At 42.3% G+C, this 60,820-nt stretch overlaps 1 protein-coding gene across 3 annotated transcripts; it reads left to right on the top strand.

The window, feature by feature from the left end:
* Positions 1-535: 535 nt before the first annotated feature.
* Positions 536-60,090, top strand: Eif2b3 (eukaryotic translation initiation factor 2B subunit gamma). Of its 3 annotated transcripts, none has more exons than XM_042684784.1 (12): positions 536-581; positions 3,268-3,424; positions 8,149-8,294; positions 22,248-22,407; positions 32,533-32,644; positions 41,274-41,363; positions 47,761-47,888; positions 49,005-49,195; positions 53,403-53,480; positions 54,305-54,453; positions 56,008-56,111; positions 59,931-60,090. In XM_042684784.1, the coding sequence occupies exons 2-12, from the start codon at positions 3,277-3,279 to the stop codon at positions 59,981-59,983; spliced, it is 1,359 nt and encodes a 452-aa protein (XP_042540718.1). In that variant the 5' UTR covers positions 536-581; positions 3,268-3,276; the 3' UTR covers positions 59,984-60,090. The 3 variants fall into 3 exon arrangements, with proteins under 3 accessions (XP_042540718.1, XP_042540708.1, XP_042540725.1); XM_042684774.1 differs by having other exon boundaries at positions 543-634; XM_042684791.1 differs by lacking the exon at positions 536-581 and adding an exon at positions 1,189-1,207.
* The last annotated feature ends 730 nt before the right edge of the window (positions 60,091-60,820 follow it).

The following is a 60,820-nucleotide window of genomic DNA, read 5'->3' as shown; positions in this document are numbered from 1 at the left end:
ATGGCTAAAGTTGGCATGAGTGGTCATATTAGCCATTCCTACATAGCAAGCTCTGCCAATCCCCGGCCTAATAGGGAAAGGGAATTTGGTGACTCTTCCCCGCTACCCCCTCCCCCACCCCCACCCCCACCCCACTCCACCCCCACGAACCAAATATTGTGGCACCCAATAAGTAATCTTTCCAGAGTAGCAGATGATACCAAGTGCTAACAATGGAAGTTCACCCTAAGGGAAGCGACTATAACTAGTTCCTGTGGGTACCTGGCATCCTGACCTGGCAGCCAACTCTATGGAAGTTAGCTATTTGGGAATGGAAGAACGGGTAGCAATGGCAAAATCGGAATGTTCTCGCAAGCTGCAGGGACTTGAAGGGCTCTCAGACTGCCCAGTCTTCTCCAGCCTTCCTTTCATTCTCGGTACTGAGGGGCGAGGTTTCCTTTCTGTCATCTATCGCTCGGTGTTCGCCCCTGGTCCGCGGGTCTGGCCCGCGCGTCCCATCGATGTGCTCGGCCATCGCGCGCCTGCGCCTTGGGACTGTCAGCGGCAGCGTGGGGAGCGGCTGCGACGCGCCGGGAGCTGAGGTGAAGCTGCGGCTCGGGTCTTGCCAGGAGGTGTCCGAGCTGGCTGAGCCCGGGTGGGTACTGGAGAACCCCCTTCGTGCGAGGGAGGCGAGTCCTCCGGGTCAGGACCTGCAGCCGGTAGACAAGGGGTAGTGAGCCTCGAGGTCGGGAGCTCGAATCCTTGCCGGAACCGGCCGGGAGCCTAGGGTCCCTGCGTAGACTGGAGGGTGCGGGGGATTCGAACCAAACGCCTCGTGCAACAGGTGGAGAAAGTGAATTTCGAGGAGGAGAGGTTCTGCTGCAGGCCACCCTGAGACCACACCAGACCTGAACTCCTTCATTTATCCAACCCACTCTTTAGTTGTTGACTCAGGGCGTTGAGGTACCGGGACGGTAAGGACCCCGCCTCACGTGGCGCCGCGTGGACGAGGACACCGGTGGGCGTGTTGTGGGCTCTTTCACCTCCTGGCAGCTGGAGATGTCAGAGAGTGCTGTGACCCAGGCCGGTCTGAGATGCCTCTCCTGGTTGCCTAGAGCATTTGATCATCAGATCCCAGCGACCTGGGTTCTATTGCCTTTCTGCACATATTTGAACCTGACCTCACCTGGGGCTACTGTGAGGTTCACAGATCCTCATTCTACACACAGTGAGTACCTGGCATCTGACTGAGAATTCAGGGATGACCAGCCCAGGCCCAACCTGCAGGGAACTCACTCTTAGACATTCAGATCTGTACGTGCACTGAAGTCTGTCAAGGCTGGTATACTTCTCTAAGTGGTAGGGTGGAAGCCCCTAGGTTCAGCAGTCCCTTGTAACTGGGTGTGAGAAGGGTTAGATGGCTTCATGGGCAAGATGATTGTTGAGCAGTCTTACAAGTTTAATAGTGGATTAGCAGGCATAGGAGAAAGGCAATAGAGGGAACGGGAACAGGAGTGCAGCTGTGCATGGTAGCACAAGTGTAGTCCCAGCTACCTCGGATTTTGAAATAAGATGCTTTTTTTGAGCCAGGAGTTCCATGCTGTAGTGTGCTTTGTAATCAGGTGTGAACACTTAAGTTGGGTGGTGACTTCTGGGGAGCCAGGGACTACCTGGTCCCATGTGCTGATTCATAAGTGGAATCATGCCTGTGGATACCGCATTCCAGGCTGGACGCCTCTTAAATAACAGAAGGAAAATGATGGAAGCAATGACATTGATCAAGATACATTGCCCTCATAGACTGACATGAAACCCTTTTTGTAAAAAAGAAAAGAAATAGGGCTGGGAAGGTGGCTCAGTGGTAGAGCGCTTGCCTTGCATGCATGAGGCCCTGAGTTCGATTCCTCAGCACCACATAAGCAAAAAGAAAAAAGCCGGAAGTGGCGCTGTGGCTCAAGTGGTAGAGTGCTAGCCTTGAGCTGAAGAGCTGAGGGACAGCATCCAGGCCCAGAGTTCAGGTCCCACAACCGGACCCCAAAAAAAAAATTAGAAAAGAACTAGAGACCAGAGACAATAATTAATGAAATAGCATGGTTCATTTTGTTCAGAAAACCTTTCATTGTTTACCCTCTGCCCAGTAATAATCAGACATTTATGCTTGTAATGGAATGGGCATTATTTTGTATGTAGAACATACAACTTATTTCCTTCCTTCCTTCCTTCCTTCCTTCCTTACTTCCTTCCTTGCTTGCTTCCTTGCTTCCTTTCTTCCTTCCTTCTTTCCGCCTCATGCATGCCAGACAAGGAAACCTTTGTTTAATCTTAATAACAACTCAGTGAAGTAAAGACTATAATTATCCCCATTTTACAAAAGAAAAAGGCATAGAAAAGTTATGAAGCTTGCTCTAGTTCACATAGCTAATAAATGGTAGAGCTAGAGTATATACCTTGGCAGTTTGGCTCTAGGATCTGTGGACTTAACTACCAGGTGGCTTTCTAAAAACTGAGGATAATGAGCATTAATCTGGTTATACCACTGAAGCAGATATGGAACTTTTTTTTTTTTTGTCGGTTGTAGGGCCTGAACTCTGGGCCTGGGCGCGGTCCCCCAGCTTTCAGCTGTAGACCAGCGCTCTACCACTTGAGCCACAGCCCCACTTCTGGCTTTTTTTGCTTATGTGGTGCTGAGGAATCAAACCGAGGGCCTCATGCATGCAAGGCAAGCACTCTACCACTGAGCCACCTTCCCAGCCCCCAGAGATGGAACTTAAACTGAAGCTTTTTTTTTGGGGGGGGGGGGGGGTCCGGTCGTGGGGCCTGAACTCTGGGCCTGGGCACTATCCCTCAGCTCTTCAGCTCTAGGCTAGTGCTCTACCACTTGAGCCATAGCACCACTTCCGGTTTTTTTCTTTTTGCTTATGTGGTGCTGAGGAATCGAACCCAGGGCTTCATGCATGCAAGGCAAGCACTCTACCACTGAGCCACCTTCCCAGCCCCTTAAACTGAAGGTCTCATACTCTTTTCATAATAATATTAAATGAAGGTCTCCTACTCTTTTCATAATAATATTAAATGTATTGAAAGTTACATAATGCCAAAGTGAAGGTTAAATTCCAATTTAAGCTGGGTCATGCCTGTAATCCTAGCTACTCAGGAGGCTGAGATCTGAGCATCATGGTTTGAAACCAGCCTAGGCAGTTGCATCTGATAAAAGTGGGTATCAGCAGCTTAAATAAAAATGGGTGTGTGTCTTTTTATTTTTGTGACTTTTCCCCCTTGTGTTTGAAGTTTATTAAAATGGAATTTCAAGCAGTAGTGATGGCAGCTGGTGGGGGATCACGGATGACAGACCTGACTTCCAGCATTCCCAAGCCTCTGCTTCCAGTTGGGAACAAACCTTTAATTTGGTATCCATTGAATCTGCTTGAACGTGTTGGATTTGAAGGTGAGTTATGACAGTGAGTGAGATTCACCTATAAAACTTTTAGTGTGTTTAAGCCCAATGACTTGTCAGCATTATGAGGGCAAGACAGGATGAATGATAGAAGACTAGGACTTAAAGTTTTAAGACTAGGACTTAAAGACTAGCCTCTTTAATTTAGGAACATAGAAAGTCTCTATCTGTTGCTGCATGAAAAAGGTTGAGAAGATAGAGCTGGTCTCCACAGTGATCCAAGATGAACCTTGTAAGGATATCACAAAGAGCCTAATGGCTTTAACTTCCTAAGAATCTGTTTTATGCCAGGTAATACATTAAGTATACTGATGAGTACAGAATTGAAAAGATAGCTCAGGCCAGAACTTTAAAGATAGCTCAGACTTCTATAACTTTAAAGTCTGCTGGGAAGAGTTCTATTTTTGCTTGCATGACTAGATTTGTGATGATGCCATTAAATAGGAAAAGGAATGTGAGATATGTAATAGATTTGAATAAACAAAATGAATTTAGTTTTGGCCACCTTGAGTTTGAGGCATGCTAATGTCAGGTGGAACAAATTAGAATATTACTGAGATGTAACAGATTAGAGTGCCAGATCCTGGGGGCCAGTCACGTTGTAATTCAGTGTTGATTCCTGTTGCCTTCCTGAATCAGACTCATAAACATTTCTATGTGGTTGACTACATGACACTACTGTTAAGAAATAGGCTTGAGAAGTTTTTAGAGTCTAATCTCACAATAAAGGAGATTGTAATACACCTTAATACACTGAAGATGGGGGCACATGCTGGTAATTCTAGCTCTTCAGAAAGCTGAAGTAAGATTTCAAGTTCAGGGACAGACTGGAGAACATAGCAAGACCCTGACTATAAAAACAAAGTAAGGGCTGGGAAGTTGGCTCAGTGGTAGACTGCTTGCCTCGCATGCATGAGACCCTGGATTTGATGCCTCAGTACCATATAAGTCAGAAGTGATGCTGTGGCTCAAGTGATAGGGCACTAGCTTTGAACTAAAGAGCTGAGGAATGGTGCTCAGGCCCAGAGTTCAACCCCTATTACTGACCCAAAAATATAAAAAATAAAAATAAAGTAAAAGTGTGTGTGTGGCAATACTAGAATTTGAGTTTAGAGCCTCATATTTTGCTAGGCAAGCATGGTACCACTTAGGCTATGTCCCCAACCATTTAGTAACTCTATATGGATTTGTCATCTATAGTGATTTTGCTCTTTTACTTTGTGTATTTGTGTGTGTGCGCGCATGCATGTGCACTTGTGCTCCTTCTGTGGCTTGAACTCAGGGCCTGGGCACTGTCCCTAAGGTTTTGTGATCAAGGCTAGCCCTCTACCTACCACTCTTGAGCCACAGCTCCTCAGTTCTCAGCCTTCTGAGTAGCTAGGATTACAGTCATGAGCCACTGGTTCCTGGCCTAATCTTTTACTTTTATCACATCATCTTTAGTTAATACTGGGTGTGGCCTTTTATGGTACATTTAATATCTACTACCTAGAACTATCTCTCTCTTTCTTTCTTTTCTTTCTTTCTTTCTTTTTTTCTTTCTTTCTTTCTTTCTTTCTTTCTTTCTTTCTTTCCTTCTTTCTTTCTTATTTTTTTGGTTGTGGGGCTTGAACTCTAGGCCTAGGTGCTGTCTCTGAGCTCTTCAGCTCAAGGCTAGCACTCTACCACTTGAGCCACAGCACCACTTCCAGTTTTCTGGTGGGTAATTGGAGATAAGAGTCTCACAGACTGTCCTGCCTGTGCTGGCTTTGAACCACAATCCTCAGATCTCAGCCTCTTGGATGGCTAGGATTACAAGCGTGAGCCACCAGTGCCCAGCAGCACATTCTTTCTTGCTGAGGTTCAATCAGAATTTGAGGAGTACTTCTAGATGTAAGTTTCTGAAGTTTAATAGCTAGGCCTATATTCATTTCTTTTTAGAATGTTTATTATTATCAGTGTTTCATATATATATAGTACTTTCCAGGCTGGTTTTGAACTCAGTCTCTGGCTTTAACCTCCTGAGTAGCTGGAATTATAGACGTGATCCCACTACCTGATGAAAGTAAACCTGGTTGACCTTCAACTCACTATATAGCCCAAGCTGGCCTTGAACTCAAAATTTTTGTGCCTCAACCTCAGGAGTAGGATTGTAGGCATGCATCACTGTGTCCACCAAACAGTGTTAATGGCCACGTCTTTTGTGCTTCCAGAATACTTTGTTACTCTGTCTTAGCACTTCTTTCTAGGACTACTTTCTACCGCACCTAATGCTGTGGGAGATTGTGTAATCTTTCTAAGAGCAGATACTAAATCTAACTCATCGTGTCAGCTTTACATGTCACAATATGGACAAGAAATTTTTGTTGGAGCTGGGTGCTGGTAGCTCATGCCTGTAATCCTAACTACATAAGAGGCTAAGATCCGAAGATCATGGTTCAAAGCCAGCTTGGGCAGGAAAGTATGTGAGATTCTTATCTCCAGTTAACCACCAGAAAATCAGAAGTGGCTCAAAGTGGTAGAGTGCTAGCCTTGAGCAAAAAAGCTCAGGGAGAGCTGGAATGTGGCTTAGTGGTAGAGTGCTTGCCTAGCATGTATAAAGCCCTGGGTTCAATTCCTCAGTACCACATATACAGAAAAAGCTGGAAATGATGCTGTGGCTCAAGTGATAGAGTGCTAATCTTGAGCACAGAGAGGCTCAGGAACAGTGCCCAGGTCCTGAATTCAAGCTTCAGGACTGCCAAAACAAAAACAAAACAAAACAAAAAACAAGCTGGGCGCTGGTGGCTCATGCCTATAATCCTAGCTACTCAGGAGGCTGAGATCTGAGGCTCGTGGTTCTAAGCCAACCCGGGCAGGAAAGTCCATGAAACTCTTATCTCTAATTAACCACCAGAAAACTGGAAGTGGTGCTGTGGCTCAAGTGGTAGAGCAGTAACCTTGAGCTGAAGAGCTCAGGGACAGTACCAGGGCCCAGAGTTGAAGACCCAGGAACAACCAAAAATAACTAACTAAATAAATAAAAGCTCAGGGACAGTGGTCAGGCCCTGAGTTCAAGTCCCATGACCAACAAAAAAAAAGAAAGAATTTTTTTTTTTCTTTGTCCGTCATGGGGCCTGAACTCTGGGCCTGGACACTGTCCCTCAACTCTTCAGCTCAAGTCTAGCGCTCTACCTCTTGAGCCACAGTGCCCCTTATGGCCTTTTCTGCTTATATGGTGCTGAGGAATCGAACCAAGGGCCTTATGCATGCAAGGCAAGCACTCTACCAGTGAGCCACCTTCCCAGCTCCCAAGAAAGAATTTTATTTTTTTAATTGGCCATGGGGCTTGAACTCTGGGCGTGGGCACTGTCCCTGCGCTTTTTAGCTCAAGGCAAGGGCTCTACCGCTTGAGCCACAGCACCACTTCCGGTTTTCTAGTGGCTTATTGGAAATAGAGTCTAACAGAATTTCCTACCTGGGCTGGCTTTGAACTGCGATCCTTAGATCTCAGCCTCCTGAGTAGCTAGGATTATAGTCGTGAGCCAACAGTGCCCAGCTTAAGAAAGAAATTTTTGTTGGATTTGAATACATGCTTTTAAAGCATATCTCTTCCATGAATCTTAAGGAAGATTTCATTAATCATTTTCTTGTGTCATTTCTCCATGTTAAATTTCTTGAGAATAGATACCATGTTGAGTTCTTTTCTGAATTCTCAGTGCTTATTTGTCCTTTATTTGGTAAGTATATTAGTATTTATTGGTTGAGTGAATGAATGAAGAAATTGGGAAGAAGAAGAAGGAAAAAGGGAAGAAGAAAATATAGCTTAAGTGATTTGAAAGAAAAGAAAAAGAATGGTTAAAGTAAAAACAGAGTTAATTGTGACCTGGAGTACTATCATGGAACAAGTGGGAATCAGTAAGGGATGCTAAGATCAGATCTCAGCCATCAAAAATCGTCTCTTCAGATATCAGTAACATTATCTTGTCAAAGTCCTGTGACAAAACCCCAAGTTTGGGACTGGTAATGTGGCTTAGTAGAGTGTTTGCCTAGCATGCATGAAGCCCTGGGTTTAGTACCACAGAAAAATCCAGAAGTGGTACTGTGGCTCAAATGGTGGAGTGTTAGCCTTGAACTGAAGAAGCTCAGGGACAGTGCCCAGATCCTGAGTTCAAGCCCCAGGACTGGCAAAAACAAAACAAAACAAAACAAAAAAAAAAGAGTTTTCTATCATTGGTTGATAGCTTCATAAGATGAAAACATCTTTTGTGAAGTAGTAGTGGTTACCTGGTCAGAATGGTGATTAACTCTGAACTGAATGAAGATTTAGAATGTACTCTCATGTGTGTGTGGTGTTGTTGTTGTTGTTGAACAGTCTTGTGAATTTTTTACATCACAAAAAGTGGTATATAGTGTATTAGTGTTGGTATTAATCATACAGATCTGAGTTTTACCTTGTTTCCATTGCTTACTGGTTGTGTCATCTGAGGAAAATCACTAATGTTTTTAAATCTGTTTCCTCTTTTTTAATTTTACTTTGGGGTTTTTGAGTCAAGACCTCTCATGTGCAGCCCACACTGGCCACAAATTTAAAATCTTCCTGCATTTGTCCATCGAGTGTAAAACACATTGAAAAGTTTTAGTAATATTGGCAGTTATTATCTTACCTAATAACAGGCTACATCTAATTGGAATAGTCATTGTCTAAGTGCATGAATTTTTACGTTTTCCTTCTTTTCTTTTTATTCATTCTGTAGAAGTCATTGTGCTTACAACCAAGGATGTCCAAAAGGCTGTGTGTTCAGAATTTAAAATGAAAATGAAGCTAGATATTGTGTGTATTCCTGATGAAGCTGACATGGGTACTGCAGATTCTCTACGCTACATATATCCAAAGCTTAAGGTGAAAATTATTATTTATTATAATTATTTTGTTTTATTTTTTTGGTGTTGGTCTTGGGGCTTGAACTCAGAGTCTCAGCACTGTGCTTTTGTGCTTAAGGCTAGCACTCTAACACTTGAGCCACAGCTCCACTTCCACTTTTTTGGTAGTTAACTGGAGATAAGAGTCTCACGGATTTTCCTATTCAGTCTGGCTACAAACCACAATCCTCCTATCTCAGCCTTTGAGTAGCTAGGATTATAGGGGTGAGCCACCAGCACCTAGCAAGAGGAAAAATTATTTCTTGACTTTGTTTATTGGTGATGAATAAAATCTTTCATCCTAAGAGCACTGCAATTTACAACACACAAACACACACATACTCTGTTTTGCGTACTCTGTTGCCCATGTAGTCTACAACTGTTTTTTGTTTTTATTATTAGGAAAGATTGACATATTCGGTTATCACTATCTGTTTTCTAAGTGCAATGTATTTTGGTCAGTGTAACCCTTCCATCATTCTTTCCCATTTTTCCTTCTCGCATCCCTGCTCTCAAGTTACATAGTTCAAGTTTTACATAATGTACATTGAATATAATGACTGCATTTGCTCATCTTCCCTCCTTCCCTCCATTTCTGTATCCCCTTTTGTCCTCCCCCAAAAAACATGTTTCCACTTCCGATTATTCATTTTGATAAACAATTTGTTATTTCTTCAGAGGAGTTACACCTTTGGACTCCTCCCCTAACTATGCCATCCTTTAGTCAGTTTCTTTGGGTATATAAAACCTTGTATATGGTGGCTGGAAAGGTGGCTCAGTGGTAGAGTGCTTGCCTTGCATGCATGAGGCCCTGGGTTCAATTCCTCAGCACCACATAAGCAGAAAAAGCTAGAAGTGGTGCTGTGACTCAAGTGGTAGAGCACAAGCCTTGAGATGAAGAGCTGAGGGACAGTGCCCAGCCTAGAGTTCAGGCACCATGACAGCAAAAAAAAAAACACAAAAAAAACTTGTATATGTTATCATGTATATTATATTTTAGAGCTAGCTTCTACAAATGAGAGAAAACATGTGCTGTTTTGTTTCTCTGAGCCTGACTTCAGTTAACGTAATTTTTTCTATGTCCATCTATATCCCTGCAAATGACATATTCTTCATTTTTCTAATAGATGAGTAAAATTCCTTTGTATATTTGTACCTTGTTTTCTTGATCTATTCATCTGTTGTAGGCACTTGGGCTGTTTCTGTAACTTAACTGTTGTGAATAATGCAGCAGTGGACATGGATGTACAAGTGCCTTTACTGTATCCTGACTTGTAATATTCTGGGTAGAAGCCCAAGAGTACTATCGCTGTATCATTGGGTAGTTCAAACTGCTTTCCAGAGTGGTTGTACTAGTTTATAGTCTCACCAAAGAAGAATAGGCTGAGTGTGTAGTCCAGTGGAAGGGCACTTGCCTAGCATTCATGAGGTCCTAGGTTTCATTCCCAGCACTTGCAAGGGGAAAAAAAAAGGATTCAGAGGATTCCATTTGCTCATAACAAGCAAAATTAATATGTAGTAAGAGAAATCTGAGTTGTTATTGACTATAGGTGAGAATTGACTGGAAAAGAATTTTTAAAATTCCATCGGTCTCCTATAAGATATTTGAACTTTTAATCCTTTTTGATGAAGAAACTAACAACATATGCATAGTAGAACCCAGTCTGTCCCGTTGCTTGTGGCCCATAAACTGAGACCACATATTATTCTAAAACTGTTGTCCTTTGGGAAAAATTCAGTTTTTATAATGTTACTGTATTATTTGAATTGGGGCACAGACTTTCTCCTGCCAAAAGGCCTACTAATATTTTTCAGCCTGTCTTTGTAATGAAAAATAAATACTGGCCAGGCACTGGTAGCTCACGCCTATAATCCTAGCTACTTAGCAGGCTGGGATATAAAGACTGCTGTTCAAAGCCAGCCCTGGCAGGAAAGTTTGTGAGGCTTTTATCTCCAATTAACTACCAAAAAAGCTGAAAGTTGAGCTATGGCTCAAGTGGTAGAGTGCTAGCCTTGAGCAAAAAAGCTCAGGGACAGCTCCGAGGCCCAAAGCTATCATTCCACCACTTGATCCACAACTCCATCTCCAACTTTGTGGTGGTTAATTGGAAACAAGAGCCTCACAAACTTTCCTGCATGGGCTGGTTCCAAACCATGATTCTCAGATCTCAGCCTTGAGTAGCTAGGATTACAGGTGTGAGCCACTGGCAGCTGGCACAGTCAGAAACTCTTAATTAAATATTATTGCATAAAACTTATTTAAGAGCTAGAAAATCTAAAAGGATTCATGTATCTTTGCAAGTGTACAGCTTTTGTTTCTTGGTATCTTTACCCTAGTGAAGGTGATTCCAGTCTTCCAGGATGACTTTCTATCCTTTGCTAAGGCCATATGCTCAAGAGACCTAGCTAAGTAAGGATGCAGTCTGTGATCGGCACATAAAACAAAGCTTGGGCCAAGTGCCAGTGGCTCTGTTTTGTACATGGTTCTATTTTTTTACCTTAGAAATAGAATGCAATCAGACATAGTTCATACTTATAATTCTAGCTTCTTAAAGAGACTGAGGTCTAAGAATTGCAGTTTAAAGCCAGCCCAGTCAGACAAATCTAAGAGACTGGCAGCTCCTATTAGCTAACAAAAAGTCAGAAGTAAAGCTACGTGCTGATGGCTTACACCTCTAATCCTAGCTACTCAGGAGGCTGAGATCTGAGGATCATGGTTGGAAGCTAGCCAGAGCAGGAAAAAGTCCATAAGACTCTTTTATCTCCAGCTAACCACCAGAAGTGGTACTATGGCTCAAAGTGATAGAGGGCTATCCTTGAGTGAAAAAGTGCCCAAGCCCTGAGTTCAAGCCCTACTACAGGCCAAAAAAAAGGTCAAACTAGAGGTATGGCTCTATGTGAGTAAAACTATGTGAGTGAAAAAACAGTAAGACTCTGATTTCAAGGTCCAATACTAGCCTCCCAAAAATAAGTTATTCATAGCCAGCCTGGCAGGAAAGGCAGTGAAACTCTTACCTCCAATAAACCACCAGAAAACCAGAAGTGGCACTGTGGCTCAAGTGGTAGAGCACTAGCCTTGAGCTGAAGAGCTGAGGGATCATGATGATACTCAGGCCCAGAGTTCAAGCCCTATGACCACAACAACAAAAAAAATAGCTAACATGCTGCAACAAAGAGCAAACTATCCTAGTGAAATCCCTATCCTAGAGGCAGCTGGTATAAAGATTGGGCATATAGTCTATTTTTAAATGTTCAAACAGCGAAATATTTTCAGTTGAGTATTTGATGTCTTTATCAAATTACAAATCTCTGTCATTCTTTCCTAGAACTTTTCATTTAGCCCAAGGTTTTGTTTTTGTCAGATTTGTATCTCTTTGGAAAGACTAAGTATAGTTTGGTAAAGGAAAGATCTGAGAACTTGGCCCTAACTTGCCTAAAGACTTTATTAAGTGGTGACTTTCATTCATTCTGATGAATGCTTCGGTGGGCTATGGTTGCCAGGAGGGCCCCCTTGATGATGCCTTCTTTGACACTATTCTTGGCATAGTTAAAAGCTCATGGCTGAGAATGTGGCTTAGTTGTAGAGTGCTTGCCTGGCATGCATGAAGCCCTGAGTTCCATTCCTCAGTACCACATAATCAGAAAAGGCCAGAAGTGGCTCTGTGGCTCAAGTAGTAGAGTGCTAGCCTTGAGCAAAAGAAGCTTAGGGACAGTGCCCAGACCCTGAGATCAAGCCCCAGGACTGAAGAAAAGAAAAGAAAGGAAAGGAAAGGAAGAAAGAAACAAACAAAGAAACAAAAAGAAAAGCCCAGGAGTTATGACAATAAACAGCTTGGATTTAGGGGATTTTTAGCTTTTTATTTCTCCAGAAAATCTCAATGGTGCTTTTCTTTTGATTATATTAAGTGTGTGTGTGTGTGTGTGTGTGTGTGTGTGTTTTTGGGGAGGGGGGACTTGAACTCTGGGGCTGAGCACAGTCCCTCAGCTCTTCAGCTCAAGGCTAGTACTCTACCACTTGAGTCACAGCACTGCTTCCCATTTTCTGGTGGTTAATTGGAGATAAGTCTCACAGACTTTCCTGCCTGGGCTGGCTTTGAACCATGATCCTCAGATCTCAGCCTCCTGAGTAGCTGGGATTACAGACATGAGCCATCAGCACCCAGTATGTGTGTATTTTTTTTTCCTATAAATTTGAAATGTTTTCATCTTACCTTCACACAGATTGCTACTTGTTGGAACTCTGGTCTGTAGGATGAGACTTCTACAGCTCTGTACTTTGATAGTCAGAAAACTTATAATCTGGGCTAGGAAGGTGGCTAAGTGGTAGAGTGCTTGCCTTGCATGTGTGAGGCCCTGTGTTTGATTTCTCAGCACTATAGAAGAAGATAAAGCCAGAAGTGGCGCTGTGGCTCAACTGGTAAAGTGCTAGCCTTGAGCTGAAGAGCTGAGAGACACCAGGCCCAGAGTTCAGGCCTCATGACCAACAAAACAACAACAACAACAACAAAACTTATAATCTTTGAGCCTAGTTTCTTTTTTTCCTTTTTTTTTTTTTTTGTCAGTTTTGGGGCTTGAACTCAAGGCCTAGGTGCTATCACTGAGCCTTGTGCTCAAGGCTAGCATTCTAGCATTTAGGCCACAGTGCCACTTCCAGTTTTTGAGTGGTTCATTGGAGAGAAGAGTCTCATGGGGACGTTTCTGCTTGGGCTGGCTTCAAACTATGATCCTCAGATCTCAGCCTCCTGAGTAGGCCTGATTTGTCTCCTTCCTTTCTTTATTCCTTCCTTCCTTCCTTTCTTCCCTCCTTCCCTTTCTCTCTCTCTCTCTCTCTCTCTCTTTTTCTTTCTTTCCTTCCTTTTTTCTTTACTGAGGAATCAAACCCAAGTCTTCATACATGTTAGGCAAGTACTCTACCACTAAGCCACATTCTGAGCCCCATTAGCCCTAATTTCTTTTGTTTTTATTTGGTTTTGTTTTGTTTTGTTTTTGGTTGGTCATGGGACCTGAACTCTGGGCCTGAGCGCTGTCCCTGAGCTCCTCAGCTTAAGGCTAGTGCTCTGTCACTTGAGCCACAGTGCCACTTCTGGCTTTTTCTGCTTATGTGGCACTGAGGAATCAAACTCAGGGCCTCATGTATGCAAGGCAAGCACTCTACCACTGAGCCACCTTCCAGTCCATAGGCCTAATTTCTTGAGCCTCTTTCATCCTCCTCTCTCCTCCCTCCTCCCTTCTCCCCTCCTTCTGAGACAGTGGGGCCTCAATCCTTGGCTGCCAGCATGCTGCTCAGCTCCCCCATGTCCTCTTGGTTGGAATGTGCATTCTCTCACCCTTTTCTTGATGAACTTGAGGTTCCATTTGTTCTTGGACACCTTGAATAGCTCCATGGTACACCCCTCATATGGGTGAAAGCACACACCTCACACATAATGTCCTGCGGATACTTCATGCCTGGTGAGGCACCCACGGCACTGTGCCTTGGCTTGCTCACGTTCTTGGTCTCTTTGTGGCCCTTCCTTTTTTTTTTTTTTTTTGGTCAGTCATGGGGCTTGAACTTGGCCTGAGTGCTGTCCCTCAGTTCTTCAGCTCAAGGTGAGCGCTCTAGCACTTGAGCTACAGAGCCACTTCTGATTTTTCTGGTGGTTTATTGGAGATAAGAATGTCATGGACTTTCCTGCCCGGGCTGGCTTTGAATCCTGATCCTCAGATCTCAGCCTCCTGAGTAGCTAGGATTACAGGCGTGAGCCACCGGTGCCCAGCCTTTTATGGCCTTTCTTGAGAGCCATAGCTATGGGATACCACAGAGCCATGGCTGCCATTCACCATTGGCTGTATGGTGGAAGCTCTTGCCTTTTTCTTTCTTTTTTTTTCCCTAATTTTTTCTTTTTTATTGATATTATAAAGGTGATGCACAGAGGAGTTAACAGTTATATAAGTGAAGTAATGAGTACATTTCTTTTTGGACAATATCTCCCCTTTCCTCGCTCTCTCCCAGTTTTTCCCTCCTGGTCCCACCCACAGAGAAATGTTTTAATTGTAGCCCCTCCCCTTTTTTTTTTAATTTTTATTGTGAAAATTCCATACAAAGGAGTTACAATTACATTGGCAAGGTAATGAGTACATTTTTTCTTTCTTTCTTTTTTTGCCAGTTGTGGGGCTTGAACTCTGGGCCTGGGCGCTGTCCCTCAGCTCTTCAGCTCAAGGCTCGTGCCCTACCACTTGAACCCTAGCACCACTTCTGGCTTTTTTCTACTTATGTCGTGCTGAGGAATTGAACCCAGGGCCTCATGCATGCAAGGCAAGCACTCTACCACTGAGCCACCTTCCTAGCCCCAGCCCCATGAGTATGTTTCTTATCAAGCATTGTTGCCTCCTCCTTTGTTTCCCCTTCCCATCCCTTCCCATCCCTCCCCCCCCCCACCCACCCAGCCAAAGTTGTAAAGTTCCTTTTTCAACATAAGGACTTGTACATCTCATTGTTGCAATGGGTCAACCTGTATCCCTATTTAATCTTACCTTTTTCTGTACGGAGCTTTTTATAAGATGAGGTGCTATAGAATAATGGAAAAAGATATTAGCCAGGAATTATTATTGAAAGCATAGGCTGCTATCACAAACTTTATGTGTGGGTACAAGCAGCCTACCTAGCTTAGATTTTTAAACTTTTGTCAGAGCAACCTGTCTTGATCTGAATTATGAGATAACACTACAACATGTAGCATGGTCCAGCACAACTTAATGGAAAGTCAGTAAGCATTCTGTCACCAGGACCTGGAGTTCGTCTGAAGGACCGTGTAACTGCTGAAACACTTCTGCCCATTTCCTCCACCAAGCTTTCCCTGGTTCCCTAAGGCTGAGTTACGTGTCATCTTTCTATACTTGTACAAAAGACTTGGGGGCAAGAACTGTATCTGGATGCCGCATGCACACACACACAGACACACAGACACACACACATTTAATATATGAACAAAAGATGAAGGCAAAGTCTTTGTTAACATTTGGAACAAGCTCCTTATTCATTATATGTTTATTTGAGCCTAAGGGTGAGTTTCAATAACTGCAGAGCAGAAGTATTGATATGGCATTGGCTGTTTAGTGTTTATTTAGTATTTGAAAGCTCCCAGAAAGCTTTAAATTTACTGATATGTCACTGATCCTGTACCCCATACATGTTCTAAATGGAGAATTATGTTTATGAAGAGGTAGAGTAGCATGGTGAAAAGAACACATTCTTTGAAAAACAGGTAGACCTTTAAGTCTAACTTTTTTTTGGGAGGGGGGGGCATTCCTGGGGCTTGAACCGAGGGCCTGAGCACTGTCCTTGAGCTTCTTTTTTGCTCAAGACTAGCACTCTGCCACTTGAGCCACAGTGCCACTTCTGGCTTTTTCTGTTTATTAGTACTGAAGAATCAAATCCAGGGCTTCATGCATGCTAGGCAAGCACTCTACCACTAAGCCACATTCCCAGCCCCTTTGAGTCTAATTTTTATTTCATTATTCATTAGTTATATGACCTTAACTGAGCTTATAAGTCCCTCCTAAGCTTGATTTTAATTCATCTATAAAATATTGACATTTTTAGTTATTCAGCAAATTTGTATTAACTACTGTATGCCAGGCAGTATTTTTCTTTTTCTTTTTTTGAGCCCATCCTGGGGTTTGAACTCAGGGCCTGAGTGCTGTCCTAGAGCTTTTGTGCTAAAGGATTCTTGATCACAGAGTACAGAGGTAAATACTGCTTTTTATTTGTTTGTGTGGTCGTGAGTATCAAACGTAGGGCCTGCATGATAGGCAAACTGGCTACCATTGAGCTATACCCCAACCAAGGTTTTAATTTTTTTTTCCATTGATTGATTATCTGCAGTAGGGCTTTGAACTCAGAGCCTCAAGCTCTCACTTGGCTTTTCCATCCTGGCTGGTAGTCTTATCACTTGAGCCATACCTCTATTTCCAGCTTTTTTTTTTTGTTGGTTAATTGGAAATAAGTCTTTCAGAGTTTTCTGCACAGGCTGACAGATTTAAGTTTCCTGAATAGCCAGGATTACAGGTGTGAGCCACCAGCACCCTCTCTATCTTCTTTTAAAACATTTAATTTTGGGCTGGGAATGTGGCTTAGTGGTAGAGTGCTTGCCTAGCATGCATGAAGCCCTGGGTTTGATTCCTCAATATCAGTATCACATAAACAGAAAAAGCCAAAAGTGGTACTGTGGCTCAAGTGGCAGTGGGCTAGCCTTGAGCACAAAAGAAGCTCAGGGACAGTGCCTAGGCCCTGAGTTCAAGCCCCAGGATTGGCAAAAGAAACAACAACAAAAAAAACCAAAAAACAACAATAAAACCCAGCGTCAGATTTTAAATTATCATTTTAATGATTTCTATATTTTAAAATAAATTTATAAGGTAAGTAATGATAAGTTCAATTTTTTTTTTTTTTGGTGTGGGGATTGAACTCTGGGCCTGGGACCTGCCCCTCAGCCCTTCAGCTCAAGGAGAGCACTCTACCACTTGAGCCACAGTGTCACTTCCGGTTTTCTGGTTGTTTATTGGAGATAAAGAGTCTCATGGACTTTCCTGCCTGGGCTGGCTTTGAACTGTGATTATCAGATCTCAGCCTCCTGAGTAGCTAGGATTACAGGTGTGAGCCACCAGCACCCGTCAAGTTCAACTTTTTTATGTTTAGAGAATGCTGTTTTAGGGTATCTTTAAGCAGTGATATGACAGAAAACAGTGTACATTGGAGTATGAATTAGAATAAAATAAAACTAGAATGACAGAGACCAATACAAGACTGGAAAAGGCTTTGGAGACCTGAACTAAAGCAGGGCAGAAGAGATAGAGGAAAATTAGGGGACCGGTCACATGGTAGTATGAAAGGGACTGGGCAAGGGGGACAATTTCAGTCCTGGATATAGCAAGATTTCTGACTTCAGTCCTGAATGGTATCGGTTAAGCTAAGGAACACAAAAAGAATATTTAGCTCAGCCTAAGGATTATCATTTCTTCTGCACTAAGTTGGTCTTTCCTTCATGTTTTTATAGCTCCAACTTTAGTGAAAATGAAGTGGCAGTTGGATTTTCCTTTGCATTTTGGGGACAACATACTGGTAAACAGTTTCTAAGTATTTTGACAAAACAAAACCAGCAAGGTCTTCACAAGTTAACTGTTGAAGTTTATTAAAGCACACAGCTACTTTTGAGGATTTTTTTTTTTTTTTTTGGGTCTGGTCGTGGGGCCTGAACTCTGGGCCTGGGCACTGTCCCTCAGCTCTTTAGCTCAAGGCGAACGCTCTACCACTTGAGCCACAGCGCCACTTCCGGCTTTTTTTTTCTTTTTGCTTATGTGGTGCTGAGGAATCGAACCCAGGGCCTCATGCATGCAAGGCAAGCACTCTACCACTGAGCCACCTTCCCAACCCCTACTTTTGAGGATTTAATTGGATTAGACCATATAGGAAAATGTAAATTGTGGTCAGTTGTACTCACACCAAATAACTGAATTCATTAGTTTTATATTTGCAGGGGGGTGGTGATTTGAATCCTAGCCATTGTTTGTAGAAAGGCTTGTTGGGTAAAAGCCTAGTGAACTACTAAGTTCTGACAGGTTTTTCCCAGAGAAATGTATTTTTCTTTTTTCCTTGCTGTAGAAAATTGCCAGATTGTTATTTATAACAATCTGTCATGGAACAGCTGCCAGAAAAAGAAACAGATTACTCCCAGTAGTTCTTCTCAGAATCTCCTTCATCCCCCCTCCTCCCCACCAAACATCCGGTGTTCTGATTTAACCTCTTTTTTTTTTTTCCTTTAATTTTGCTCAGTGGTCTTGGCTTAATAGAAACTATTCTTGTAATGAGAGATTTCTGGGCTTTGCCATGACATGGTAATGGCATTTTCTGAGCTTAATTTGTGTTCTTTAGTCAACACTAACTGGCAGCTGTTTTTGTTTTGAATTCCTGGCTGACTTGATCTCTCACTAAATACTAAAGTGATACCTTCCCTTGGTGACTTTGTATGTTCTTGTACTGTCAACAGTGCATACATTTGTTATTCCTAAGAGCTATGCTTTTTGCCCTTGATATTACCCTGTCTTTGCTAGAGGAGCAGACTTAGGATGAAGTATGTGATGATTGTTGGAACAGTGAGCATGGGGCTCTAGTTGGTTTCTACAGAAGAAGCTTACTTGGTGTTAGAAAATAACTGGATCCTTCAAACACAGGCCAGAGTTGGAGGGTTCAGGGAACTTTCAGACTAATTTCTAGCATTTCAGATGGAACAACTCACATTTCAAACAATCTATGTTTATTCATTGCTTGTGGACACACATAATTAAAAATATTTCTCTATTGGTACAACAACAAAACTTCTGACTCTTATCAATTTTTCCTTTTTCTTTTCTCTGAATTCCAGTTAATAGAAGTTCAGTTGCAATTCTAGAACAGGTTTCAAATTTCTAGACTAAAAAATGAAACATTAGTCCTTTCTATTACAACTTTCATTAAAATGTAAAGAAAGATAATATGAGGGCTGGGAAGGTGGCTCAGTGGTAGAGTGCTTGCCTTGCATGCATGATGTCCTGGGTTCAATTCCTCAGCACCACATAAGCAGAAAAAGTCTGAAGTCAGTGGCACTGTGGCTTAAGTGATAGAATGCTAGCCTCGAGCTGAAGAGCTGAGGGACAGCACCCAGGCCCAGAGTTCAGGCACCACAACCAACACACACACAAAAAGATAATATGAAGGTCTTAAGATTGATTTAGTTTTTCTTTTAGGCTTTTTTTTTTTTTTTGTCTAGGATTTCTAGCTTTTGAAAATAGTGCACGGATGAGACAACAAAGACTTCCTTTGAAAGTTGTGGCATTGCAAATATGATGAGAATGGGTTGGTTTTTCAGAGAATCTTTCATGGCTCCTACTCTGAAACAATCAAGACAGGGGGCTGATGGAACAGCCATCTCCTGTCTGTACTTCAGGCCTTGCTCTTTCAGACTGATGTCTTTCTTTTCACACTGAAGAACAGATGGCAACCAGACATTGAAAGGACAGCATCTATTCCTGGTAATCCTTAGAGATTTTGTATTCAGTTGAGCAAAAGGTCATATAAAAGCAAAGAAAGAAATGAGCCTATGGGTCAATTCACAATCATGCAGGACTTGTTCAGCATTTACAATAACAACACATTTAAACACTTCACAAATACTAAATGGTAATAGCATTTGTTTTCCAAGACAATGTTGTCACCACTTTAGAAACACTTGCATCAGGGTCATTTTCTTTACTTGGAGGTACATCAATTAATTACAAAAACTTAGGAAAATAGGACTTTTTTTCCTTGGCAAACTATTGGCTTCATAATGATGAGATGGATCAACTCTTCTATTTCAATAGCGATTGTTTATTTTGTGCCAGTCCTAGGACTAGAATTCAGGGCCTACACACTGTCCCTGAGCTTTTGTGCTCATGGCTAAAGTTCTACCATTGAGCCACTGCTCTACTCCCAGCTTTTTGATAGTCAGAGATAAGCTTTTCATATACTTTCCTGCTCAGGCTAACTTCAAACCTCAGTCTTCAGATCTCAGCCTCCCTAGTAGCTAGGCATGAGCCACAGGCACTCTGCTTTTTTTTTTCTTTTAATTTTTAATGTTTCTGTAATGATATTTATATAATACATCTTTAGTTATGACTGATCTCTGCATTTCAAGGCACTATTATAAGAAGTAGGATTCTGTAGACTCCTTCCTTAGCTTGCATGTATATAGGTTGATTTATAAATGCCCAATAGTTTCTAAATGGTGAATTGTAGCCTTAGAAATTTCCTTTTCTTGCTGGGCGCCAATGGCTCACACCTATAATCCTAGCTACTCAGGAGGCTAAGATCTGATGATCGCGGTTCAAAGCCAGCCCAGGCAGTCTTGTATTGGTCTCTGTCATTCTAGTTTTATTTTATTCTAATTCATACTCCAATGTACACTGTTTTCTGTCATATCACTGCTTAAAGATACCCTAAAACAGCATTCTCTAAACATAAAAAAGTTGAACTTGACAGGTGCTGGTGGCTCACGCCTGTAATCCTAGCTACTCAGGAGGCTGAGATCTGAGAATCACAGTTCAAAGCCAGCCCAGGCAGGAAAGTCCATGAGACTCTTTATCTCCAATAAACCTCCAGAAAACCGGAAGTGGCACTGTAGCTCAGATGGTAGAGCACCTGCCTTGAGCTGAAGAGCTGAGGGACAGCGCCCAGGCCCAGAGTTCAAGCCCCATGACCAACAACAACAACAAAAATTCTTTTTCCTGGAAAGATGATGGTAATAGAAACTTCATATTAATCTCAGTGAAGATCCAAAAAGAGCCAGGCATAAAGAGACACCTGTGCCCAGCACAAAATTATAGCTCTGATTAACAGAAAGTTAACATAGAAGCAAAAAGTACTTTTATTTATTATAACTAGTTTATCTTGGTTTTTGTTTTTGAGCTACTTAGGTAAAATCTGAATAGCTAGATTATTAGTAGTAGTAATAGTAGATTATCAAGTATTTAAAAAGTACTATTATCTTTATCTGTTTTTCTTTTCTTTTGAGACAGGTCTTGCTATGTTGTCCAGGCTGGTCTCAAAAATGTGATCACTTTGCCTCAGCCACCTCTGAGTACTAGAATTACAGGATTGCATTGTTACATCTAGATTCTAGCAGACTTTTCTACTTAGGCTGGCTTAAAACCTCAATCCTAGCCAGACAGACAGAAGCTCAAACAGAAGCTTTCAGGTTGGCTCCTTGGCTCATACCTGTAATCCTAGCTACTCAGTAGGCTGAGATCTGAGGATTGAGGTTCAGAGCCAGCCTGGGCAGGAAAGTCCATAAGACTCTTATCTCCAGTTAGCCACCAGAAAACCAGAAGTGGTTCCGTGGCTCAAAGGGTAGATTGCTAGCCTTGAGCAAAAATTGTTCAGGGACAGCACTCAAGCCTTGAGTTCAAGTCGCATAACTGACAAAAACTAAATAAAAACTGAATAAAAAGAGACACAAATAACAATAATAAAATACCAATTATATGGTTTTGTTATAATAGTAAATGAGTACTTTGTACTTACTTGTACAAAGTACAAGCATTGTACTTGTTTACTACCTAGAATGTAAGTTAGCAAGTGAGGCATTTCATTATATTTATCTTGTTGTTTCCTAATAAACTGATGGTTCTATAAAGATAATTTATTCCAAAGTCATAGAAATAGATAATGCAGTTTCAGACAGTTTCTTAGAAATCTACCTGAATGCTAAAGACCTTTCAGGACTGCTAGTAAGGATCACAAGGGGGAAGCAGAGATTTCAGACCCTCCCCCAGCACAATCCATTAGGCAACCCCATTTTTTAAATTATTTGTTTGTTTTTGTCAGTCCTGGGGCTTCATCTCAGGGCCTGGGCACTGTCCTGAGCTTCTTTAGCTCGAGGCTAACACTACCACTTGAGCAACGTGCCACCTCTAGCATTTTCTGTTTATGTGGTACTGAGGAACCAAACCCAGGGCTTCATGCCTACTAGACAAGCACTCTACTACTAAACTGCATTCCCAGCCCCTATTTTTACTTTTTTTTTTTTTTTTGTCCGTTGTGGGCTCTGTCTCTGCGCTCTTCAGCTCAAGGCAAGTGCTCTACCACTTGAACGACAGCACCACTTCTGGTTTTCTAGTGGTTTATTGGAGATAAGAGTCTCAAGGACTTTCCTGCCTGGGCTGGCTTTGAACCGAGATCCTCAGATCTCAGCCTCCTGAGTAGCTAGGATTACAGGCGTGAGCCATCAGTGCCTGGCTTATTTTACTTTTTTTTTTTTTTTTTTTTTTGCTGCAGAAAAGGTATAAATATTTTCTTGTTTGTGTGATTCTAAACTCTTATCTTGTGATGAATTATATGAATCACTCTTGTGATACTGACTTTTCTCTTTGTATCTAATAGACAGATATGCTGATACTCAGCTGTGATCTGATAACAGATGTTGCCTTACATGAGGTTGTGGACCTGTTTAGAGCTCATGATGCATCACTTGCCATGTTAATGAGAAAAGGACAAGATAACTTAGAACCAGTTCCAGGTCAAAAGGGGAAAAAAAAGACAGGTAAGGAAGATTGGGGCTTATTTTTGTTGGATTTTATAAGTGTTTTTATCATTCATGCTTTCATTTAAGAAACATTTGAAAGGGACTGCAATGTACTAAGAATACTGTACTAGGAGTTGATGACATAAAGTCAAGTAAGATACATCCAGGTGCCAGTGTCTCACACCTATAATCTTAGCTACTTTAGGAGGCTGGAATCTGAGAATCACAGTTCAAAGCCAGTCTAGGCAGAAAAGTCTCTGTGAGACTGGAAGAGGCACTGTGGCTCAAGTAGAAAAGATTATCCTTGAGTGCGAAGAGGCTCAGGGACAATGCCCAGGCTCTGAGTTAAGCCCCACAACCACCACCAACAAAATAATAAGATATAATCCCTATAACTAGAGGCATGGTTCAAGTAGTAGAGCATCAGCTGTGAGCAAAAAACCTGAGCCAGAACATGATACCCTGAGTTCAGGCCCCAGGACCAGCACACACACAAAAAATATACTATAGAATCTAATTAAAAGCTAGAAGTTGGGCTGGGAAGGTGGCTCAGTGGTAAAGCGCTTGCATTGCATGCATGAGGCCCTGGGTTCAATTCCCCAGCACCACATAAGCAAAAAGAAAATAAGCTGGGAGTGGCGCTGTGGCTCAAGTGATAGAGTACTACCCTTGAGCTGAAGAGCTGAGGGACAGTGCCCAGGCCCAGAGTTCAGGTCCCATGTCCGGACCCAAAAAAAAAAAAAAAAGCTAGAAGTACTTTTTAAGACAGGGACTGTGTCTTCTGTGTCTTTATGTGTATGTGGGTGAATGTGTGCGTGTGTGGGTGCGTGCGTGCATGCGTGTGTGTGTGTGTGTGTGTGTGTGTGTGTGTGTGTGTGTTGACCTGGGCACTGTTCCTGAGCTTTTTTGCTCAAGTCTAGTACTAGTACTCTACCACTTGAGCCACAGCTCCACTTCTGGTTTTTTTGTTGCTTAATTGGAACTTAATGTCTCACAGACTTTCCTTCCCAGGCTGGCTTGAAACTATTATCCTCAAATTGCTGCCTCCTGAGTAGTGAGGATTACAGATGTGAGTCACCAGTGCTCAGTTGTAAGACTCAAATAATTGAACACATATGTACTTGTCTCTTAATATCCATGAGAGATTGATTCTAGAACCCATGGTTACAAAGCATATGTATACTTGCATGCTCATACATATATGATTTACTATGTATACACACTGCAAAATCCATGTATACTCATTTCTTTATATAAAATGGTATGTATAGTATTTGCATATACATGTTATATACCTCTCCCAGATATTTACAATCTAAATTACCTATAAAGCCTGAAAAAAATGTAAGTATTGTGTAAATAGTCGTTATCTTATATTTTTAGGGAATAATAAGGGGAAAAAAGGCTGTATATGTTCTATACAGAAACAGGTTTTTTTTGACAGTACTTAGGTTTGAATTAATGCCTTTGTACTTTGTAGGCAGTTACTTGAGCCGTGCCCCAACCTTAACAGTTTCATTTTTCTAAGTAGTTTGCATCTGTGATTGACTGCGTCACTGAATGTGGAACTTGAGACTACAGAGGACTAACTGCAACTAAGAAACATTTAATTAAAATCAGTGTTTTATAATTTGAAATCATCCTTATCTTCTAGAAGTATAATTAATTTTTAAAATTTCCTAGGATTATAGTAGTAGCATTTGGTTTTTAATCTTTAATGCATTATACTAACTTTACCAGACTACAAAGAATAGGAACAACACTCTAGTTCAGTCAAGGATAGAGAATTTGAGTTTATGAACTGTTGATTTTTGTCTAGAACATGGCATCTGATTGTTTTTGCCACAGTATTTAATGCCTTAACTGATTCTGTTTCTAGATTATTTTTTATAGCTGAACTTATACCCAAAAGTCTTTTTAACATTCACACCTTTGGACTGGGAATGTGGCTCAGTGGTGGACTATTAGCCCAGCATTTGTGAGGTCCTAGAGTTGATCCCCAGCACTGTCAAATGACAAACAAAAAAGACAGCATAAGCCAAGCAACAAAATATGGTTAACAGAAACTTCTGAATGCTGATGGCCCATGGCTGTAATCATGGCTACGTAGGAGGCTGAGACCTGGAGGATTGCGGTTCAAGCCAGCTCAGACAGAAAAGTCTTAGAGATGCCATATTCGATTAACCAGCAAAATGCTGGCTGGAGGCATGGTTCAAGACAAAGCACTGGCTGTCATCAAGAAAATTGAACAAGATAACAAGGCTTGGGATTTTTGTTTTTGTGCCAGAACTGGCAGACACAAAAAGACACATTTTTCATCCTGCAGTTTAGATATCACATTTCTTGGAAACATGGGTTACACACACCCACAGTGTTCTTCAGTGACTCACATACAGATGGATTGCTTGTTTGAATGTCTCATTTTCCTCAGTAGAAACTGTTTGTAGCCCCCTGTCTGGGGTAAGATCATCTTTGCATGATCTTTAGGATTGCATATACTATTCCACTTAACAAGGACTGTGTTTTTTCTTCTGACTTGGGTTATCTAGTAAAGCCTCATGTAAATCTCTCTTCTCTTGGTTGCTTAAATTTATCATACAGATATGAGAACAGAAGGATAGTTCCCTAAGACACATGACTGATATTAATGTTGTTAATCTCTCCTTCCTCTTCTGAAAACAATCTCAGTGAGCATCTCTGTTCCATTTTCATACATGTGCATAAAATATTTTGATCATATTCACTCCCTTTTATCCTCTCTTTATCTTCCTCACTTCTAGTACCTATGTTGTGGGCAGGACCTGGTTTACATTCCTATTAATTGCTTCCAATTTTTGTTAAGTTCATATTAGTTGTTCAAAGGGGTTTTAACAGCATACTATTTTCCACATGTACAGATTGTACTTTAATCATATTGATCCTTTGCCTATTCATGCTTACTCTGTTCTGCCCCTTATTATTCAACATCTATTTTACTTTTGTCCCTTGAGTTTTGTTGTGATGTTAAAAAGTATTGTTGGGCCAAGCACTGGTAGCTCAGGCCTGTAATCCTAGCTACTCAGGAGTGTGAGATCTGAGGATTGTGGTTCAAAGCCAGCCAGGGCAAAAAAGTCCATGAGACTCATCTTCAACTAACCACCAGAAAACTGGAAGTGGCGCTGTGTCTCAAGTGGTAAAACACTATTCTTTTTTTAAATTTTTTTATTGTGAAAATACCGTACAGAGGGGTTACAATTACATGGACAAGATAACGAGTACGTTTCTTTTTTTTTTTTTTGGGTCTGGTCATGGGGCCTGAACTCTGGGCCTGGGCGCTGTCCCTCAGCTCTTCAGCTCAAGGCTAGCGCTCTACCACTTGAGCTACAGGGCCACTTCTGGCTTTTTTTCTTATGTGGTGCTGGGGAATTGAACCCAGAGCCTCTGGCATGCAAGGCAAGCGCTCTACCACTGAGCCACCTTCCCAGCCCCAATGAGTACATTTCTTATCAAGCATTGTTGCCTCCTCCTTTGTTTCCCCTTCCCATCCCTTCCCATATACTCCCCACCCCCCCACTTGATCTTCCCCCCCCCACACCAAAGTTGTAAAGTTTGTTTTTTGACATAACAATTTGTACATCTCATTGTTGCAATGGGTCCACCTGTATTCCTATTTAAACAATTTGGGTAAAACACTATTCTTTTTTTTTTTTTTTTTTTGTCAGTCATGGGGCTTGAACTCTGGGCCTGGGCGCTGCCCCTCAGCTCTTCAGCTCAAGGCGAGCGCTCTACCACTTGAGCTACAGAGCCACTTCCGGTTTTCTAGTGGTTTATTGGAGATAGGAGTCTCACGGTCTTTTCTGCCCGGGCTGGCTTTGAACCACGATTCTCAGATCTCAGCCTCCTGAGTAGCTAGGATTACAGGCGTGAGCCACCGGCGCCGGCCTCGTAAAACACTATTCTTGAGCTGACAAGCTTTGAGACAGTGTCCAGGCCCAGACTTCAAGCCCTATGACTGCCCTCCCCCCCCCAAAAAAATTCAAGACCAATATCAAAGACCAAAGACCTCTTTTCTCCTAGGATTTTTTTTTCCTTTTTTTTTTTTCTCTCTCTTTTTTTTTTTTGCCAGTCCTAGGGCTTGAACTCTGCCCGGGCACTTGCCTGAGCTTCTTTTGCTCAAGGCTAGTATTCTGCCACTTGAGCCACAATGCCATTTCTGGCCTTCTCTCTGTGGTACTGAGGAATTGAACCCAGGGCTTCATTCATGCTAGGTAAGCACTCTACTACTAAGCTCATTCAACCCCTCTCCTAGGATTTTGATGGTTTCATATACTAGTTTTGGACATGTTATCTTTTTTTTTGCACTAGTCCTGGTGCTTGAATTCAGGGCTTGAGCACTGCTCTGAGCTTTTTACTTAAGGCTAATGCTCTACCACTTGAACCATTCCTCCACTCAGCTTTTTGGTAGTTAATTGGAGATAAAAAGTCTCACAAATGTCCCTACCTTAGCTTGGCTTTGAACTGTGATCCTCAGATTTCAGCCTCCTGAGTAGCTACAATTACAGACAGGAGCCACTGAAGCCCAGCTATTTTATCATTTCAAGTTTATTTTATATATGCCCAATTTCTTACTGACAGGAACATTCTGTACTTTGTCTATGTATGTGTTATATCAGTGCCATACTGTATTGGTTATTATAGCTTTGCAGTAACATTGTAAATCAAGAAGTAAAATATATGTGATTTTTTTTTCTTTCTCAAAATTACTTTGGTTATTTGGAGGATTTGGTGGATCTCTATAAATTTTACCATTGTATTTTTCAATTTCTGTAAAAAATTCCATGGGGATTTTGATAAATATTGTGTTGAATCTGTCTATACTCTTGATATAATGTGCATATTTTAACAATATGAATTCTTTTTTTGGGGGGAGGGGGGTCCGGTCGTGGGGCCTGAACTCTGGGCCTGGGCGCTGTCCCTCAGCTCTTCAGCTCAAGGCTAGCGCTCTACCACTTGAGCCACAGCGCCACTTCCGGCTTTTTTCTTTTTGCTTATGTGGTGCTGAAGAATCGAACCCAGGGCCTCATGCATGCAAGGCAAGCGCTCTACCACTGAGCCACCTTCCCAGCACCAACAATATGAATTCTTATCATTATGATTTAAAAAAACAAACAAACAGTAAGGTTTTGATCCTTTCCTCTGCCCCTATACTGGGGCTGAAATTCAGGGCCTGGGGCTTCGTCCCTGCGCTTATTTACTCAAGGCTGGTGCTCTACCACTTGAGCCACAGCTCTATTTCTGGCTTTTTGCTGGTCAACAAGAAATAAGAATCATCAATTTTCCTGCCTGGGATGGCTTCAAATCATGATTCTCAGATCTCAGCCTCCTGAATAGCATCACTGGTGCCTAGTTCTTTCTGGAACTGAGACTTATATGAAATTTCTATAACAGCCATCTTTTCAAACAAACTGACTAAATGAGGGAATACTTAGGGGAGGAATCCAAAGGCCTGTCTCCTCTGAACAACTAATGTCCTGTGTATCAGAATGAATACCAGGAAGTGGAAACATATTTTGGGGGGTCACAAGAATGGAGGGAAAAGAGTGAGCAAATGTAATCATTATATCCATTGCACATTATATAAATAATGAACTATGTAACTTGAGAGTAGAGATGGGATAGGGAGAATGAAGGGAGATGTGATATTGACCAAGAAGCATTGTACTTGTAATCTGATTTATGGAATTGTAATCCCTTTATACAACTACTTAATAATTTAAAAAGAATATCGATGATACTATATATATACATATATACATACATACATATTCACAAATGTATTTTTTAAACTTGTATAAAAATAAAGATTTCCTTCTTTCCAATTTCAGTGAAAAGATAGTAAGGTTTTTTTGTTTGTTTGTTGCAAGTAATCTGTTTACTAAGTGATTCTATATACTTCTATGCAAAATTGTTTTTCTTAGCACTGAGGTTTGAATTTAAAATTCCACACTTACTAACTCCCTTGTTTTACTGATTATTTTTGTTTTTTTGTTTGTTTTTTTTGGGGGGTCCGATCATGGGGCCTGAACTCTGGTCCTGGGCGCTGTCCCTCAGCTCTTCAGCTCAGGCTAGCACTCTACCACTTGAGCTACAATGCCACTTCTGGCTTTTTTTTTTTTTTCTGCTTATGTGGTGCTGAGGAATTGAACCCAGGGCATCATGCAAGGCAAGCGCTCTACCACTGAGCCACCTTCCCAGCCCTTACTGATTATTTTCAAGGTAGGATCTCTTTATGCCCAACCCTGCCTGGACTACAATCTATTTGTGGTTCCTTTGTCACTAGAATGACAGGTATATACCACTGTGCCCAGCCATTGATTGAAACCAGTCTTGAAAATTTTTCAGCCTGTACTGGTGTCAAACCATGATCTCCTGATCTCTGCCTTTCAAGTAGGTAGGATTAGAGGCTTGAGCCAGTAAGCCCAGCTTTGGTAGATGTTTAATACTATTAAGGCTTTAAGTCACAAATAATTATTTAATGTTATCTCTGTGATATCATTATATCTCTTGGAATATTTGAAATATAGATTAAGTTCTAGAAAACTTCTATTTAATCCATTCCAGCTGTCTATAGTATTTCTTAAACTTCTCAGCTCTCAGAATTACATAGTATTAGTCCAGACTAGAATCATTACATACTAGTGTGCTCCATATCCAAAAATGAAAGGTCTCATGCTGTCACCTGTCAATCAGCTGAGCTTCCTTAGTACTGATAGATGGTCTAAAGCTGTATCAATTTCATGTTGGCTTCATTTATTTTTTTAAAACTGTTCTGTAGGACTGGAAATGTGGCTTAGTGGAAGAGTGCTTGCCTAACATGCATGAAACCCTCTGTACCACATAAACAGAAAAGGCTGGAAATGGCACTGTGGCTCAAGTGGCAGAATGCTAGCCTTGAGCAAAAAAAACTCAGGATCAGTGCTCAGGCCCTGAGTTCAAGCCCAGGACTGGCAAAAACAAAAAACAAAAAAACTGTACTGCAAAGTTCCTATTTGAGTTTCTGCTGTTCTGTTTCCTCCTCTAAGTCTCCATCTCCCCCATCCCACTGCTGTTTTTGTTAGAATCTCTACAGAATCAAATCTGAACCTCTGCAAGGTGCTGGTGGCTCACGCCTATAATCCTAGCTACTCAGAAGGCTGAGATCTGAGGATCAGGTTCAAAGTCAGCTCAGGCAAGCAAATCCTTGAGACTTATCTCCATTTAACCACCAGAAAACAGAAGTAGAGCTCTGGCTCAAAGTGGTAGAGGGCTAGCCTTGAGTGGGAAAAAAAACTCAGGGACAGCATCCAGGCCTTGAGTTCAAGCCCCACAACCTATAAACATACAAACAAAAATCTGAACTTGTGGGCTGGGAAGGTGGCTCAGTGGTAGAGCGCTTGCCTTGCATGCATGAGGCCCTGGGTTCGATTCCTCAGCACCACATAAGCAAAAAGAAAGAAGCCGGAAGTGGCGCTGTGGCTCAAGTGGTAGAGCGCTAGCCTTGAGATGAAGAGCTGAGGGACAGCGGCCAGGCCCAGAGTTCAGGCCCCACAACTGGACCCAAAAAAAAAAAATCTGAACTTGTTATGCCTGAAGGAATATATACAGAAATAAGTTCAAACAGGATAGGATTCATGTGATAGGAACATGCACACAATAAAGATACAATTATTGCCTAATTCTGTAATGGAGAAATTCATGTAAAGGCATATATTTTATAAAATAGAAATAATTTACCTCTGTGCTACCCAGGTAGTTGGTATAAAACTAGATCTCTGATTTACAACAACATTGAACTTTAATGCAGTCATGGAGTATAGGACATACTATATATAAAACTTACATTAAACCTTACAAAGGGAACAGAGATAATTAAGATTTGTTCTCAAGCTGGGCACCAGTGGCTCACGCATGTAATCCTACCTACCTAGTAGGCTGATATCTGAGGATCACAGTTCAAAGCCAGCCCAGGCAGGAAAGAGCAGGAAAGTCCATGAGACTCTTATCTCCAATAAACCACTCAGAAAACTGAAGTGGTGCAGTGGCTCAAGTGGTAGAGCCCTAGCCTTGAGCTGAAGAGATGAGGGACAGCATTCAGTCAGGCCCAGAGTTCAAGCCCATGACCGACAAAAAAAAAAAAAAAAAAAGATTTGTTCTCAAGCTAAAAGCCATTGAATGGTCCCTGATAATTTTCTTTCTGTGGCTCAAGTGGTAGAGCACTAACCTTAAGCAAAAAAAGCTAAGGATCAGCACCCAATCCCTGAATTCAGGCTCTAGAATCTGTACATACACACATACTCACAAAAGACAAAAACAGCAGACAAATTCATCTTTATAGTAAACATTTTCCTTAGAACTATATTCTCTTTGTAAGATATTAAAAGATTACTTTAAGCCAGGCACGGTGGCTCATGCCTGTAATCCTAGTTACGCAGAAGGCTGAAGATCACGGTTCAAAGCCAGTCTGGGCAGGAAAGTCCCTATGAGACTCTTATCTCCAATAAACCACCAGAAAACCAGAAGTGGCACTGTAGCTCAATTGGTAGAGCACTCGCCTTGAGCTGAAGAGCTGAAGGACAGAGCCCAAGCCTGGAGTTCAAGCCCCACAACTGACAAAAAAAATTAAAAATAAAAATAAATAAAATATTACTTTATTATTATGAGGTTCAGAGAATATGATTTTGTTTCATTTTAAAAACTTAAATGTTTTATTTAATATTTTTGTTAATAATACTACTAAAAATTCTTTATAAATATTAACTCATTTAATCCTCTTAGTAAACCTGGGAGGTAAATACTATTGTGTTTATTTTACTGATGAAACTAAAAAATAGAGAAGTTGAGCAATTTACTCAGTCATAAGCTGGTGTGGTTTCTACTCAGGTAGTCTAGCTTCAGAAGCTTTATTCTTAATCATTATGCTATATTGCCTCAATTCCTTTATAAGACAAAGACACTGTCTAGAAGCTAGTGGCGTATATTAAGTGTCCAACATTATACTAGATATTATAAGAAATATAAAACAATTGTAAGACTGGGCACTGGTGGCTCATGCCTGTAATCCTAGCTACTCAGGAAACTGAGATCTGAGGATCATCTTTCAAAGCCAGCCTGGGCAGGAAAGTCCAGGAGACTCTTTTTTTTTTTTTTTTTGTCGGTCGTGGGGCTTGAACTCTGGGCCTGGGCGCTGTCCCTCAGCTCTTCAGCTCAAGGCGAGCGCTCTACCACTTGAGCTACAGCGCCACTTCCGGTTTTCTGGTGGTTTTTATTGGAGATAGGAGTCTCACGGTCTCTCCTGCCCGGGCTGGCTTTGAACCGCGATCCTCAGATCTCAGCCTCCTGAGTAGCTAGGGAACTCTTATCTCCAGTTAACCATCAGAAAACTGGAAGTGGTACTGTGGCCCAAGTGGTAGAGCACTCACTTTGAGCTGAAGAGGGGCAGTGCCCTTGCCCAGAGTTCAAGCCCCACAACTGACAAAAATAATAATAATAGTAGGCCTTTCTTTGAGTTTATAACCTGGTTGGGGAAAAGATAATAGCAATTAATATGGCAACTATTTTTTTGGGGGGGGGGTCCAGTTGTGGGGCCTGAACTCTGGGCCTGGGTGCTGTCCCTCAGCTCTTCAGCTCAAGGCTAGCGCTCTACCACTTGAGCCACAGCGCCACTTCTGGCTTTTTTCTTTTTGCTTATGTGGGCTGAGGAATTGAACCCAGGGCCTCAAGCATTACAAGACGCTCTACCACTGAGCCACCTTCCGAGCCCCTAATATGGCAACTATTAAATCATTGTCTACCAGAAAACTTTCAATAACTAGCAAAATATGCACTTGTTTTTTAAATTTCCCATGTATAGCATAAAATCTAGTGCCTAGTAGACATGCAATTAATATGAATGAATATGAATGATCTTAAATATTCGTGCCTGTACAATGAACAGACCTAGGTTACTATAACCTATAACCCAGGTTGTTGTTATATTTAGAGAGAGAATTCCTTGCTATTCCACTTAGTGGGTTTGTCATCTTGACTAGAGATACCAAACAGTATTTTGACAACCTTTCTTTTTTGTTTTTCATTATTGCTATGGGGATTGGTTAATTTGATTTTTTTTTCTTTTGTATGATTCAGTGGAGCAACGTGACTTCATTGGAGTGGACAGCACAGGAAAGAGGCTGCTCTTTATGGCTAATGAAGCAGACTTGGATGAAGAGTTGGTCATTAAGGGATCCATCCTGCAGAAGTAAGCCCTAAGGATTGCCTTCTTGGCAATTCTCCTTGTCTTAAAACAAAATAAAACCACCCACCATGGGGAAGAGGGAATGAAAACTAGATGATACTGTGTGAAACTGACAAAAGTATGTGGATGTTTTTTCCATAAGACAGGATGAAGGCTTTTCTTCACTTCATGAGCTTAGCTTTCCCTATCTTTTCTTGACAAGGTAGCACCACATCCTGCATAGGAGTAGGGCAAAAAGCATCTGTGGACAAAACAAGACTAGTTTCTTTAAAAAAAAAATAGTAAAGCCCACTCATATAAAAAAAAAAAAATAGTAAAGCATAAAATTTATCATATTCTCTTTTTTTTTTTTCTTTTCAATTTGAGGGTATAATGCTTCTGGCTTGCTAGGAAGGCATTCTACTGCTTGAATCACACCTCCAAGCCCTTTTTTCTCTGGTTATTTTCTCTGATATTTTTGGCTGGACCAGGATCCTCCTGTTTGCACTTTCTACTATAACTGGGATGACAAGCATGCTTTACCACATCATTTTTTTTTGTTGTTGTTATTGTTGAATTGGGATCTTCTGAAACTTCCTTATCTAATCAACTAAGAAGAATCATGATCCTTCCAATCTCAGCCTCTCATATAGCTGAGTTGATGGGTATATCACCATGCCTCATATTACTTGGGATGGGGTCTCACAAAATCTTTTTTTTTTTTTGGCTGGTCCTGGGCCTTGAATTCCGGGCCTGGGCTCTGACCCTGAGCCTCTTTGTGCTCAAGGATAGCACTCTACTGCTTGAGCTATAACACCACTTCCAGCTTTTTCTAAATAGTTAATTGGAGATAAGAGTTTCACAGACTTTTCTGTCCAGGCTAGCTTTGAACCACCATCCTCAGATCTTAGCTTCCTGAATAGCTAGGGTTACAGGTGTGAGCTATCAGTGCCTGGCTTCACAAACTTTTTACCTGGGCTGGCCTCAAACTGTGATCTTCCTCATCTCTGTCTCTTGAGCAGCAAGTGTTATACAGACAAGCCACCACACCCAGTTTTTCCACTTTTTTGAAAGAAGACATTTTTATTTTTTGGGGGGGGGGGTCTGGTCGTGGGGCCTGAACTCTGGGCCTGGGCGCTGTCCCTCAGCTCTTCAGCTCAAGGCTAGCGCTCTACCACTTGAGCCACAGTGCCAGAAAGTAGACATTTTAATAGGTGTGTAATACTATTAAATTCAGAATCTTTTAGTGCAAAACTAAACATAGCCAGCCCTGTCACATTAACATTTCTTAACTGCTTATTCAGCATGGATTTTTAAAAATAAAAAACCACCATACTCAGGGCTTTCTGCCTGGTGCAAGTATATAATATCGTCAGTAAATATTGAGGCCGGGGGCTGGGAAGGTGGCTCAGTGGTAGAATGCTTGCCTTGCATGCATGAGGCCTGAGTTCGACTCCTCAGTACCTCATAAGCAGAAAAAGCCAGAAGTGATGCTGTGGCTCAAGTGGTAGAGTGCTAGCCTTGAGCTGAAGAGCTGAGGGACAACACCCAGGCCCAGAGTTCAGGCCCCACAACCAACTTTAAAAATATATATATATATATTGGGGCCTATGTAGGGTGAATATGAGATAACTAATTTAGGAAAAGAAATATCTTACTTTTTGCCTTTGCTGTCTAACACACTAGAGATAGGAATATATATATTTCAGAGTAAATAATTTAGTAAAATCAAACTAAGCTCTGGCTTCAGTTAGGCCCAGTTACTTCTATGGATAAAAGTTCTATATTAGTACTTTTGTTTTCTCATCTGTAAAATAATAATACAATATTGAGGAATAAATGAGATAATGAACATAAACCAATTACTATTTTTATTAATAATTTTTATTGAGATTAAGTGATTACATAAATTTCACAAATTTCACAGTATTGTGAGATAGTGATACTTAAAGTCACAAACACATTTTAACCTTCACAAGGCAAATTGTCATTATCATGGTCTATAATGTTTGTGAATTCTATGAGCTTTGCCAAGACAACTATTTCTTCCACATCAGGTGATAAGTAAATTTCTTTCCTTTTTTTTTTGTCGGTTGTGTGGCTTGAACTCTGTGCCTGGGCACTGTCCATGAGCTCATTTTCCTCAAAGCTAGCACTCTACCACTTTGAGCCACAGTACCATTTCTGGTTTTCTGGTGGTTAATTGGAGATAAGAGTCTCATGGATGTTCCTGCATGGGCTGACTTTGAACAGCAATCTTTAGATCTCAGCCTCCTGAATAGCAAGAATTACAGGCAAGAGCCACCAGTGCCCAACTAGTATCCTTTTTTCTGCTCTTTTTTTTTAACCTCTTACGGAACTAGTTTATGGTTCCACGTAGTGATTAAGAAAATGTCTTAATCCCAGTAGTCTAACAAAGAGAGCAAGGCTTGTGCATAATAGGAGCAAAGAAGATAGACATAGAAGTAAGGAAAAGGGGCTGGAAAGGTGGCTCAGTGGTAGAGCGCTTGCCTTGCATGCCTGAGGCCCTGGGTTCGATTCCTCAGCACCACATAAGCAGAAAGAAAAAAGCCGAAGTGGAGCTGCGGCTCAAGTGGTAGAGCGCTAGCCTTGAGCTGAAGAGCTTAGGGACAGCGCCCAGGCCCAGAGTTCAGGCCCCACAACCGGACCCAAAAAAAAAAAAAAAAAAAAAGGTAAGGAAAAGAGCCAGAAGTGGTGGCACACACCTGTAATACTAGCTCCTCTGGAGGCAGAGGTAGGATCAGAAGTTGGAAACCAGCCTGTAATGCAAAGAGAGTGAATCCCTGTCCCAAAAAAGTGCTGACACCCTCTGTATATTTCCTTTTTAATAATAATTGAAAACATTTTTGAAAAAGGGGTTGACAGTGTAGCTCAGTAGTAGATCACTTGCTTACCATATGCAATGCCCTGAGTTCAATCTCCATCACTGAAAAAATAAAATAGTTTGGCCCTATATAATGGCACACACCTGTAATCCTAGCTACTTAGAAGGTAGACAAGAGGATAGCAATTTGAGACCTGCTAGGGCAAAAAGTTAGTGATACTCTATCTTAAAAATGAGCCAGTCAGGGCTGGGAAGGTGGCTCAGTGGTAAAGCACTTGCCTTGCATGCATGAGGCCCTGGTTCACTTCCTCAGCACCACATAAGCAAAAAGAAAAAAGCCAGAAGTGGCGCTGTGGCTCAAGTGGTAGAGTGTTAGCCTTGAGCTGAAGAGCTGAGGGACAGCGCCCAGGCCCAGAGTTCAGGCCCCACGACCGGACCCCCCCCCAAAAAAAAGAGCCAGTCAGGGGCTGGGAAGGTGGCTCAGTGGTAGAGCGCTCGCCTTGAGCTGAAGAGCTGAGAGACAATGCCCAGGCCCAGAATTCAAGGCCCACAACCCCACTCCACCCCCCCCCAAAAAAAGAGCCAGTTGCTGGGTGTAAATGGCTCATGCCTATAATTCTAGCTACTCAGAAAGCTGAGATTTGAGGATCAGGGCTCAAAGCCAGCCCAGGCAGAAAAAGTTGTGGAACTCTTTCTTTTTTCTTTTTTTCTTTCTTTTTGGCCAGAGCTGGGACTTGAACTCAGAGCCTGGACACTGTCCCTGAGCTTCTTCTTTTTTTTATTTTTTATTTTTTATTGTAATGATACTATACAGAAGGTTACAGTTACATGAGCAAGGTAATGAGTACACTTCCTATTGAGCATTGTTACCCCCTCCATTGTTTTCCCGCTACCATCCCTTCCCTCCCTACCTTCCTCGAGGTTCTTTTTTTAATTGTGGTTAAGTGATTACATAATTTCCCAAATTTCACAGTATTGTGGAATAATCATGCTCAGTTAAAGTCACAAGTTCATTCTAACTTTCCTGGAGCAAATTGTCTATCACAGTCTATAACATATAACGGTGTACACTATACACCATACATGTGATCAGCAGCATGGGGATATTTAGTAGTGGTTCATCCAGATGAGTGGGAGTTCTTTGTTTCTTAAGTCCTGTTAATTTTGTCGTATCACCTAACATTTTGGATTTAGCATCCACTTATCAGGGAGACCATGTACTGTTTGTCTCTTTGCTCTTGGCTTACCTCGCTCAACATGATTCCTTCTAGCTCCATCCATTTCCCTGCAAATGCCATTATTTTGTCATTTCTAATGGCTGCATAATATTCCATTGTGTATAGATACCACAATTTTTGGATCCATTCATCTATGGTGGGGCATCTGGGTTGTTTCCATATCCTAGCTATTGTGAACAGTGCTGCAATAAACATGGAGGTGCACGTGTCCTTGTATATTGGTTCCTGTTGTCCTGAGCTTCTTTTGCTCAAGGCTAGTGCTCTACCACTTGGAGCCACAGCACCACTTATGGTTTTCTGGTGGTTAATTGGAGATGAGTTTCACAGGGCTGGGAATGTGGCTCAAGTGGTAGAGTGCCTAGCCTTGAGCTTGAAGTCATCGCTTAAGGGGTAAAGTGCTTACCTACCAAGCACAAGGTTTTGCATTCAATCGCTAGTACAGCAATCAATCAATAAATAAAATGGGAAAAGGGACTAGATATGTACCTCAAGTGGTAGAGCACTTGCTTAGCAAGTGCAAGGGCCTGGGTTCAATCCCAAGTACCACATGCATTAATTAAATAAATAATTGATTTAACTTCTTAAGGAACTAGTTTATGGCTCCATATAATGATTAAGTAAATGATTAATTAACAAAAGGAAAAGAAAAGAGAAAAGAAGTGGAAAAAAATGACTGGAGAAGTGGATCAGTGGTAGAGCTCTTGCTTAGCATGTGGGAGGCCCTGGGTCCCATTCCTAACACAAGGAGAAAGAGAAAAATGTAAAAGAACAGAAAAGGAGTGAACTTACTCAAAGTACACTATACACCTATGAAATTATCACTTTGAAGTTTCCTTGTACTATTAATGTATGCTATTGAAAGTAGTTTTTTTTTTTTAAATTGGTGAACAGAGGCTGGGAAGGTGGCTCAATGGTAGAGCGCTTGCCTTGCGTGCATGAGGCTCTGAGTTCGATTCCTCAGCACCACATAAGCAAAAAGAAAAAAGCTGGAAGTGGCGCTGTGGCTCAAGTGGTAGAGCGCTAGTCTTGAGCTGAAGAGCTGAGGGACAGCGCCCAGGCCCAGAGTTCAGGCCCCACGACCGGACTCCAAAAAACAAACAAACAAAAAATTGGTGAACAGGTATATGTGAATTTTTCCCTCATAGATTTTAAGGCCTTGGGTAAGTACTTCCTAAGACTAGGTTGAAAGTTTGGCTGTTGGCAGATTTTTCCCTAATTCTAATTTGTAATTTTCCCCCCATCCCTGAATCTTGGGTATGTGGTTGGAATATAAGGCAGCTGGCTTGATAAATAAACAGTAAAAATATTCTGTGACCCTCTGGGGCATTGTGCTTCTCCTGCCTCAGTGAAATGGTGAGTAAAAGCTAATTGTAGCCAGATTTCAAAGTACTTTTTGAATGAGAGAATATAGTACTTCCAGTCTTTTTATAAAATTGAATTTCCAAAAGTAGGAGCTAGTTTCTATTAGATGAAGACCAAAATTATCTTGGAAAAGGACTTTGTGTAAATAGGAAAGCCAGAAACATCTTTTCTCAATTTTATTACTTTTGTAATGGTTGTAGAAAAAGGGGACAATGAAGGAATGTCTCATCTGTTTTCTCAGAGAAAGAAAAAGTATTACTTGGTGTCTGATATTATTTGTTGTTTCTGCCAGATACCAGGCATATTTGTATTGGAAAGTAGGGTTAGGATAAGACATGTATTGAGCAGGACACCTGTTAAACCTATGGTCAGGTCTAGAGGCAATCTCCCCAGCATGCTTAGTCATCAGGTAGTACCTGTAACTTTACTCCAAAGGACTCAGATTCTTACAACTTCATTGGATTTGAATAAAACACATGTCTCATTGGTACATTTCTGACTTGTAGAGGCACTTTGTATAGTGAAGAAGAATACTGGCATCATATTGGAAATTCAAGTGCAGAGAATTTGGGGCTTCACCCAGAGAGACTAGCTGCATAGCCTTGACAGCAAATCATTTTGTTTCTCTAAGCCTCAGTTTCTCCAGCTGAAACTGACTTAGTTGGGCTTTAAAAACATCCTCTTTGTAGTATGCTTTATTAAAGTTTTGGGAGGATATTGTACAATGATATAAATCAGTACCATTATAAATTCATGGTTCCACTACACTATAGAATATGACCCTACTTTCTCCTTCTCAGGGAAAATCCTAGCTGACTGATACTAATTTACCAAGCATGCTACTCTTGCTCATAACCTTATCTTTACTCAGACCCACCTTCATTCCAATTGCATCTGGGCATAATTTATGTCTTTCCCCCACCCACCACTTGTCTGTTGCCAATCCTGGGCCTTTAACTCTAGGCCTGGCCGCTGTCCCTAAGCAACTTTTGCTCAAGCTAGTACTCTTATCACTTGAGCCACAGCACCACTTCTGACTTGTTCTGTGATTAATTGGAGATTAAGAGTCTCATGGACTTTCCTGCCCCAGCTAGCTTCAAATTGTGATCCTCAGATCTCAACCTCCTGAGAGTAACTAGGATTACAGGCATGAGCCACCAGTACCCAGTTTTGGTATGGTATTTTTATGGGCAGAGCTGAGATCATTAATTAGAAAATGGGCTGGCGGGCTGGAAAGGTGGTGCAGTAGTAGAGTGCTTACCTTGCATGCATGAGGTCCTGGGTTCGATTCCTCAGCACCACATAAGCAGAAAAGGCCGGAAGTGGTACTGTGGCTCAAGTGATAGAGTGCTAGCCTTGAACTGAAGAGCCCAGGCCCAGAGTTCAGGCCCCACCACCGACAAGAAAGAAAGAAAGAAAGAGAAAGAAGGGAGGGAGGGAGGGAAAGGAAAGGAAAGGAAAGGAAAAGGGCTGGCATGGCATTGTTTTCATACCATCTTTTTGGTCAAAGCAGTAACATGTCCAGCCAAGATTCAAAAGATGGAAATGTAGACTATATTTCTTGATGGGAAGAGTTTCAAAGTTACTTTACAAAAGGATGTAGGATCTGGGTAATGTGGCACATGCATGTAATCTCAGTACTCAAGGAGGAAGAATAAGCAACAAGATAATAAGTTCAAGGTCTGGGCCACATAGTTAAGACACTATTTTATTTTATTTTATTAATTAACTAACTGTCCAATTGCTAGGTACTGGTGGCTCATGTCTCTAATCCTAGTTATTGGGGAAACTGAGATCTGAGAATCAAGGTTCAAGCCAACTTTCACAGACAAATCTGAGACTTTTATCTCCAATTAACCAGCAAAAACCTGGAAGTGTTGGGGCTGGGAAGGTGGCTCAGTGGTAAAGCGCTTGCCTTGCATGCATGAGGCCCTGGGTTCGATTCCTCAGTACCACATAAGCAAAAAGAAAAAAGCCGGAAGTGGTGCTGTGGCTCAAGTAGTAGAGTTCTAGCCTTGAGCTGAAGAGCTGAGGGACAGCGCCCAGGCCCAGAGTTCAGGCCCCACGACCAGACATCCCCCCCCCAAAAAAAATTTTTTTTTAAATAAAAATAAAAAAAATAAAACCTGGAAGTGGCCGGGCACCAGTGGCTCACAGCTGTAATCCTAGCTACTAAAGAGACTGAGATCTGAGAATCACAGTTCAAAGCCAGCCCGGGCAGGAAAGTCTTTGGGAATCTTACCTCCAATTAACCATCAGGAAACCAGAAGTGGCACTGTGGCTCAAGTGGTAGAACGCTCCCTTGCTTTAAGCTGAAGATCTGAAGGACAGCTCCCAAGCCCAGAGATCAAGCCCCAGGACCAACCAAAAAAAAAATCCCTGGAAGTGGAGAGATGGCTCAAGTGGTATAGTGATATCTTTTGAGCAAAAAAAAACAGGCAAGAGTGTAAGGAACTGAGTTCTAGTCAGAGCTGGCACAAAAATAGATAGATAGATAGATAGATAGATAGATAGATAGATAGATAGATAGATAGATAGATAGATAGATAGATAGATAGATCTGCAGAAAAGGTGATTGAGTTTTCTTACTCAAGAGTGGTACTCTTATCACTTGAGCCACCTCCAGTACAAAGAGTTTTCATAGAATTTTACTGTATCTCCTATGAGTATGGAGTAATACATGTCAAATCTTGGGTGTAAAGTGTGGCCTTCAGAAAGTGAAATGTTTAGTGTAGAAACAGTAGAATGCCTAACCAAAGTTTTTGGAAGCCTCATAGTTTGATACAGAGTTTCCAGAGAGAAGACCCTTTATGATTTTTGGGAGTTTTTTTGTCGGTTATGGGGCTTGAACTCTGGACGTGGGCGCTATCCCTCAGCTCTTCAGCTCAAGGCAAGCGCTCTACCACTTGAGTCACAACACCACTTCCAGTTTTCTGAGTCGTTTATTGGAGGTTAGTCTCACGGACTTTTACTGTCTGGACTGGCTTTGAAGTGTGATCCTCTGATCTCAGCCTCTGGAGTAGCTAGGCATACAGGCGTGAGCCATCAGTGCCCCTTTATGTTTTTATGTGGTAGAATCAAAATTGCCCAACATCCTAGTCTACCCAGGGTGAGGTATAGGCAGCATGGCTCCAACCCTTAGTGGTTACTAGATGCATACTACCTAATCTGTTACCTAATTGTAAACCCCTTTTCATTTTTTTTGTAGGCACCCTAGGATACATTTCCATACCGGCCTTGTAGATGCCCATCTCTACTGCTTGAAAAAATATGTTGTGGATTTCCTAATGGAAAATAAGTAAGAAAGAGGGAAACTCTGATAGTTCATGCTTGTAATCATAGGGGATCTAAGAACCTGACTTTAAATGCTAGCTCTGTTTTTAGCTGATAGATCTGGATATATACAGGAATATCAAGGGGAAGAGAATTATTTCTCTGTGTCCAATATGATTTTTCCCTCAAATAAGAAGGTCAATGAAGGTCAACAGCAAGCTATGGTAAAATGAATTCTCATACAAAGCTTTCCTGAAAATTGTTCTTTCTTTCTTTCTTTCCCACCCCTCCCAGGACACTGTTGCCCTGCTCCTCTCTGACTTGTCCTATATTTCATTCCATCAACTCATATATACTGGGCATACTTCATGAAGGGGCTTTGTGTTAGATTAACCATGTGGTCATTATATATTTTAATGGAAACAGGAAAAGGTATCAGAAGTAAGGAGCAAGTTAGGGAAATAATGCCACAGAAAGTAAGGAATGACCTGGCTGGGCACCAGTGGCTCATGCCTGGAATCCTAGCTACTCAAGGGGCAATCTAAGGATTGCAGTTCAAGCCAGCCGGGGCAGAATAGTCCTCATGAGACTTATATACAATTAACCTCTCAAGAACAGGAAGTGAAACTGTGGTTCAAGTGGTAGAACACTATCCTTGGGCACAAATAGCCTTAGAGACAGTGCCCAGGCCCTGAGTTCAAGCCCTAACCACAAAAGGGGGGTGGAGGTAGAGCCAGGCACCAGTGGTTCACACCTGTAATCCTAGCTACTCAGAAGGCTGAGATCTGAGGATCACGATTCAAAGCTAGCCCAGGCAGGAAAGTCTATGGGACTCTTTTTTTTGTGTGTGTGTCTGGTCGTGGGCCCTGAACTCTGGGCCTGGGCACTGTCCCTCAGCTCTTCAGCTCAAGGCTAGCGCTCTACCACTTGAGCCTCTGTGGGACTCTTATCTCCAATTAACCACCAGAAAAACAGAAGTGGCACTGTAGCTCAAGTGATATAGTGCTTGCCTTGAGCAGAAAAGCTCAGGAACAGTGCCCAGGCCAAGAGTTCAAGCCCCACAACCAATAAAAAAAAAAGGTGGGGGGGTGCAGGGAGGCTTGACCTGTGACTATGAGACTTGGAAAATTCAAAAAGTAAAAGGAGGGCTGAGAGTGTGACTTAGTGGTAGAGTGCTTGCTTAGTGTACATGAAGCCCTAGGTTCAATTCCTCACTACCACATAAACAGAAAAGGCCGGAACTGACACTGTGACTCAAGTGGTTGAGTACTAGCCTTTTTGTTGTTGTTGGTTGTGGGGCTTGAACTCTGGGCCTGGGTGCTGTCCTTCAGCTCTTCAGCTCAAGGCTATCACTCTATCTCTTCAGCCACAGCACCACTTCTGGTTTTCTTTTTTTGTTGTTTTTGTTTTTGTTTTGTTTTTGGTCCCGTCTTGGGGCCTGAACTCTGGGTCTGGGCACTGTCCCTCAGCTCTTCAGCTCAAGGCTAGTACCCTACCACTTGAGCCACAGCGCCACTTCTGGCTTTTTTCTTTTTGTTTATGTGGTGCTGAGGAATTGAACCCAGGGCCTCATGCATGCAAAGCAAGCACTCTACCACTGAGCCAATTTCCCAGCCCCCCGCTTCTGGTTTTCTGAGTGGTTTATTGGAGGTCAGAGTCTCACATACTTTCCTGCCACAGCTGGCTTTGAACCGAGATCCTCAGATCTCAAGCCGCCTGGGGAGCTAGGATTACAGGTGTGAGCCACCAGCGCCCGGCAGCTTTGAACATTATTTCATTAATATTTTCCTGTAGCTAAGCTAGGTATATTGGCTCTTGCATATAATCCCAGCCCTTGGGAGGCAGAAAGATCTCAAGTTGGAGGCCAGCCTGGGCTACATCAAGAAACTCGATCTTGCTGGGTGCCAGCTTGAGCACAAAGCTCAGGGACAGCACCTAGACCTAGTGGAGGAGGAGGAGGAAAAAAGAAGAAGAAGAGGAGGAGGCTGGGAGTGTAGCTATGTATGACATGCATGAAACCCTCAAGTTGATTCCTCAGTACCACATACATAGAAAAATCCAGAGATGGCACTGTGGCTCAAGTGGTAGAGTGCTAACTGTCAGCAAAAGAAGCTCAGGGACAGTGCCCAGGTCCTGAGTTCAAGCCCTAGGATTGGCAAAAAGAAAGAAACTTCAAGCCAGGAGTCAGTGGCTCATGCCTGTAATCTTAGCTACTCAGGAGGCTGAGATATGAGGATCTCAAAACCAGACTGGGCAGCAAAGTCCGTGAGACTTTTATCTCCAATTAACCACCAGAAACCAGAAGTGGTGCTGTGGCTCAAGTGGTAGAGCAATAGCTTTGAGCTGAAGAGCTGAGGGATAGCTCCCGTGCCAAGCCACATGACTGATCACAAAGAAAACAAAAAGAAACTTCATCTCAAAAAATAATAATAGGGCTGGGAAGGTGGCTCGGTGGTAGAGTGCTTGCCTTGCATGCATGAGGGCCCTGGGTTTGATTCCTTAGCACCACATAAGCAGAAAAGGCTGGAAGTGGTGCTGTGGCTCAGGTGGTAGAGTGCTAGCCTTGAGCTGAAGAGCTGAGGGACAGCGCCCAGGCCCAGAGTTCAGCCCCCACAACAGACAAAAAAAAAAAAAGAGAGAGAGAGTCTTATGGACTTTCCTGCCCGGTCTGGCTTTGAACTGTGATCCTCAGATCTCAGCCTCCTGAGTAGATAGGATTACAGGTGTGAGCCACCGGCACCTGTAATGAGGCCCTAAATTTAAGCCCCTGTACTGGCACATACACACATACAAAAGTAGGGGAGTATGTGTAGCTCAGTGATGGAGTGCTTGGCTAACAAGCACAAGACCCTGGGTTCACAGTCCTAGTACCACGAGAGAGGGAGACAGAAAAGAAGGGAGGGAGGGAGGAATGTTAGTTCAGCTAACAGCTTTTAGACCAAAGTCACGATTTTCACAATGTTATACCACTTCTTGGCAGAGCCTTGAGCTGCCTCCATTTTGACTAGGAAACAACGAAGAATAATTATATCCTTCACTATGTTGCTAAGCCTGCTGCCTTATAGGATGAACTCAGCAAAAGTTGGAGGGACAGCTTCATATCTTCTCTTAACATTACTCTTTCCCAATCTCCTTGAGGCTCTGCTGGTAGGGCTGTGTGCCAAGTGTTGTTTGCTTGCCTCCCTTACAGTGACAGTTTGTTTGGTCCATAATGTAAATATCATGGCCCTGAAATCCTCCAGCTGCCTGTGCTTTGTCACTTCTTCAAAGGGAACTGACTTGTTTTCTAACTGAGGGGGCCCAAGGAACATTTGCTACCCACACTAGTGTGAAGCATTAAAATCAGAGAACATGGAGCTAAGAATGACTGTTGTTTCATTCTTTGTATTCATATGGAAATTCTTAATCTCTACCATCAAAGGAATAGAGAAAAAAATCACATTGAAATTCAATATAAGAACTCCAGCTTACACAGAATTTTTCCAAGATGTTTAACTTGATCCTTTAAAAATAACAAAGACCATGAACTGTGTAGCTCCATGGTTTGCATTTTTTCTTGCCCTCCTCAGTCTCTGCTTCTGTCTTGCCTTCCTACCTAGGACTCCATCTGTGTGTTATTGTGTCAGAGCTTCTTTGACTGGGGCCAGGGATAAGAGTAGAAACTAAGCAATGGCAGTCAGGTTTGTTTTTTGTTTTTTTTTTGGTCCGGTCGTGGGGCCTGAACTCTGGGCCTGGGTTCTGTCCCTCAGCTCTTCAGCTCAAGATTAGCACTCTACCACTTGAACCACAGCGCCACTTCTGGCTTTTTTCTTTTCACTTATGTGGTGCTTAGGAATCGAACCCAGGGCCTCATGCATGCAAGGCAAGCACTCTACCACTGAGCCACCTTCCAAGCCCGGCAGTCAGGTTTATAAGGTTACCAATACTTCAACTCCTCTCAGGCCTCATCTTATCTCTGAGTATTGTAACTAATTTCCCTATCTTTGGTTTCCTTACTCTGGGCCACCTTCCATACTTATACCAAAAGTTATTTACTGAGAAATAAAACTGATCTTGCTATGTTCCTGCTTAAAAACTACCACTGGCTTCTCAATTCAGATTTTCTAGAACCACATGCTTCTTTCTTGCCTACTTTGGTCAACTTCATCTCCCTCTATCTTTTTTTTTTTAATATACACTAGGCCAGTGCCCACTGGATTATTAATCCCTAGAGATCAGAAACAGGTTTTCCAATGAAAAGGACTGAGAAATATTTGCTATTCACACTAGTATTCTAAAGCCTAGCATGATGATTGGCATATTATTACTTAATAAGTATAAATTAGTAATTTAAAATTTTAACAAGATCACAATGTGAGAGAGAAAACTGAAAAACATGCTAGCCTCTCACTCATCTGATTTCATTCCCTTTACAAAGTATAAATCAGAAACACACTGACTAAACTGAGCACCAGTGGCTTATGCCTGTAATCATAGCTGCTTTGAAGGCTGAGACCTAATCATCACAGTTCAAAGCCATCCCAGATAGGAAAGTCTGAGACTTTTTTTGTTGTTGTTGGTTGTGGGGCTTGAACTCTGGGCCTGGGCGCTGTCCCTCAGCTCTTCAGCTCAAGGCAAGCCCTCTACCACTTGAGCCACAGCACCACTTCGGGTTTTCTGGTGGTTTATTGGGGATAAGAGTTTCACGGTCTTTCCTGCCTGGGCTGGCTTTGAACCACGATCCTCAGATCTCACCCTCCTGAGTAGCTAGGATTACAGGCATGAGCCACCAGCACCCAGCTTGTGAAACTCTTCTCTCCAATTAACCTCCAGAAAACCAGGTGCCATGGTTCAACTTAGTAGACCACTAGCCTTGTGCGAAAGAACTCAGGGACAGTGCCCAGGCCCTAAGTTCAAGCCCCATGACTGGCAAAAATAAAGAAAAAAAAGGCATAAAATTATAAAATTTGATAATTTTTACAAAGAAGAAACTCACACACAATTAAACTGCTGTGAGAGAATATGGAATAAAAATCCTTTATAAAGTCATTATGTAACATAGCTGTTGTCATTAAAAGATTTTAGACGGGTGCCCGGTGGCCCATGTCTGTAATCCTAGCTACTTAGGAGGCTGAGATCTGAGGATCTTGGTTCAAAGCCAGCCCCGGCAGGAAAGACTGTGAAACTCTTGTTTTTGTTTTGTTTTTTTTTATTTTGGGTCCGGTAGTGGGCCTGAACGCTGAGCCTGGGCGCTGCCCCTCAGCTCTTCAGCTCAAGGGTAGCGCTCTACCACTTGAGCCACAGCACCACTTCCGGCTTTTTTTTTTTTTTTTTGCTTATGGGTGCTGAGGAATCAAACCCAGGGCCTCAAGCATGCAAAGCAAGCGCTTTACCACTGAGACACCTTCCCAGCCCCAAGGCCTTGAAACTCTTATCTCCAATAAACCACCAGAAAACTGGAAGTGGTGCTGTGGCTCAAGTGGTAGAGTGCTAGCCTTGAGCTGAAGAGCTGAAGGACAGCACCCAGGCCCAGAGTTCAAGCCCTACAACCAACAAAACAACAACAAAAAAAGATTTTAAGGTATGTATTTCACTCCTACAACTAGGAGGAAAACAAGCTTAATACATGCAGGAAAAAAAGTATTTTAATAAAATTCAGTATTTGTTTATACATGAAAGATTGTAACAAGCTAGAAATAAAAGAAAACTTCTTTAACTTGATAATGAGTAAACACAATAAATCTTCAACAGTCTTCATTGTAAATGATCAAACTATACAATTCCCTTTACAATTAAGAATAAGGGGCTGGCAAGGTGGCTCAGTGGTAGAGCGCTTGCCTTGTGTTCATGAGGCCCTAGGTTCGATTCCTCAGCACCACGTAAGCAAAAAGAAAAAAGCCGGAAGTGATGCTGTGGCTCAAGTGATAGAGCGCTAGCCTTGAGCTGAAGAACTGAGGGACAGTGCCCAAGCCCAGAGTTCAGGCCCCATGACCGGACCCAAAAAAAAAAAAAAAAGAAGAAAAAAGAAAAGAACCAAGGCAAAAGAGGCTAGAGGCATGGTTCAAGTGGTATGATGCCTGCCTTGCAAGCATAAGATCATAAATTCAGTCTCTAGCAATAAAAAATAATACAAGTATGTATATGTGCATGTATAGGTATACACACACACCTATGTGTGTAGATGGGACTTCTGAAAAAAATATTTTTTCCTTGACTTAGGGGAAGAATTCTCAGCTTCAGAACTTTATACCCTCCCATTCCCAGCCTGAAGCTTATGAGAGTTCAGATCTTCTTCATCTCCAGAACTGCCAAATATATTTTACATTTGATCTCTTTCAGTCCCAATGTGACATGAAAGAATTTGACTTTTCCTTGGCATGCAGTTTTTTAATCCCAGTAGGGTCTAATCAGGTCTCTGATATTGGGCCATTGTTTCTTCCTAGATCAATCACTTCTATCCGGAGTGAACTGATTCCATATTTAGTAAGGAAACAGTTTTCCTCAGTTTCCTCACAACAGAAGCAAGAAGAAAAAGAGGAAGATGTAAAGAAAAAGGAGCTGAAATCCTTAGGTCAGTGCTTGGGTTGATACAGTAAAAACGGGGAGAGGGTGGAAATACTTGCCCAGAAAGCACAAAGCCCTGAGTTCAAACTCCAGTACCAATTTTAAGGTGGGTAACCCCACTCCCTCAAATCTGGGTAGTGACAACAGATTTTTTCACTATTCTATTTAGGGACAAACTAATTCTTCCAGTCAAGTTCTGTGGTTCATATCACTGTTTGGCTGTTTTCCTCACTAGACCATTATGTCTTGATTAGAGGCTAGCCTAAGCACAAAAGTTTGGAAGATTCCAGTAGAAATTCTACTTCTGAGTCACACCTCCAGCATCCATTACCCCTTTAAACTCAGGTTACCATATCTCAGTTCCCTCGTTCCTTAGGCTCTCAGTAGACCTACTGCTGATTAAACTTAGCCTCTTTGTCAAGAGAAGGTAAAGGAAGTGTACAATAACAGAGACCAACTAGACTGCTTCTCTTCTAGGAGATAGGTCTGTCCTGTTTGCTCTCCTATCACCCCTGCCCTGAGCTGGTTGGTAGGTACTCAGAGAGAGAAGAGAGAGAGAGAGAGACAGAAACAGGATAGTATAACAAAATAGTCAAGATTATAAGACTTGGCATCAAACAGACTAGGATTTGAAATCTTACTGCTCTTTTTTAGCTCTGTGACCTGAGGCAGATTACTCATTATTCTCAGTTTTCATACCAAATAAAAGATAACAAAGGTTTGAAAACCTTTGAGAGTTGAAAACCCGAATGACCCATTTCTCTGACTCTATAGTGATATGCTATTTCTGTCATAGCACAGCTATCAAGACAAAGCCAACATGGCTAGTCACTAAGGTCTAGATACTTGCTTGTCTCATTTCATGATTTTAATGGTCATATTTTAATTTCCTTAGTAGTCCTTGTTTATCAAACTTGCTTTTAGGCAGGCCCTCTTTAGGCATTTTTATAGCATATAGTATCTCAAATACATAAGAAAGTACACTGTCTCTTCTAACTTTCTCTCTCTGGTTTTGAGTTCCAGGAGGAAAAGTGTTAGGTATATCCTCTTTGAAATTTTAACTGAGTCTATATCTTTCTGTCTTCTCTCATTCACTTGCTTGGTTTGAATGTATGTTCTGAAGATATTTATAGTTTTATAAAAGAACCCAATACGCTCACCTTGGCTCCCTATGATGCCTGCTGGAATGCTTGTCGAGGAGACAGGTGGGAAGACTTGTCCAGATCACAGGTGCGCTGCTATGTCCACATCATGAAAGAAGGGCTCTGCTCTCGAGTGAGTACATTAGGACTCTACATGGAAGCAAACAAACAGGTAAGAAGATAGATTTAGAAGAGGAATCATGGAGCTTATACCTTAGTAGATATATTCCTTGTCTCATTAGGTACATAGTAACTTGTTCAGAATCTTCCACATTTCCAAGGCTGAATAAGACCTAGCACATGAGTGGAGACCATTGGGAGACCCAAGTATAGCAAAGGTCAAGTAAGGGGCCTGGTTTTAGAAGTGAGAACTCTAGGGTTAAAGGAAAGACTAAGGTCTCCAGGAAGGCTAACTTTTAGCCTCTGGTTTTAGATCTTCCTCATATTCTGTTCAGCATAGAAATGTCTACAGAACTTCATAAAGAATCATACTTTTTTTTTTTTTGCTGGTCATGGGGCCTGAACTCGGGGCCTGGGCACTGTCCCTCAGCTCTTCAGTTCAAGGCTAGCTCCCTACCACTTGAGCCACTTCCAGCTTTTTCTGCTTATCTGGTGCTGAGGAATTGAACCCAGGCCCCATGCATGCAAGGCAAGCACTCTATCCCTGAGCCAGGTAAGCAGACATAAAGGAGGCTTTTTTTTTTTTTGTCGGTCATGGGGCTTGAACTCTGGGTCTGGACACTGTCCCTCAGCTTTTCAGCTCAAGGCTAGCGCTCTACCACTTGAACCACAGCACCACTTCCAGTTTTCTGGTGGTTTATTGGAGATAAGAGTCTCACAGACTTTCTTGCCTGGGCTGGCTATGAACCTCGATCCTCAGGTCTCAGCCACCTGAGTAGCTAGGATTACAGGTGTGAGTCACCAGTGCACGGCAGGAGGTTTCTTAATAAAGGAATAGCTAGGGGGCTGGGAAGGTGGCTCAGTGGTAGAGTGCTTGCCTTGCATGTCTGAGGCCCTGGGTTCGATTCCTCAGCACCACATAAGCAGAAAAAACCAGAAGTGGGGCTGAGGCTCAAGTGGTAGAAGGCTAGCCTTCAGCTGAAGAGCTGAGGGACAACATCCAGGCCTAGAGTTCAGGCCCCACAACCGACAAAAATAAATAAATAAAAAATAAAGGAATAGCTAAGTACCAGTGGCTCATACCTATAATACTAGCTACTCAGGAGGCTGAGATCTGAGGATCACAGCTAACCCAGACAGAAAAGCCCCCTAGAGACTCTTATGTCCAATAAACTACTCAAAAAACCAGAAGTGGCACTGTGGCTCAAGTGATAGAGCGCTAGCCTTGAGCAGGCCCAGGGACAGCACCCAGGCCCTGAATTCAAGCCCAGGACTGGCAAAAAAGAAGAAGAGGAAGAGGAGGAGGAGGAAGAAGAAGAAAAAAGAAAAAGAAGTGAAGGAATATTACTGGGTGCTAGTGGTTCATGCCTGTAATCCTAGCTACTTAGGAGGCTGAGATCTAAAGATGGAGGTTTGAAGTCAGCCCAGGCAGTATAATCTGTGAAACTGTTTTTTTTTTTTGGTCCTTGGGTTTGACTCTGAGCCTGGACACTCAAGGCTAGCACTCTACCATTTGAGCCACAGCTCCATTTCCTGCTTTTTCTGTGATTAATTAGAGAGATAAGTTTCACAGATTTTTCTGCCCAGGCTGGCTTTCAACCACAATCTTCAGATTTCAATCTCCTGGGTAGTCAGGATTGTAGTCAGGAGCTACCTGCACCTGGCTATCTATGAGATTCTTATCTCCAACAAACTACTCAGTAAAGCCTAAAGTGGAGCTGTAGCTAAGTGAGCTCTAGCCTTAAGCAAAAGAAGCTAAGAGATAGCACCCAGACCCCGAGTTCAAGCCCCAGGGCTGGCACACATTTAAAAAAAAAAAAAGGAAGGAAGGAAGAAAGAAATGAGAAAGAAATGAGAAAAGAAAGAAAGGAATGTGGCTTGGTAGCAGAGTGCTTGCCTAGCATGCATGAGGCCCTGGGTTCAATTCCTCAGCACCATATAAAATAATAATAATAATAATAATAAAAGAAAGTGAAGGAACAGAATGTAGAGTGGTCAGATGGCAAAGACTCAAGGAAGGATTGAAACAGCTCAGTAAAGAGTCTTGCTGGGTGCTGGTGGCTCACGCCTGTAATCCTAGCCAGTCAGGAGGCTGAGATCTGAGGATCACAGTTGAAAGCCAGCCCGGGCAGGAAAGTCAGTGAAACTCTTATCTCCAATAAAAACCACCCGAAAACAGAAAGTGGCTCTGTAGCTCAAGTGGTAGAGCACTAACCTTGAGCTGAAGAGCTAAGGGACAGTGCTCAGGCCCAGTGTTCAAACCCCATGATGGACAAAAAAAAAAAAGGGCTGGGAAGGTGGCTCAGTGGTAGAGAGCTTGCCTGGCATGCATGAGGCCCTGGTTCGATTCCTCAGCACCACATAAGCAGAAAGAAAAAAGCCAGAAGTGGCGCTGTGGCTAAAGTGGTAGAGCGCTGGCCTTGAGCTGAAGAGCTGAGGGACAGCGCCCAGGCCCAGAGTTCAGGCCCCACGACTGGACCAAAAAAAAAAAAGTCTTGCCTCTCCTTCTATCCCTACAGTTTGTGAGCTACGGAGTAAATGACTTCCATTGGAGGAGAAGCATAGCCCTCAAAGATAACCCAGATCAGCTGAGTGCCAGTGTTCTTGCCTGTAATCCTAGCTACTCAGGAGGCTGAGATCTGAGAATTACAGTTCAAAGACAACCTGGGCAGGAACATCCATGAGACTCTGATCTCCAATTAACCACCAGAAAACCAGAAGTGGAGCTGTGGTTCAAGTGGTAGAGTGCTTGCCTTGAGCTAAAGAGCCCAGGGACAGCATCCAGGCCCAGAGTTTAAGCCCCACGACCAACAAAAGAAAAAAGAAAAAAAGGTTTTAAGACAGAGGGTAGCAAAGGGAACAGTGGAGAGGCTGAGGGTATAGCAGAGCTCTTTACTGTATTGTAAATCCAGGAATAACATTTAAGAGAGAAAGATGATGAGACCAGTAACAAAATTCAGAGGAATAAAGCAGTGAAGTATTAAGGTGAAGCTGGGTGCCGGTGACTCACGCCTATAATCCTAGCTACTCAGGAGGCTAGGATCTGAGGATCACTGTCCAAAGCCAGCCCAGGCAGGAAATACCGTGAGACTCCTATCTCCAATAAACCACCAGAAAAATGGAAGTGGCGCTGTAGCTCAAGTGGTAGAGCGCTCGCCTTGAGCTGAAGAGCTGAGGGACAGCGACCAGGCCCAGAGTTGAAGCCCCATGACCGATAAAGAAAAAAAAAAAAAAGAAAAGAAAAAGATACCAGGGAGATTTGAGATTTTCCTGAAGAAAACCTGGCTCTAGAAACTTCAGAACCAGTATATGATATAACTTTAGTCCCAAACATTAGCTTGCCTCAACCTGGATTGGTTATATATCCAAGGGAATCCCCTAAACCAGAAAACTGAGAAATCACAATTGGTCCCATGTTTACCCAGTTCTAGAATCTGTTAGCCTGTTCAGGAGGCAGGTTTATAGATAGAAAAATAATCTCTGAAGTGCAGCAGGAGCTATGCAGCCGAAAGGCCCAAGAGCCTTGGTTAGAGTATAGTAAATAGTAAAGATCCCAGGAGGGCTGGTAGAGTGCTTGCCTTGCATGCATGAGGCCCTGCGTTCAGTTCCTCAGCACTACATAAGCAGAAAAAAAGCCAGAAGTGGCACTGTGGCTCAAGTGGTAGAGTGCTAGCCTTGAGCTGAAGAGCTGAAGGACAGTGTCCAGGCCCAGTGTTCAGACCCCATAACCAGCCAAAAAAAAAAAAAAAGAGCTGGGACTGGTCATATGCTCAGTAACCAGTGCTGGCAAGGCCTCCTCAGCTAGTGTAGCCACCACATACAGTGCTCTGACTAGTATTCTGTCCATGCTGATAGGTCACTAGCCAAAACCTCCTACACTATTAACCTGTTTTTCAGTTTTCTCATCCTGGAGAAAGTATACTATGAACTTCCCTTTCATGTGTTTTTTTGAATGGTTAAAAAAAAACATAATCAGGATCAGTCCTGATTATGGAATTTGTCTAACATCTCTTCTATTCTTACCTTATACATGAGCAGGAAGTGATGCTGTGGTTCAAGTGGTAGAGCGCTAGCTGTAAGCCTTGAGCTGAGGGACAGCGCCCAGGCCCAGAGTTCAGGCCCCATGACTAGACCAAAAAAAAAAAAAGAAACAGTGGCAGAGAACTTCCATATTTTTGGTTAGGTAGGCATAGGATTTTATCTAAAGTGGTTTTTTAAGTGTTTTTCTGGTCTTTAGTGACCAAATCTTTTTCTTCAAGGTGCCTAAACTGCTGACTGTTCTTTGTCCAGAAGAATCACTGGTCCATTCATCAGCCCAGATTGTCAACAAACACTTGGTAAGTGCTAACATGGGCAGGACAGGTGTGGGATATTTTCTAGGGGCACTGAAATTTATCCTTGAGAATCTAGATTTCAATCTTTTAGCTCTGAACTTGGTTAGCTTCATGAAAATCCCATGTGAATCCTGGTAATAAAGTTTCACTTAGAATATTATTTTCTGTGCTTAAAGCATGGTTCAAGTATAGAGCACCTGCCTAGCAAGAATAAGATCTGAGTTCAGCCCTAGTACCAACAACAACAAAAAAGATAAACAAGCTGGGCCCTGGTGACACACCTATAATCCTAGCTACTCAGGAAGCTGAGATCTGAGGATCATGGTTCAAAGCCAGCCCTGGCAGGAAAGTCCATGAGACTCTGATCTCCAATTAACCACCAGAAAACCAGAAGTGGTGCTGTGGCTCACATGGTAGAGTACTCGCCTTGAGCTGAAGAGCTGAGAGACAGCACCCAGGCCCAGAGTTCAAGCCCCACAACCAACAAAAAAATTCCAACTGAGCCAGGTACCAGTGGCTCACACCTGTAATCCTAGCTACTCAGGAGGCTGAGATCTGAGCATCATAGTTCAAAGCCAGCCCAGGAAGAAAAGTCCCTGCAAGACTCTAATCTCCAATTAACTACTCAAAAACCAGAAACTAGAAGTAGAGCTGTGGCTCAAGTGGTAGAGCACTAATCTTGAACAAGAGAGCTCAGGCAGGGACAACACCTAGGCCCCAGGACTGACAAAAAAAAAAATCTCCATTAGTCTTAGGTTCAAGTGGCCTGGGAGTACTTTACAGTTGGTTAAGTTGGATGGACAAGATTTTCTCTTTGCCATTTGCAGGTTGGAGTTGACAGCCTCATCGGACCAGATACACAGGTTGGAGAGAAGTCATCCATTAAACGCTCAGTTATTGGTTCATCCTGTCTCATAAGAGATAGAGTGACTATTACCAATTGTATTCTCATGAATGCAGTTACCGTGGAAGAAGGGTATGTTTCCCTTTGTGCTCACTTGAGGCAAGGTTCCTAATATCCCCAGAAGGCTTTGAGGAGCCAGTCCAGCCCAGGAAAGGGCTTACTATGGAGAAAAGGAAGAAATGAGTAGTAAATGAGTAGCACCTAGATCTTTTTTTTTTTTTTGGGGGGGGGGGGTCCAGTTGTGGGGCCTGAACTCTGGGCCTGGACACTGTCCCTCAGCTCTTCAGGTCAAGGTTAACGCTCTACCGCTTGAGCCACTGTGCCACTTCCAGCTTTTTTTTTTTCTGCTTTTGTGGTGCTGAGGAATCAAACCCAGGGCCTCATGCATGCAAGGTAAGCACTCTACCACTGAGCCACCTTCCCATCCCAGCACCTAGATCTTTTGAAGCCTTGGTTTTACCTCTATAATGAAAGACATGATTTCTCAAAGCATCATTGTGATCCTGGGAGAAGCTGCCTGCCCTTGCCTTGGATTCCTGCTTGATGAGCTATTGGCAGTGCTAGAGCAACACTGCACCAAGACCTAAAGATTATTTTTCCCTATCTCAGTATCCCAGAGCACTCCTGGAGGTAGAGGTCTAGAAGGAGTATACCTATAAGCTATTATGTTTTTGTTTGTTTGTTTTTTTGGGTCCAGTTGTGGGGCCTAAACTCTGGGCCTGGGCACTGTCCCTCAGCTCTTCAACTCAAGGCTAGCCCTCTACCACTTGAGCCACAGTGCCACTTCTGGCTTTTTTCTTTTTGCTTATGTGGTGCTGAGGAATTGAACCCAGGGCCTCATGCATTGCAAGGCAAGTGCTCTACCACTGAGCCATCTTCCCAGCCCCAGCTATTACGTTTTTTAAGACAAGCTTCTCTTCAAGTTATATTGTGTGTGAGAGAGCTTTTTCACTCAAGGCTGGTGCTTTATCACTTTCACTTCCTTGAAGTCAATTTAGAGCATCCTAAAATCTTGCTTTATGAACAGCCTGAACTTAAATGAGAAGACTTGAAAGATGTTTAATGACTTTATTTTTCTATATGGCCCTCAGGTTTTTCGATGCATAAAATACAAATATGAGTAGTAGAAGAGATAAGATTTTTAGGAGGTAAATTATTTTCAGTCTTTTTAGGAAAGGAACTTTGTTTAAAATAAAGCTTAGGCAGCTGAGTGTCGGTGGCTCACTCCTGTAATCCTAGCTACTCAGGAGGCTGAGACCTGAGAATCACAGTTCAAAGCCAGCCCGGGCAAGGAAAAGTCCATGAGACTCTTACCTCCAATAAACCACTAGAAAACCGGAAGTGGCACTGTGGCTCAAGCAGTAGAGCACTTGCCTTGAGCTGAAGAGCTGAGGGACAGTGGTGCCCAAGCCCAGAGTTCAAGCCCCACGACCAACCAAAAAAAAAAAGGCTTAGGCAACCTTGAGCAAAAACACTGAAAGGGTAGTGGTCATGCCTATAATCCTACTCAGGAGGCTAAGATCTGAGGATTGCTCTTCGAATCCAGTCCAGGCAGAAAAGTTCATGAGATAGTGGGGATGGTGATTAGAGCCCTTAGCAATCTCTAACTTGGCTCCTGTGTTATAGAAGCAACATCCAGGGCAGCGTCATCTGTAACAATGCAGTGATTGAGAAGGGAGCAGATATCAAGGACTGTTTGGTTGGAAGTGGTCAGAGGATTGAAGCCAAAGGTAAGTCCAAGTTACAATCACAGATGCTTTTTTTTTTTTTTACAGATGCTATTTTGTTTAACAAATTCAGTTTTTATTTTGGTGTTTTTGCTATATAAAAACCATTTATCAGACTATTATTCACTGGGCCTTGTGGAATACCAGTTACTTAGATGAATACAGGAGAATTGCAGTTTAAAGCCAGTCTGGTTAAAAAAAAAAAAATAGTTCAGAAGGTTTTGTCTCACAGAACAAATGAGATATGATGGGGTACAATTGTAATCCCAGTTATGTGGAAGATAGAAGAATTAGCACTGTAGTCTGAGGCTGGACAAATAACAATATGTTGTCCAAAAACATACCTAAATCAAAAGAGACTGGTGCATGGTTCAATAGGTCATTTGGCTAGCAAGCATGGATCCCTGAATTCAAACTTCAATATTATGAGAGACAGACAAACAGAAACAGAGACATAGAGACAGAGACACAGAGAGAGACAGAGATACAGATGCTTTTTTTTAACCTATTCACATTAGCACAGATAATGCTCAGTGGGCAAGACATGAGAAACCAGCACATTCACACACTACAAGTGAGAATACAAGTCTATAAAGCCATTTTTGGAAAGCAATTAACATCACTGTCAATTTTTTTTTTGGTCAGTAATTGGGTTTGAACTGGGGCCTGGGCACTTTCCCTGAGCATTTTTGCTCAAGGCCAACACTCTACCACTTTGAGCCACAGAGCCACTTCTGGTTTTCTGGTGATTAATTGGAGATAACAGTCTCATATAAATCTATAAAAAGTGTGCTTGACACAGAGGACAAGTAATGCAGCAGAGACTCTGCAACTAACTCTGTCTTCCTAAATACCAGGAACATTTCCTCTGACCTGATTTGGTTTTTTGGCTGGTTGGATGGTTGGTTGGTTGGTTGGTTGGGGGGAGGGGCTTGCCAGTCCTGGGGCTTGAACTTAAAGCCTGGGCACTGTCCCTGAGCTTCTCTTTGCTCAAAGCTAGAACTCTTATCACTTGAGCCACAGCACCACTTCTGGCTTTTTATTTTTATGTGGTATTGAGGAATTGAACCCAGAGCTTCATGCATGCTATGTAAGCACTCTACCACTAAGTCATATTTTCAGCCCCTGACCTGGTTTCTTAGGCAGATAGTCACATAGATTCCTAGTCTGGGAAAGGGTTTGCCATTCTCAATGGCTTAAAGATGATTCTGTAAGAAATGTTATGAACTTGCTCTGCCAGCAGCTTATACAAAGATGGTATAATACTGAAAAAACATACAAAAACTGGGTGAAGCTAGGTGTCAGTGGTTCACACTTATAATCCCAGCTACTCAGGAGACTGAGATCTGAGAATTATGGCTCAAAGCCAGCCCCTGGAGGAAAATTCATGGGACTCTTATCTCTAGTTACCACAAAAAAGCCAGAAGTGGAACTGTGGTTCAGTGGTAGAACATTATTAGTCTTTAGCAAAAAAGCTCAGGGAGGGGCTGGGAAGGTGGCTCAGTGGTAGAGCACTTACCTTGCATGCATGAGGCCCTGGGTTTGATTCCTCAACACCACATAAGCAAAAAGAAAAAAGCCGGAAGTGGCACTGTGGCTCAAGTGGTAGAGTGCTAGCCTTGAGCTGAAGAGCTGAGGGACAGTGACCAGGCCCAGAGTTCAGGCCCACGACCGGACCCAAAAAATAAATAATAATAATCCTATATCAAGAGTACATGGGACAAACCTAACTCTGTGAAGGTGCTCCTAGTGAATCTCCACAACTCTGAAAGGAAGCTAGAGTCCAAAGACATGAAGTAATTTGTTCACAAAAATAATTTCTCAAAGTCAAAGATATTCTAATTCAGAATGTCTTCTTTACTGTTTACTTTTTCTTCCTCCCTTTCCTATCCTAGACATTGGTGTTCTTGGGGTATAAAGATTAGTAAGTAAGCTGGGCACCAGTGGCTCACACCTGTAATACTAGCTACTCAGGAGGCTGAGAACTGAGGATAATGGTTCAAAGCCAGCCTGGGCAGGAAAGTCTGTGAGATTCTCATCTCCAATTAACCACCAGAAAACTGGAAGTGGTGCTGTGGCTCAAGTGATAGAGCACTATCCTTGAATTGAAGAGCTAAGGGACAGTGCCCAGGCCCAGAGTTCAAGCCCCACAACTGATAAAAATAAAAAGATTAGTAACTTTCTCTTGCTATTCAGTGGTTTGCAGCCTGTTATACAAAAGCAGAGAAAGAAATAAGCATACCAAAATTTTACTGTCTGGGTTAGTTAATGTAGGTGTGATTACATATGTGCAGCACTAGGCCTGACTAACTCATTGCTTTCACAAAAGCCATGTTCAGTAGGTGGTATTACAAAAGTCCTCTTTTATTTACAGTTACATTTTGCATTTTTTCTATTACCTACAATGAACCATTGACCAAAAATAAATGGAAAATTTCTGACATAATTGATAAATTTTAAATTGTACACTATTCTAAGTAGCATGGTGAACTGTCACGCTGTCCCCTCCATATCTCACCCAGAACATGAGCAGTCCCTTTGTCATATATCAGATAACCTTTATGTAGTCGCCTAACACAGTGCCACAATGCCTATGTCTTTCACCTTCATCCCATGAAATAAGATCATCATCTCACATCATCCCAGGGAAAGGGGGCAAATATAGTGAGATAAGGGTAAGAGAGATCACATTCTTACTGATTAAAGTTTTTGTAAATTAAACTTTATCATAGATATGCATGTGAAGAAAATCATGTATGCAATGTTTTACTATCTATAGTTTTAGGCATCCACTGAAGATCTTGAATATTATATGTGAGGTTTCTCTCTTTTGAGTGTATCTATTTTCTCTCTTGTTTCTCTCTCTCTCTCTCTCTCTCTCTCTCTCTATTTGTTGGTGGTAGGGCTTGAACTTGGGGCCTGGGCACTGTCCCTGAGCTTTTCTGCTCAAGACTAGCACTCTACCACTTTGAGCCATAGCTCTACTTCTGGTTTGTGAGTGGTTAATTGGAGATAAGAGTCTTACAAGGACTTTTCTGCCAGGCTGGCTTCAAGCTGCAGATCTCAGCCTCCTGAGTAGCTAGGATTACAGGTATGAGCCACCAGCGCCCAGCTTCCTCTCATTTTCTGTCCTCTAGGCAAACCACAAATTTCACATTCTCCTTTCTTACATCCTCATGATGCTCTTCATAGAGAAATTCTATTCGGTCCTTAAGACCTAACTCCAGGGGCTAGGAAGGTGGCTCAAGTGGTAGAGCGCTCGTCTTGAGCTGAAGAACTGAGGGACAGCACCTAGGCCCAGAGTTCAAGACCCACAATGGACAAAAACAAAAAAAGACCTAATACCAGATGTCCTTGTATGTAAGCTTCCCCAAAACTAAGTGTATAGTCAGTCCTGTCCTTCTGTGAGAGGTTATATTCTCTAGAGTAGAATACACACACACACACACACACACACACACACACAAAGAGAAATGTTTACAGAAACACCAAAATTAGGCTGGGCATTGGTGGCTCATCCCTGTAATCATAGCTACTCAAGAGGCTGAGATCTGAGGATCGCAGTTCAAAGCCAGCTTGGGCAGGAAAGTCCATGAGACTCTTATCTCCAATAAACTACTCAGAAAACCAGAAGTGGTGCTGTGGCTCAAGTGGTAGAGCATTTGCCTTGAGCTGAAGAGCTGAGGGATAATGCCCAGGACCAGAGTTCAAGCCCCACAACTGACCAAAAACAACAACAACAAAAAAAATTAGAAGCAATTTGTTTGAAATGACACCTTTTACTGCCAGTTCTCAGAAAAATCTTTTTGTTTTCTTTTATAGCTAAACGGATAAATGAAGTAATCGTGGGGAATGATCAACTCATGGAGATCTGAGATCTGAACAACTTAAACTCTCCTTCATTTGGCCCCCAAAACTACAGCTGTTGGCTGGCCCACTTGTTTGACTCTGTATTTATTTTCCAATAAAAAAAAGACTTCCAGAAAGAAAGAAAGACTTCCAAAGGCATGGTGGAGACTTGTGGAGAAGTTTCAGGCTCCAAGTCATGTGGGTACCAAATATACACAGTGTGTTCATGGATCATGTGATAAAGACTATGCAGGACAAATGAGTGGAAAAGGACAGACCAGAGGCCTAGTGGTTTTCTTGGTTTTTGGTTTTGGGGTGGTTTTTTTTTTGTCGGTCGTGGGGCTTGAACTCTGAGCCTGTCCCTGAGTTCTTCAGCTCAAGATGAGAACTCTACCACTTGAGCCACAGTGTCACTTCTGGTTTTCTGGTGGTTAATTGGAGATAAGAGTCCCACAGACTTTCTTGCCCCAACTGGCAGATCTCATCAGATCTCATCCGCCTCCTGAGTAGCAAGGATTATAAGCATGAGCCACTAGTGCCCAGCTAGGTCTAGCTCTTACTAAAGTTATTAGGCTATTGAAGCAACTGTCCACTGATAAAACTCCTAGTGAAGCTATTTTCTGAGTGGCCACCCAGCCCAAGCAATGAAGCATCTCTCACCTGAAGGACTTGGAAGTACTTCAGTACCTGATCCTAATCAGGCTTTCTAAACCCATAGACCTAGCTGCTGCCACCTCTGAGCATCAGGCTAAGACTTATTTATTTTCTGCTCCAATAGTTATTCCACAGATACCCAGCAGCTGCCCCACTATTTATTCCATCTTTTCAGCCTCTAACCCCTTTCTCCAACAATTGTCCCTTGG

Source organism: Dipodomys spectabilis, unplaced genomic scaffold (genome assembly GCF_019054845.1).
Source record: "Dipodomys spectabilis isolate Male_0828 unplaced genomic scaffold, ASM1905484v1 ptg000002l, whole genome shotgun sequence".
NCBI classification, from domain to species: Eukaryota; Metazoa; Chordata; class Mammalia; order Rodentia; family Heteromyidae; genus Dipodomys; species Dipodomys spectabilis.
Note: the sequence above shows the minus strand (reverse complement) of the source record. Positions and strands in the feature narration are given on the sequence as shown.

Bases quoted from the DNA above. Each gene is read 5' to 3' on its own strand.
- Eif2b3 (XM_042684784.1), top strand. From the start codon at position 3,277: ATGGAATTTCAAGCAGTAGTGATGGCAGCTGGTGGGGGATCACGGATG. The intron at 47,889-49,004 runs GTCAGTGCTTGG...TATGTTCTGAAG, and splicing joins AAAGGAGCTGAAATCCTTAG to ATATTTATAGTTTTATAAAA. The intron at 56,112-59,930 runs GTAAGTCCAAGT...TTTCTTTTATAG, and splicing joins TCAGAGGATTGAAGCCAAAG to CTAAACGGATAAATGAAGTA.